The sequence below is a fragment of the Carassius auratus genome, unplaced genomic scaffold (genome assembly GCF_003368295.1).
Source record: "Carassius auratus strain Wakin unplaced genomic scaffold, ASM336829v1 scaf_tig00012656, whole genome shotgun sequence".
NCBI classification, from domain to species: Eukaryota; Metazoa; Chordata; class Actinopteri; order Cypriniformes; family Cyprinidae; genus Carassius; species Carassius auratus.
Genome location: NW_020524311.1, coordinates 1 through 54,676, shown reverse-complemented (window position 1 = coordinate 54,676; position 54,676 = coordinate 1). Strand labels below are relative to the sequence as shown.

At 39.8% G+C, this 54,676-nt stretch overlaps 3 protein-coding genes across 3 annotated transcripts; 1 reads left to right on the top strand and 2 right to left on the bottom strand.

Annotated features, from left to right (window-relative positions):
- Positions 1 to 2,089: 2,089 nt before the first annotated feature.
- LOC113073647 (A disintegrin and metalloproteinase with thrombospondin motifs 6-like) lies at positions 2,090 to 5,739 on the bottom strand (the record flags this gene model as incomplete). The annotated part of the gene is made up of 3 exons (XM_026246466.1): positions 5,373 to 5,739; positions 3,534 to 3,916; positions 2,090 to 2,454 (listed from the first exon to the last, which is right to left on the bottom strand). Coding segments are annotated over exons 2-3 (453 nt in total), but the record flags the coding sequence as incomplete, so codon positions are not given.
- A 2,526-nt stretch (positions 5,740 to 8,265) lies between these two features.
- On the top strand, positions 8,266 to 14,203 carry LOC113073645 (peptidylprolyl isomerase domain and WD repeat-containing protein 1-like). The gene is made up of 11 exons (XM_026246464.1): positions 8,266 to 8,380; positions 8,657 to 8,759; positions 9,185 to 9,288; positions 9,450 to 9,570; positions 9,997 to 10,444; positions 10,554 to 10,744; positions 11,429 to 11,618; positions 12,329 to 12,510; positions 12,591 to 12,672; positions 12,759 to 12,941; positions 14,019 to 14,203. The coding sequence occupies exons 1-11, from the start codon at positions 8,266 to 8,268 to the stop codon at positions 14,160 to 14,162; spliced, it is 1,863 nt and encodes a 620-aa protein (XP_026102249.1). The 3' UTR covers positions 14,163 to 14,203.
- Positions 14,204 to 14,260: 57 nt separating this feature from the next.
- On the bottom strand, positions 14,261 to 22,986 carry LOC113073646 (E3 ubiquitin-protein ligase TRIM23-like). Its single transcript, XM_026246465.1, has 11 exons — positions 22,862 to 22,986; positions 21,914 to 22,076; positions 21,699 to 21,820; positions 20,732 to 21,010; positions 19,351 to 19,533; positions 19,054 to 19,269; positions 18,833 to 18,967; positions 18,400 to 18,529; positions 18,200 to 18,310; positions 17,979 to 18,103; positions 14,261 to 16,931 (listed from the first exon to the last, which is right to left on the bottom strand). Exons 1-11 carry the CDS (start codon positions 22,955 to 22,957, stop codon positions 16,752 to 16,754), a joined length of 1,740 nt encoding a protein of 579 aa, XP_026102250.1. The 5' UTR covers positions 22,958 to 22,986; the 3' UTR covers positions 14,261 to 16,751.
- Positions 22,987 to 54,676: the final 31,690 nt, after the last annotated feature.

Sequence of the window (54,676 nt, the reverse complement as noted above, 5' to 3'; positions counted from 1 at the left end):
AGCGTGAGATAGGAATCAGCTGGCGAGGGCTTGCAGGTGCAGGAGGGATTCAAGCCCAATGCGGAGAGACAGCTAAGCTAATATTTTGCTGTCACTCAGCAGTCACTTTAACAGTGAGCAGAAGCAGCCGTGTACACAGAGACAGGGACAGAGATAAGGACTCTGGCAGCAAAACAGACGGGGCGCTTTAAGCTCTCTCTCCCTCTCGTGTTAGTCACACATGAGGCATAAGTTTCTTGAAGCTGCCTGAGCTTTAATTAATGTGATGTGGACATGCTGGACTCATTGGCACGAAGCTCTGCTGTTAAACTGCTGAGCAAGACATCGATATTGACACTTTTCATGGTTAAATCCTTTCACCTATCTGAGCTTAAAATGCAACATTTTGGGCTGATTTTCCCAAAAAGTGTGAACAATTTGGTGTTATCAAAACATTTTTCTTCTTGTTTGAGCTTCCCAGCATTCCAACACTGATTCGACCAATGGCGTGAGTTGGGGACAGGACTGTCTGCTTGTCCAACCAATAGAGTGTTCAGGTTTAACTATTTTTTGATATGCATTTAATTTAAAGTGCATTTAAAAAGTGTTATCAAAATTAGCATGTTAATGCAGCCGATTAACTTTTCCAGTTTAACGGCATTAAAAATACTTAACACATTTAACGCAGGGGCAAAGCAATGGTTGGTCACCAGACTCACAACTGCTGCTTCTGTCTTTTTTTCTTGACAAGAATTGTGTTTATTTGGATGCAGAATGTCTTTACGACCACATCAAACAGGAGACTTTTTCGGACACGGCACTCCACTTCCCCTCAGCATTAGGCACTAGTCAATTGAGCGCAGAAATGGTACAGGTAAAGAGGAACTTCAGCCAGAACAACAGTGAACTGCGGTCAAAATGAAATTTGGTCAGGACATATATCAGTAAAAATGAATCTTCCTGTTCTGTCCTGTTATACTGTGCTTGTGGTGCATGCCTCTTCAATTGCATGCACGAATACGACCGTGCACGCTGTAGCCTGTATCATTTCATATGAAAGTGTGAATGAACTACAAGCATGTGCACCAAATTCACGAGGTTGAGCAGCAGCTGCTCTTAAAGTAATAGCAGCCAAATAATCTAATAACCCAGCTGCTGTGATGTCTGTTAATCGAACAACAAATGGAAAAGGAGGAAATCAATAACTTTTTGAGCTTTCAGGATCCATCCACATTGAAATAATATCCAACAGTTGATGTGTATAGTCAATAGTTTAATAACAACTTCCTAGTAACATCGACGAGCAGTGATACTTGCCTTTATTCGTAAAAAAGATGGCATTAAACAAATGGTAAACATATACTTTCTTTATGTTGTTTCTATGTTAATTTGAAAGATTGAATGTGAAATTGCATTATAAAGGTATATTTAAAAACTTATGTTGCGTGGGATCAATCGCAATTAATTGTGATTAATTTCAGGAAAAAAGTGTGATTAATAAGTTGTTTTATTAATCGATTGGCAGCACTTATTAAACTGTGTGTTCTGGGTGGGTGGGTGCTAGCTGGTTGCTCACAAGCCCAATTCAAAAGAGCCCACCCAAGTCTCTATGATATTCTAGTCCATAGACACTGCTCGGGTCCCTTCTTCACCTATTTCTTTGCCAGGATAAACGTAAAAGTTTGATTGCTAAAAGTAATAGCACATCTCCGCAACAATGCACGTGGTTTAGAAATAATCAACCACAGTGAGGACAGCGTATCAGTCACATCAAGAAAGCGAAGTCAGCAAGTATGTGGCCCTTTAAAAAAAAGTAAACACTTCAGCTGAAGATCTTTAGATATGTGGGCAATAAAATGCAATGCATATTCCACATGTCTTTGGCCAGCATGCTTTCGTATCCCTGAATGTGCAATTTCCAATCTGGTCTTTTATGCAGAAAACAGTGTGCTTTTTCCTGAGGTATTTTGGGGGGGGGGGGGGTTGGGGGGGGAAGCAGCTTGCTACAAATATTACAAATTCCGGACAAATCAGAAGGCTCTTTTAAGAAAGCAAATGTTACTTACCCTCTCATACCCCCAAAAGCATTTTCAAAGACGGATGTACTCACCAAGCCTTTGCAGTTGCTCAAAGCCACTTTTGTAGTGCTATATTGATCCAGTAGGTATCCAACATAGTGGCAGTTATCGACCACTGAATGCTGCCAGTCTAGTCCGTCTCTGCCCCAGTACTCTACCGTCAAATGTTTAGAAACCAGGTTGGGGTTGAGTGTCAGGTTCAGGTGAAAGTGCTTGCCGTAGGCTGAGAGTTTGTAAAAAAGCCTGGTCTCAGTGTGGTCCAGCTCAGTCTGGTCCAGTCCACGTCGCCGTCGACCGGGCCTGTAATGCTTCACAGTGTAACTCATGAACTGGCCCCTCTCATTCACCCGCACTGGTACTGTTAGCTGGTAGTGCTCCAGCGTGGACAGGAATTCCGCTTTGTGTTTTGGGGAATAAAGTGAAACAGATAACAGTGAGCAAAACAAAGCAGAGGGTAATCATGGGAAACCAAAAATCTGCAATGTAAGTAGCAGGTGTGCTCAGAGGAAAGATCAGTTGCGCAGAGATTGCTCTATCAAGACTTATGTTTAATCCTGTAAATACTTTGTTTCCGACGTTTCTCCTAAAAATGCTTTGGGGAAACAAAAATAACACAAATCAATGTGGACAGTAAAGCTAAGATGATTTGCTCTTGGAAGAATCTGATGAGAAATCGGATTGCAGACTCTTGAATGTCTCCATTGTTTCTCCTTCAACATTCAAAGGGAGTTACACTTCTGTTTCTCGGATGTATCTCCCAGTTATTTCAAACGCATTTTACACATTTTAATAGTTAAAATCAGAAGTCTTAAGGTTTCTCTTGAGGTTTTTCAGGAGCAACAATGGTGATACTTCAAAGGAAGCATAACTGAGATCACCATCTTCTGCACAAGAAATAAATGTTTCCACTGGACTGGCAAACCGGAGCACAGTTTGAGACGTTGTTGAGATCTCTTTTGGAATCTGGTGGAAACACACAAGATTATTCTTTTCCTCAAGGAGAAAAATCAGAAGTAGCAGACACAATTAGTAAAGGCCTCTTTGTCTCAATTGTTTTTCCTAGGTGTAGACATTAGTAGATCTGCTGCTCTGATTTTTCTCCTACAGCGTTTCAGCGGAGATCTCAGAAACATCTCGCACTGTGCTCAAGTCTGCCAGAGAACAGCCAGAGATCTCAAAATGAACTCATTTTTGCCCAAGATCAAATCATCGGAGTTATGCTACCCACATTTATTTCATAGCTCTGTACTCTTGCTGCATGTCAACAATCGTCTCATTTGTTCATCTGTTTATTTCTCCTAAGAAGAAGCATCTGAGATGGGCTCGACACTTACATGAAACATAACTGAGCAATAAAAAAGTTTCCTCTTGGTATAGCTGAGAGTCACTGTGAGCAGAAATGAATTATGGTTGGCTGCTGGTGAATTTTGCTATAGTCATCACTATATGTTCTTGTCCATACATTATTAGACCTACCTTGAGAGTTGTATGAAAGGATCTGAGCTTCAGCAGCGGCCAAGACCAGGCTAAATATCCAAGTCAGCGTCTTCCAAAAAATTTCCATAATTTAGGAAAGATCTGACATGGGGTGGGGTAGGGGGGCTGGGGGAGGCTACAAGTGGATTAAAGCGATATGATCAATCCAGCTTCGCACCATAACATATCCGTGACAAGCATCCTCGACACATTTGAATCTCAGTCCACACTTAATCCCAGGTTTAAAGATCTTCCTAAAGGTGACTTGATCCTGCACCTCTGTCAGCCATGAGCAGGGCAAGAATCCGTATGAATTCTCTTCATGTTATTCCAAAACAGCAGATCTATTTTAGGAGCTTGTCCCAAACGGTCCATTTGTTTGCCTGGAAATGAATGAAAGTAGGGGGGAAAAACTTGTCAGGGGAAAATTGCCAGTTTGTGATCATAAAATGGACTTTGACTGAACATAGCTCTTTAACTGCAAATACTAAGCATGCTTTGTCAGATTGCAATTCCATAGCTGTAACATCTGGACTTGAACCGGTTTGATCACACACGCACACACATAACGCTGAGCTCATAGGTGTTGAGTGGGACGCCGTAACTTCAGGTTATCATTTTCACACCTGCACTTGACTATTAGCTGCCCTGCCTGTTTCCGACTCGAGGCATGAAGACCTGTTGCAAATAACTCGACTGGTAGCTGATCAGACTGAAGCTTCACCGGCCAATTACACCTTTTCCAGATTCTTGATGTGTGAATGAAATCAACAAGCATTGATTTCAAACCATGAAATCAAGCGTCATTTGGATTCAAACGCTACTGGAGCTCCTCTCAGGACTTCTCAAAACCATTCTTTTGCAGTTACAGCTTTGCATCTGCAGTTTTGCAGCACTACCAGCTGGTCTCTAGATGGTTTTTGGTGGAGTCAGTTCTCCTCGAGTTCACTTCACACAAGTGTCCTATCAGAGCAACACAGGTGCAGAACTCAATCCACTTACGTTTGACATCAAAATACAGATTTCTCTTCATTTTGAACAGTGTATTTCAATAGATTCGTAATATAAAAACACAGCATGGCACTTCATTTTGCACTACATTTTTAAGTGTGTATTAAATGGACAATTCACACAAAAACAACACTTATGTCATCGAGTACTAAATCACCTGTGTGCATTTCTAAAAAAAAAAGAAAACTGGTAACCAAACAGTTTTGATGACAACTAATAACACTAACAAAAAATGCATGGACGAAACAACAATGATGCATTTCCCAAAACTATCTATCTATCTATCTAGGACTAAAGCAGGACTGAGTTGCAGTACAGTTGCTAGACTCAATGTATAGAGCTCTGTGTGACAGTAAAAGCAACTCCAGAAGAAACTCACCGGATGAACATCAAATCAAATGCCAGTTCCAGCAGATATATATCCTGTGTGTCAGCTCATGCGTTTCTTACTATCGCAGCAGAAGCTGAAGCGGTAAAAGTGCAGACATGCATTCATAAGTTTAATAAAAGGCTTCTTCCAGACAGCAGCTCGAGTCTAAAACGTGTCTGACCCAGACAGCTGGCAGCAGCCCAACACTATTACACTGACCGCTGAAATAAAAACACACCAGACCAATGAGAAGACTACTAATGCGCTCCAAGGGACTCTCTTTCTTTTTTTTTTATTTAGTATCTTTTCATTAACGTCTCAGATAAAGCCGTCACAAAGGATTACTATTAAAAACAGACACCGTTATATTGACATGCATTGAAATCTTCTGTGCAAACTCCACTGGGAAAGCCCAGACTATCCTTCCTGTCTGAAAGACCGTAAGAAATGATAGTTACCGTCTTCATCTTTTATTGCAGAGCACATGCAGACAGTAGAAATCTTCATTTGAGTCCACCTCAGTGCATTCTTCAGCAAATCTCTCGTTTCGCTTCAAGCCATTCTCATGCCAACAAATGTAGTTGTGTCCTTGTACAGAAAAAAAAAAAGCTCTTCATGAACTCACTTCATCAGCAATGCAGGGGGGAAGACTCCAAAATATGAAAAAGTTGATGAATAAGTTAATGATCAGCTCATGTTTAACTATTTAAGTTTCCAGCGTGTGTGATGGCTTATTGTCTGGTCTCGTGCTCTTTGGTTGACCAGAGATGAATAATAACAGTAACGCACATCGGGGCGCGCGCTCGCAGGACAGCAGAGCTGATCAGAGACTTGCAGCCTTTAATACTGAAGCCGGATTTGAGGCAGCACTCAAACTCAAACACCGCCGGGGAGGTTCGCCATGACGTCATTGCAGATGTGCCTGCCGGGACGCGCGCGCGCCTGATCGTCAGGTGAAGCAGGTAACAACACAAACCTCCAACAAATGATTAACAAGCATCTTTATGCTTAACATTCAGATTGTCCGAGGCATGCAACATGTCTAAGTCCTATTTAGAGTCAAATGGGATTGAAAATAAATTTAATTTAACATTATTTTCACAATAAATGTCAATACATATATATAAAATCGAGTGTCGATTGCTTAGACTGTCAAGTCATTTTTTGAACTTATTTTTAAACATATTTTTATATGGTTATCTGAAGCGCAGGTGTTTTCTTTTTCCAGACATGTGATACAACAGTGGCACAGACAGTAAATCAACAACAGAATAGAAAACCAGAGTTTGTAAATGTCATTACCTATCAAATTAAAATAGAATGGAGTATACAAAAACATATCGTCTAGTGCTATGAGAGTGGTATTTCGCCTCGCTGGATGTGTGTTCGCTGATTGCGGTTTGTCGCTTAGTTTGTAGCGACACCCTGAGGTGACTATGTGACAGTGCACTGATTTACTGCAAATACAAAAATACAAAACTGAAGCACTGATAAGCACTATTATCCCACTTAATGGTTTTAAATTATATGTCATAGAAACCTTCAGCTATTAGTATGATTGTATATAGGCTATTGTTCTGTTTTGATTTCTGAATGTAGCTTCATGTGGCTGTCATACTGTCTGTAGTAGGATGTTTTGGTTATTATGTTATTGTGTATATGTTGTTTGTTGTTGTATTTGATTTTAACATGTGTTGTGGTATGGTTTATGTGATGCTGATATGTAATTATGTAAGTTGGTATGCTCTGTTTGTTGTAGATGAGGTTTCTCTTTTTTATTTTTACTTTATATTTACATTTTTAAGTGCTTTGTCACTTTAATCAGACTGAATAAACTTCTTTTTTTTTGCACTAAAAATCTTTTAATATGCACTGTTTGTTCACTTCATTGGTTTGCACTCTATCTGACATGTGCCTTGCGCTGCTTTATGTAACTTTTTTCAATTTTATTACAGGTCTTTTTTTACATTCCCGTATTGTATAGCTGTATCTTATATGTTATATTTGATCTATATTTTAAGGCTCTACTGTTAATGTTATCTGTATGCACCGGGGGTCTGAGAGTAATGCAATTTCGATTCTCTGTATGTATCTACTGTACATGTGGAAGAATTGACAATAAAGCAGACTTGACTTGACTTGACTTGCTGCTTTTCTTGGCAGGGACCATTTGAAAAAAATCTATATGATTTCCCCTGGTTAAATAAAGGAATCGTAATAAAATAAAAATAAAAATAATAAATTATGTAGCCTACATACATTATATATATATATACACACACACACACACACACACACACACACACACACACACACACACATATACATACTTATAATCATTCTTTATATGTTGATAGTTTATATGTTAATAAGTTTAATATCATATCTCACAAATAATAATAATTAAATACTTTGCAAATGCAAAATAAAGCAATTTCACATTGCCAGGTATGAATATAATTTAAGAATGAGTGAGTTGTGTGAGGCTATTTTTGCAGAAACACAGTAACGTTTGGAATTAATAAACTGTGGACCCTCTCATGGAAAGTTGTTGAGGGTTATGAGTCCTGTGTAGATCATTTCCAATATAACAAATTCTAGTGTATGTAAAAATAAAAAAACTGAGAGAGTTTCAGGCCAATGAAAATATGTCTAAATATGTTGAAAATGTAAGAAATTTTAAATTAATAAGCAATAATATATAAACACAGAAGAAGAAGAAAACACAGCCATTGGGTAATCAAGTGAATATTAAGTGCATGTCATATACATTTAAAATTAAAGTTAATACATTTTTTTTAAACAAAAATTACATTTGCATTTGACTTTTGTTTACTTAAATGTCATATTTCCTGCATTTGTCCCAAGTTTTCAAGTTGGTGTGACTGCAAGAATGTGTAGAAGTTTGATTACCTGATGAGACACACATAGGCATCATGTAAAAGAAATATACACATTTAATTTTAATTTCAATACTTTGCACTTGATACATAAACTTCTATAGGCCTGTGTGTGTTCATGTGTCAGCCTACATCACTCACATTGCTTCATATTAACCCTTACATGTCCTGTGGAAAAACATAAATTTACCACTCAACAGATGAGCAGAGTTCTATATAACAGGGTTATCACTGTACTTACTGTTGTAGAGTATGACAAGAATTTTCCATTATTAACCTAAATGAAGAAAACAATGTTAGGTGTGGTGTTTCGATGAGAATGCTCTTTATTTTGGTGGAGTGCCTACTAGCTGCAGTTCCTCTCCCGTCCTGTAGTCGGCGGTGTGTGGAAGGAGAGCCGCTGGTTACCTTAAAACCACCATCGAAGAAGAAATATTAACTTCATTTGAAAATGGCGTCCGACGTTAGCCGTGATGCTTCTGAAAATAAACGCAAACTAGATGAAGATGAAGGCGAATGGGTCGGGCCTCTTCCCAGCGAGGCCTCGCAAACTAAAAAGAAGAAAGGTAATGTTACGGTAACTGGATTTATGCCTCAAAAACCCGGAAGTGTCTATGACTGTGTCTCTAAACCTAGTGAGCTGCCTAACTACAGAGCCCTAGACAGCGTTTGTGGGCATTATAGTCCCTAATAATATGCCTAAAGTGTAAGAGATTTAATTTTCGAGACACAGTTAGCCGTTTCTATCAAATATTGGATGTGTTCTGTGTTCATAGCAGGGTGCTGTTTTGTTTGGTGGCTGAGATATGTTTTATTAATGCATCATATGTCTTCTGCTGCAGTTCTGGAGTATGAGAGACTGTATCTGGACAATTTACCCTCTGCCTCCATGTATGAGAGAAGTTACATGCACAGGGATGTGATAACACACATTGTGTGCTCCAAGTAAGTTCCCTCAGACTTGCCACCATCAGAATATTAATAATATATTTAAATTGTTTTTATTGCATGCCTGGTCAGACCAGTGGTTTTAATTAGATTAGATTAGATTCAACTTTGTCACTGTACATGTTAGGTACAAGGCAACAAAATACAGTTAACATCTAACCAGAGGTGCAATAAACAGTAAGTGCAGAATATACAGTGGCTACAATATGTTACAAATGTACAATAAATTTACAAATAAGGAAGTATTATGGACATAATTTACAGATTTTAAATACTATCAGCATGATATACAGGTATGTGTACTATGAACATACTATACAGTTGGATACACACTTTTATTTTGGAAGCGATTCATCGATGTTACAGCCCTAAGACAAGTGCATTTGTTTGACCTGATTGTGATTTTTTTTTTACCATCCCAGAACTGATTTTATCATAACAGCGAGTCAAGATGGGCATGTGAAATTCTGGAAGAAGAAAGAGGATGAAGGAGTGGAGTTTGTCAAGCACTTCCGCAGCCATTTGGGTAGGTGTCCTGTTATTACATCTGGTGAGCAAAACCCTAGCAAACCGTCCAGAACGAGAGCGACAGTGATCCACAACACGCCTAGCATTGTGGGAGTGGATCTTTCTTTCAGAAAATATCTCCAAACAGTGTTTGTAAATAAGTTTGTTTCTGGTTTGCAGGAGTGATCGAGTGTATCTCCGTCAGTGCGGAGGGAGCGCTCTTCTGCTCCGTGGGTGATGATCAGGCCATGAAAGTTTTTGATGTCGTTAACTTCGACATGATCAACATGCTCAAACTCGGGTAAAGTCTTGCTCTTCTGTGTGGAAATTTTTTATCTGTTTTGCTTTATTTTTACTTATTTTTTTATAAAATATATTATTTAATATTCTGTATTAAATATTTATGGATCATAGATGATACTTTCAAATTATGCATAATTTATTTCAATATAAAATAATAAAAATATATAAGCAAAAATACTGAGCAGTTTGCTGTCATCTGGTGGGAGAAATTTATTTAAAAAAAAAATTTAAGTGTGACTTTTTTTCTTTAAAACCATTCCATTTTTTATAACGTCCATTATTTGTGTGTTCATAAAGCAATGCCACAAAAGTCACATAGTTTTATTCTATTCTGATAACATAAAACATTTAAAACATATATATATTCTTAGTTTAAAGTGATCAAAGACCGTCCGAGTGTTAATAAAGTTTCTTTTTTTCCCAGCTTCCATCCAGGCCAGTGTGAGTGGATCTATAATCCGGGAGATGCCATCTCCACCGTAGCCTGTTCGGAGAAATCGACGGGGAAGATTTTTGTATACGACGGACGGGGAAGTAATCAGCCCCTGCACACGTTTGAGAAGATGCACACCACGCCACTGTCTCAGATCCGGCTGAATCCGAAGTATCGCGTCATAGTGTCGGCTGATAAAGCGGGGATGCTGGAGTACTGGACGGGGCTCCCGAGCGAATTCAAATTTCCACGGCAGGTGGAGTGGCACTTCAAGACCGACACGGACTTGTATGAGTTTGCCAAATGCAAAACGTATCCCACCAGCCTGGCGTTCTCCCAAGATGGCAAGAAAATGGCCACCATCGCCACCGACCGCAAAGTCAGGATTTTCCGTTTCCTCACTGGGAAGCTGATGAGGGTGTTTGACGAATCATTAACCGTAAGTTAGGGACTTATCATTTTAATAACTATATATTTACTCATAAGAGGATCAAATGCATGTTGGAAGAAGGTGAGGTCATTTGTGGTGTCTGTGCACTGGATGGCAGATGTTCACCGAGCTCCAGCAGATGAGGCAGCAGCTGCCTGACATGGAGTTCGGCCGCAGGATGGCGGTGGAGCGAGAGCTGGAGAAGGTGGACGGCATCCGTCTGACCAACATCATCTTCGATGAGACCGGACACTTTGTGCTGTACGGCACCATGCTGGGCATTAAAGTCATAAACGTGGAGACGAACAGGTAGAGAACACGCAGCACACAATAAACACACCTCTTCTGTGATGAAGATGCTTGTCATTCCCAAATGATTTTTTTGTAGGGAGCATAATCTGTCGAGGTGGCACAACAAATATCATCATAAAGAAAAGCTTCATTTGAAAGAATAAAGTCTTTCTCATGAAGCTTAGTTTGTTTGCCATTACTATTATTATCCCTTATAAAATATAATAAAGCGTATCGTTCCGGTCCTTGATTCTGATTGGTTGAGCTGCGTTCGAAGCTGTTGTAAATTACTCTATAAACACACACCTCTGTTTACTTCTGTGTGTTGCTCTGTATCTTTCTGAGGAACTTCATACTTTGGTGGAAGAATACTGTTTATATTAATATCATTACACTGCATTTGCTCTGTTTTATTCTGTGAAACCTTACTACGTATGTGGAATAACTGTTTTATAAAAGCAATAATCCTTGTGAAGCTGTGGTTTACAGCGAATTTATAACCGCTTAGGGGGTCCTAACAGGCTTCTTGTGGCTTATTGCTTTATTTTAACATGATTATTAATTAAATATCATAAATAGCCATTATTTATAAGAGCTAATGTGTTGGGGGATTGTTATTTCTTTATAGTCTATGGTTGCTCCACATGAGTCATTACTTTGAATCTTTTTTTTAACTGTGTCTGAACTGTTTTTGCTGTGCAGGTGTGTGCGGATCCTGGGCAAACAGGAGAACATCCGTGTGGTGCAGCTGAGTCTGTTTCAGGGAATAGCCAAGGCCATGCAGGCCGCTCCAACCATTGAGATGAAGGCCTCCGACAACCCAGCGCTGCAGAGCTCTGATCCAGACCCCACCATCTTCTGCACCGCCTTCAAGAAGAACCGCTTCTACATGGTGAGATCCAGAAGAATCTGACACAATCTGACTCTAGAAGGATGATAATGTTCTGTTGATCATAAATGGGAGCTGGATTTATGTAAAAAATAATTTTGAGCGTGAGTTTTTTTTTTAAAGGAGCAGATCACCCCAAAAAATGATGTGCTAAAAACTTACTCGGCTTCAGGCCATCAAAGATGTAGATTATTTCTTCATGGGGACAGATTTGAGGAAATGTAGCATTACATCACTTGCTCACCAATGGATCCCCTGCAGTGAATGGGTGCCGTCAGAAAGAGAGTCCAAAAGCACAATAATTCAGGGTTGTAAGAAACAAATCCATCATTTAAGTTTTTAAACCATAATTTCTAGCTAAAAGTTGAATCCATAATAAACAAAAATGTCCATCCCGCTGTTCCTCTCACATCAAAATCCCCTTACATATGTTCGCTTGATATGTGCAAAGCAACAGTTTAATGTCCTGATGGATTTCTTACAAACACAGCTTTTCAGTTCACAAGACGTTAATTCATTGTGATGCTTTTATCAGCTGTTTGGACTCTCATTCTGACGGCACCCATTCACTGCAGAGGATCCTCTGGTGAACAAGTGATGTAACGCTACATTTCTCCAAATCTGTTCAGATGAAGAAGCAAACGCATCTACTTAAACTTCAGCGTTATTGTTTTTGCTGTGAATGGGCTTTAATAATATGTTTTTTTGAACAGTTCACAAAGAGAGAGCCAGAGGACACCAAGAGCGCCGATTCTGACCGTGACATCTTCAACGAGAAGCCGTCTAAAGAGGAAGTGATGGCAGCCACACAAGCAGAAGGGCCGAAAAGAGTGTCCGACAGCGCCATCATTCACACCACAATGGGCGACATCCATATCAAGCTCTTTCCTGTGGAGTACGTTTCGTTTCATTGTTTAACAGCAGTTTGGCCTGAGAAGCCAGAATGCTTGTTCATTTATTTCTTTTTCTTCTTAGATGCCCCAAAACTGTGGAGAACTTCTGCGTCCACAGCAGGAACGGTTATTACAACAGCCACATATTTCATCGGGTCATCAAGGTGTGAGCTCCTGGCGAGTGTTCAGACGTGTTCCTCCGGAGGTTTGAGGATGTGATTGAACAGGTGATTTCTCTTGTGTTGTGTAGGGCTTCATGATCCAGACCGGAGACCCCACGGGCACAGGGATGGGTGGAGAGAGCATCTGGGGAGGAGAGTTTGAGGACGAGTTTCACGCCACGCTGAGGCACGACAGACCCTACACCCTCAGCATGGCCAACGCAGGCCCGGGAACCAACGGATCGCAGTTCTTCATCACGGTCGTCCCAACTGTAAGTCCTCCAAACTGCCTCGGGTTTTTGTTTATGGTCAGTAAGATTTGTTTTTGTTGTTGTTTTTGAAAGGTCTCATCACCAAGGCTGAATTTATAAAAAAAAATGTAATTTGTTTCTATGATGCAAAGCTAGATTTTCAGCATCATTACTCAAATCTTCAATGTCACATGATCTTTCAAATCATGTAAATATTTAATCATTTTAATTGAATATTTTAATATGCTGATTTGATGCTTAAACAACATAAAATAAAATAAAAATTAAGAACCTGGGTAATTTTTCTTTTAATAGAAAGTTAAACATTAACAAATATTTTCATTAAATTTCTTTAATAAACCAAAATCATACCGACCCCAAACTTTTGAATTGTACATGTATAAGAGACTGTGAATATTTTAGGTCATTCCTTTTTTTGTTTCGTTAATAGGGATTTGATAAAATAATTTGGGTGTGTTTCAGCTACAGTGTCCATTTTGCTTATGAAAAATTCATATTCACTCTGTTATTGCTGTAAATTTATACAGAACAAAATTATGAAACGATGCCATTCTGTTTCTATATACAGTATTTAATAGAGACAGGAATCATCTACAGATAATGTTAACTGTTGTAACAGTCTAAAATTATTATATAATTAAACTCAGTAGAATTGTCTCATCTACTTCTATGCTTATGTACACTTTAATGTATTCTATTAAAATATTGCATTGAGTAATGTTAACTGATGTTGATTTAATAACAGCTTTGAAGGTTATATTAGTTTATTGAAGGGTCCATCATACTGAGTCAAATGAGCTTGTGAATCTTTTTGAATGATTCGGTAAAGGTTCTTTTGTTTATTGGGCTCTAGTTTCAGCAGTAGAGGCAGGAAACATAATAAAAATTGGCTCAATTACACAATTAGGTCATTCAGTTAATGTGTGGTCATAAAATGAATGTCACACCATTGTCACTTTGTGAATGTCTTGTAGTTACCATGAATCTGGGAAAATCACCAAGTTATTCATTTTGAGCTGACATCGGTTGAGCGGAGTCAGTTCAATTAACTTTTGATCTAATTTTCTCTCCAATCAGCCCTGGCTGGACAACAAGCACACGGTCTTCGGGAGGACCACTAAAGGTATGGAGGTGGTCCAGAGGATCTCCAACTTGAAAGTCAACCCCAAAACCGAAAAACCGTATGAAGACATCAGCATCATAAACATCACCGTCAAATAGATGTGCCGCCTGAGCTGTTCCCTGAGCTGTTTTTTAATAAAGTATCTTTTTTTTTAATAATAATAATACCGTTTCATTAGTCATGCATCATTCAAAGTGTGTTTTCAGCATTGTTTTTAATAGCATAACATTATGAATGGTTATACAAAAAGCCGTCATCAAATCAACAACAAATGTGTGCACTGTGCTTCTTGAGAGGCTTCAAAACTCACATTGACGACAAAGCCTTTCACAACTTCAGATCCTCCTGCGAAGGGGACCAGGAAAGACTTCACACATGCGTTTCATCTAAATACAGTTAGGCAACATCACATAGCAATGAGGATCACTGTTTCAAACCAAAGGATGGTTCCTAAAACCGACTAATGCGGATAATCTGTCAAATAATGGAGCGTTTACATACAGCCACATCTGTGTTATAGCTGAAGATCACCAATGAACCAATATTCATATAATGTAACGGTTCTTGCTTTAGTTAAGATGCGAAGAAATAATTGCTCTAACAAATGAGATATAGCCAGATATTAATAAGCAGTGGACAAATGAACTGGGAGCGAGTTTGTACATTTTATGACAACTACAATCCTAAAATATAAATATCAGTAACATTATTTTTTGCCACAGACACGTCCATCTCTCCTAACATGGTGAAAATACACCTACAACCATGCACCAGTCTTAAGACCACAATGTACATTTCAATAAATATGTCTAGGCTCATTTAAAGCCAAAGAGTCACAATAGCCATAAAAAAATTATAATAATGGTATGCTTTTGGGTGAATCACATTTCCCCCCAAAATCAATTTAAATTTGCATAACTGAAAAAAAAAAATGAAAAAAAAACAACCTATACTGCTTATTTTTCAAACTTTACAAAGATTTAGCTCTCGTAATTTTCATAACAATGAAGCACATTATACTCCATAAAATTGTGTTGAAATTTCTTCCCAGTTATAATTTTCACTACTGTACTACGATTTATTTTAACATGAATCCATAAAAGCCAATCCTACCATGTGTAGCATTTCACATTAATGAGATTTAGGTTTTTTTTACATAATGTTAATGAGGATATGAGGGTAAGATGTGCTTGATTGTAAAGAAAATTCTTAATGCTCCTAAAACAGGTTTCTTCTTTGATATATTAAAGGAAAGCATGACCTATTCATGTTATCAGATTTTGTGAACTTCACCCCACTACTTTCATGTAACTTTAGAACAATGGCATTGGAATGTGATCACGTTTTTTCTCACTATTTCAGTAGCTAATCTGACACATGAACAGACACTTCACATTGCAGAAACTGTAAATCTGGTCACTGATGCCTAGTTTTCTCCTTTCCTTGGGCTTTTCCTATGATTAAACATTTAATAGATCTATCTAAACCTTGTGCTGTTTGCACACAACACTATTGGGATTTCATGAGGGTGTCTGTACAGAAATGACCACTATATTTTGCTTAAGCACATCTACTATATATATGTGCAAAATATCTTTAGGCATTAGTCACTATTACACAAATGATCAAAATGAGTAAAGTGAGCATCATAAACTACATGTTAAAGGAATAGTTCAAAAGTGAAGAAAATAAATGCTGAAAATGTACTCAAGATGTAGAGGAGTTTGTTTCTTCATCTGAACAGATTTGGGGAATGTAGCATTGCATCATTTGCTCACCAATGGATGCTCTGCAGTGAATGGGTGCCGTCAGAATGAGTCCAAAAGGCTGATAAAAACATCACAATAATCCACTCCAGTCCATCAGTTAATGTCTTATGAAGCAAAAATCTGTTTGCAAAAACTAATTTATATCACTTCCTCCAGTGAAACCTGAGGTATTGTCTGAATCAGGAAAGAAATATGCACAGATCAAAAACAAGCCGTAACAGCTGTAAACATACATCAGTGGATTTTGATGACAAACACACAGCTTTCTGCTTCACAACATGTTAACTGATGGGCTGGAGTGGATTATTGTGATGTCTTTATCAGCTGTTTGGACTCATTCTGACGGCACCCATTCACTGCAGAGGATCCTCTGGTGAACAAGTGATGCAATGCTACACTACTGTAAGTCTGCTTCCACGAATAAACAAACTCATTTACATCTTGGATGGCCTGAGAGCGAGTACATTTTCAGCAAATTTGACTGTTTTGACAGAGTTTAGTTTGTAATGTCCATCAACTTGTTTTTAAAGGAACAGTCCAGGTTAAATACACATTAATGAACAGCATCTGCAAAAGTTTTTGATTACAATCTCTGTGATAGGGGCCCAAGCAGGGACTATCCAACAAAAAGCATGTCTACAGGGCAACCAAAGCAACTGCCAGAGCGGAGTTGAAATGATGTTTGATGGGAACCGGCAGCATGTTGCCTTGTATTTAACCTGGAGTCCTCGCTTCAATCCCTCCTATTTAAGCTCCACTTATGTACACCACTGAGCCATGAGCGCACACAGCAGCCAGTCTACTAATGTATGATGGTATGACGTGGTACTGTGGGTAAACAGGAGCAGGGTGACTGTGCAAATGGCATGGTCCAGCTTGAGTTAAGTCATAAGTCTATTAAGTGTGGTTAAGCGTCCCTCAGGCCACATCCAGAACTCCTGCAGCCACCAGCTGGCGTGAGAGCCAGTCTAACCCCTCGTGTAGACCCATGCCGCTGCGGGCGTCACAGCCCTGGATGTGCCAGCTGCGGCCGCAGCACAGTTTGTGTAAGCTCAGGAGCTCCGTCATCTCCTCCACAGACACCGCGCCGGGAACGTCCTGCAGAAAGACAAATCTTGTTATGAGTTCAAGGTCAACGATTTGATTTACAAAGAACACTCATATTGGCAAAATGCAATAGTCTGATAAATACATAATGTACACTATGTGTATAATAGTCACGTTGAATTTCTGATATTTTTTTTTTAAGCACATTTTACAGATTTATTAGTCGAGTGTACCTTTACTCATAAAATTAGCCAAAAAAGAGGTTTAACTCAGGCGGAGATATCAAAAATGATTAAATCCCCATGAGAAATATTCAAAACTAATGCGATACACAAATAGCAAGGGAAGACATGAGCAATGTACAGCAAAATGCTCACTGGGTCAGTGAGGTCAGAAAAAAAAGGTGGAGAAGAAAAGACATGTTAACTGCAAAAGATTTAAGAATTAATGTGAAGAATTAGGTGTGAAACTATTAAGAACCATTTAGTCTCCAGTGCCACTATTTTCCAGAACTGAAATCTTCCTGAAGACTCAAGAATTAAAAAGGTGTCAGATTCTAAGAGACTTTGCTTGGGTAAAAAATAAAAAAAAAATGACCCTCACTTAATAAATATACCGTATTTTCCGTACTATAAATCAAACTTTTTTTTCATAGTTTGGCTGGTCCTGCGACTTATAGTCAGGTGCGACTTATTTATCAAAATTAATTTGACATGAACCAAGAGAAAACATTACCGTCTCCAGCCGCCAGAGGGCGCTCTATGCTGCTCAGTGCTCCTGTGGTCTACACTGAAGACATAGAGCGCCCTCTGGCGGCTGGAGACGGTAATGTTTTCTCTTGGGTCTAAATAAATGCGACTTATAGTCCAGTGCGACTTATAGTCCGAAAAATACGGTAACATGCTGAAGTATTGTGAAATACATTAAGACTAATTTTTAATAGGCTTTAGGGACATTTAAGTTGCGAGTGACTCTTTAAGGAGGACCAGCATCTTTTTCCATACATATGCATATAAGGCACATTATTGAGATGTGTTTGTATGAATGTCCCTCCACTTAGAATTTCTAGTTGAAATGAACATTTGTCAGATCTCTCACCTGTTTGTTGGCGAAGATGAGCAGCAGAGCATCTCGGAGCTCTTTCTCCGTCAGCAGTTTGGCCAGTTCACTGTGAGCCTCCATCAGCCGGTCTCTGTGACAGCTGTCAATCACAAACACCACCGCTGGGAGACGACAGAACAACAGTTTCAGTCACATTCACTCATTATACAAGTAATGTGTCTGTGTGGGTTTCAACACCACAGTAAAGTGAACTGCACCTTGTGTGTTCAGATAGTAGTGTTTCCACAGGGGACGGAGTTTGTGTTTGCCACCAACATCCCAAATGGTGAATTTCAGGTTTTTGTACTCCACAGTTTCCACGTTAAAACCTAAAACAGAAAGTAAAACCTCTAAATATTCATACGAGAAGGCGTGTTTGGATTTGTATACATCCTGTATTGTAGTTTCAAGTAGATACCTATGGTCGGTATGGGCTGCATAAACTCATCTTGCTTCAGTTTGAAGAGAATAGTAGTTTTGCCAGCTCCATCTAACCCCAAAGTCACAACCCGGATCTCCATTTTTGGACCAATGTGCACACGGTTGTCCTGGAGAAAAGATGCACTCGTCAGTTAAATTAGGATGAAAGGTCCTCTTTTGTTTCACCAGACTGGGATTCCCAAAATGCCTAAAATTCCTTAGTTTTTCTATTGGTATGCATTCATCCAACTACTTTTCAGTTATTACCTTCAGCAAGTATGAAAATAATAGGAAAACAAACCAAAAAACAGGCATTTTCAGGATGCACGGTCACCTTATTTCAATAGCTAAAAAATGTAAAATACAAATTGCACCACATAACATTTTACAAGCAGAACTGACCGTGCTATGACACAAAAAGGTCAAATTACCTTAGTGAAGGTAACAGGGATGCCTGCATCCAGCTGAATGTGGTCGGCCAGCTCTGTGAACTGCTGCTGCTGTTTCTGCAGTGTTTCTAGTAACCGGTTGATCTCCTGTTTCGCTAACACCACCCTGCAATCATCCTAGAGAAAAAACAGAACAACAGAGCAGCTCAAATGCCTGAAGTGCTCAGGACCCCAGTGATTGTGTCAGGTGTTTGAGTCTGTACCTGCTGCAGTGTTTTCTCGCAGTGCAGGCAGGCAGTGGACACCTGGGACAGCAGTATGGTCATGTCCTCCTGCTGCTGTCGAAGCCAGATCAGCCTCTCTCGGACGTGTGCGTCCACCACGCTCAGAGCCATCTCCTCCTGACGACACAGCGTCTCGTGGAGATCCGCAAAATAGGCACGAACGCAAGACCGGGCGCTTTCGGCAGCTCCTGGTACCTGAGTGGAAACCAGGGAAGAGTTCAGTGCAAACTTATTTAGATTGCAAATACGATATGAACACCCAAAACACACTCCTACATGTTCAGTGTGAGCCATGCCCATGCTGTCCTCCACGATCTGCTCTCCTCCTTCGATCTGCTGCACGATGCCCACTAGTTTCCTGGAGTACTCCGACACCTCCTCTGTGAATGTACGGATGCAGTGTGCCATGTCCAGAATAGATGCTCGGATCTGGTTGGCTTCAGCCTCCAGCACAGCATGCTGGGGAAGTGTTTTCATGAGAAAAGATTGAACATGGGAATCAGGCTCAGTACAAAATATCCTGTTTCCAATAAGACAGAATGTGTGAATGGGTACAAATTGTTTGACTGACAGTGAACTGATATGATTCTAGATTCATTGGCATAGTATTTGATTCAACTAAATTGAGAACAACTGAATTAAATTCAATACAATAAACAGCAAACTGATTAAGTAAAATAAATAAATATATAAATAACTGTCCAACTTTATTTTACTATAGTTCATAGACTATTATATGTTTTATTAATACTTTGAATCAAAGTTATTTCAGTAATTAACAAAAAACATTGTGTTACTTGGAATAAAATAAATATTAGCAGAAAAAAGATATTTTTTCAACTAGTAGCAGTTCTCATTTTAATTTAGTATGGCTGAAGTATAATTTTTCATTAGTATAAACTGAAATAAAAATAAATATATAGATATAAAAAAATACTAAAAATTACAAAAGCAAACATTAAAAAAAACTTTAATTAAAATAAAAGCTGAGGATATAAAAATAAAAACGTAGAAAATATGTAAAAAATGTAGAAAATATGAATAACTACAACAGTATTTCTATGAAGCTATATAACACGGAGTAATTTTTTAATATACATTTTCCACATTTTAATTTTAGTTTAAGTATTTTACATTTTTTTTGTTTAAATTAGTCATTTCGCAGTGTGTGATTTATTATTATTATTTTAAATAAGTCTATACAGCTTTTATCATTATCTCAGTTTTAGTTCTAATTATTTTAGTACTTCAGGTTAAACGAAATGAGAAATATTGCCTTACAAGTAGCAGATTTTTTTTTTAAATGAATGTTTATTTAATTTGAAGTAAAAACGTATTATAAGTAAGGCTTATTTCAAATTAAATGTTTTCTAATGTTTTAGTTTGTTTTATTTTACAATAATCCCGCTTCAGTGTTACTGCAACTGAAACAACACCATTGCAAATTATTAAGCCATATTTCAAGAGATTTTTCAAATACATAAATCCAGTTGCATCAGCACCTTAAAAAAAAAAAAAAAAACATTAAACAGTGCCTCTAAAAAAATAACTGCATTGTTACATTCCTAAAAATGACTGAAATCAGAAAATCTGCTTTAAGACTCAATGCATGACTGAACCAAGTGGTTTTGAATTATATTGCATTAAAGATCTGCACCTTGTGTCCTTGGTGCTTCCCGTACTCCTTGCACACGCAGCACATGAGCGGCCCCGGCTGGCAGCCGTCCTCCAGGCACACAAACTCAATGGCGTGCACCTGGTGCTGTGGACAGAGCATCTTCTCATGGGGCTTGTCTGCCAGCGGCACACGCCGGTGTTTGGCCAGTGTCCGGGTGGAGTGGGTGAGCTGGGAGCACTCCGCACACAGATGTGTGGCACAAACCGTGCAGTACATGGAAGCAGTGTGAGTCTCATCCTCATCACAGCGGATTATGCACTAATAGAGACATGAGAAATGAAATTAATTGTGTTCATAAAAAATGATTCATAACAATATATAGCACGCCCAAATCAACTGTAGGTGTGCTGGATGAAATGATAATATAAACTGGTAAAAATATAGAGCTCATACAGTACACACTTGTGTCATGACAAATTTCAATGAGCAAGATTATAGTCAATCAACCCTCCTCAGACTTACAAAACATGCAAAAGCTCATTTGACAACCAGCTGTTAATAATAAATCACCTTCACATTTCACAAAATCCCCCCAAAGTCAAATTATCCCCCATCCAACCAAAATTCATCATTAAGTGGTATTAATTGATTTTACACTCTTTCAAATGATGTGTTGTCAAACGTGCTCATACTTTTGCATGTTTCGTAACTTTGAGGTAGGTCCTTTCACCAAAACACTGCTCATTAAAATTAGTCATGATGCAATCTTCAGTACCTGCACAATACTGAAGGTCTTCATATATAGTTTATAAAGGGAGCCACAGCAATAAAATAATGTTTGTATAATAGAACTAAATGTATTAATAAAACATCACAATGATAAATATATATATATTATTAGTATTAATAGTATTCTTATTAACAACATTATTATTTTTATCATTGTTACTATTATAAAGAATATAAAATACCCATTTTATAATAATAAAAAATGTCTATCTCTAACCTCTCCCATCTCTCGAAGCACATCCTCAGACATGCCCGACTGACTGCTTGCCCCATTCTGCAGCCGTTCAAGCAGTTCTAGCAGAGCAAAGTTCTTCTTCAGGCCCCACACACCCGAGTCTCCTGGAGTGTCAAATCAGATGGAGTGAGACATCGCTTTCCTTTCTTTAGGCTTATACTGTTAAATGAAGAATAGAAATGCAGTGTTTAACTCACCCAGCTCTGTGGCCTGTCGGTCAAAGGGACAGCGCACTGCCCTGCCGTGAAGAGGCAGACGGGTCAAGCAGTCGTGACACACCGTGTGTCCACACAGCAGCAGACGCGGCACCTTGTCGCCTTGCAGTGAAAACACATCCTCGCAAACACCACACTCCAACACCTTGAGAGTAGCACAAACATATGCAAACTAAAGCTTTAAAAATATATATTTTGCTTGCAGGGGTTTGCTTGTGCAGTCTTTCTTTAAAATGACACATATGGCATAGTTTTGGTTGTCTAACTGAATCACATTTACATATGTCTTGGGTGTCTAAATGCTTTTTGGAATAAAAAAAATTAATATAAAAAATATACATATTGAATTTATATTTTAAATAACTAAGACTTGAATTAATATATACAAATTAGCACGAATTAAACATCCCACTATGGTTTGCCATGATCAGTAAATTACAATCATATCCAGTCCAATGTTATTTTGCAGCAACATACATATCTGTTATACATGAATACGCATTGATTGAGCACCACTAATTTATCCATAATTTCATAACAGCAGCTTTACAATTTCTCAAATAAGTCTAATTTGAGCCTAAATGTGCACCTTAGGTTTTTAGACACAGCCTCTCTAGTACCACAGGTTGATCATTTAGCTAGCCAGCTAACTCAGTTAGTGCCATTACTTTCAAAGCTGTACATTTATCAATACAACACAATATTTCATTACAAATTAATGTTTAAAGTGTCATGATGAGTTTATAAACGAGTGTATAGCGGTGTTTAACACAAAGAACGCAGTGACAGTTTTGAATGTTGCTATCATTAGCGTGCTAACGCCCTGCAGCAGCTCACTGAACTCCGGCAGGACAGAAAATAACATCCACCACATGATTTTTATGAGCTAAACCTCTAGTGTAGTGGTTATTTATGTCGTATGCGTCATACCTTCACCGCATTAGCGGTTGTACTGCGGCCGTGTCTCACACAAGGCTCCATCGCTGCTGCGCTCGTCTGTTTATTTACACCGACAGCAGCGGCCATCCTCGGACTGAACCATCTGATGACAAGTCGATGTGAACTTCACACACTTTTGTTGGACACGCTCAAGCTGTCAAACAGCAAATGAAAAATATCATAAGAATAAAATCTTCTGTTAACATCTTCCTATCACAAAGTTGTATCACGGATATGTATTGTATGACTGAATGAACTTATACCAATCGTTCTCATAGTTACCCCTATAATGACAGTGGATCGGTCCGTCAGCTGTTTCCGGTGTCTTTTGATACTGTGCAGGTGCTCCGCAAAAGTGTTTAGAAGCGATGACAGTTTCCTGCTTTTTCTTGAGTTTTATCCATTTTTCCATTGAGTTTCCTTTCATTTTCAAGTCTTTCGATATTTTTGGTTTTGGCCTCAATTGTATTAACTCAAATCAAACGTTGTATTTTTATAATGGAAATGTTTCAATCAAATTACAACATGATACTGCCCATAGTTTTAAAATAGAGGCATCCATCAAGGCTGCCCTGTTATATATTTTTATCTGCTTCCTATGTAATTATTAGCCATCCACATTCAACAGTCACTTAAAGTAACAGATAACTGTAAAGCTTAGTTGTGAAGATTATTATAGTGATAATTGAAATAATTAATGACAGAATTTAAATTTTTGGGTGAACTAACCCTTTAAATCTTGCACTCGTGTTTAGTTTGTTAGATGTTCTTCTGAAGGCTTGCAGAATCTTCAGAGGAGTCTGGACGGCATGATGAAGATGAAAAACTGCATACAAAAGCAAGGTGAAGTCGACTACTTGTGTTTTCCAGCTATTAATCACAAGTGGGACTTATAAAGTTTGTGAAAACATAAACGTGCACGTATTATGCACAGTACTGTTGGGCGATATGGTAATTTTTCGAATCATCATATCGTGAGCCCATGATATCGACGATATACGATATTATCGTGCATGGGTGGAGCAAGAGGGAGACTCTTTGTTCTTGTCATAGCATAACTATTTGGTGTAAACGGCGCAGGTGCGAGAGAGAGAGCTTATGGAATAACCAATAATCGAAAAAATATACTTTCAAGCATACTGATAAACTAACGTTAAATATAAAAATGATGTATTTAAATCAGCTAGTTCATAGTTGGACACAACTATCTTGCGTCCTCTGCTGCATCTGCGCCGGAAGTTATCAGTCTAAATGTTCTGCAAAATCAGTCAACGGTGAAAAATCAATAGTCGATTTCATTTAAAGTCCAACAGTTTAACACTAATATTGGACATACACGAACACGTTAAATATAAAGTATTCAAAACAGGTAAGTAAAGTTGAATTGAACTGCTGCATCAGTCCTACAGCGCTCCGGACCGCACGCCTTATAACGAGACCGAGGCACCTCCACAGAAACAAGAATGAGATGCATCTAACATAACTGTGACATTAATCTCAGTTAGTGAGGGCTCGTTAAAAATATTGCACATATATAGGCCGTTCATATAAGGTGCAATGAAATCCCTTATATCTGCAGACGATGTGCGTCTGTTTGAGGATGGAGACTTTGTAATGGCCGAAACTATGTATTTTGCATGCATCACATTATTATGTGTCCTTTAAGAGACTGGTCACTTAACTTATAACGCACACTATGTGGTGATGACTTGAGAACCACTATGGATGATAAGGTCGCTCTGCCACCTTGTTATTATTTTGTCTTTACTTTATTTGTGATGCCAAGAAATAGTTACTCTCTAATGTATGAGAAGAGCGTGTTGTCGTGTAGCAGCCATTAAATGTGTGGGAAACCAACTCCGCGATATTTATCTCTTTCATTTTGTGTGTGTGTGTGAAATGCCGTGCTGAAGTGAAATAGCTGGGCAGTTTGATAGCTGAAATATAATAGGCCGCCTAATAAAAATAATGATAGTTATTATTATAATAATTTAATACATTAATAGGAGAATGAGCCTAATATCGTCTTGACTATCAATAGAGACATCTGCTATCCTCGATATCTCTGACTATTGTCGATACACCATACTATCGTCGGCACAACACTAATTCACCCACCAAACGTGGTATTTTCAGCTAGTCAAGATTACAAAGACGTTCCTTAACCAGTAGTTCTAGTGGCGCAGAAGGTCAAAATTGTGTCATGCATATTTTGCCGTGATTGACCGGGGTTGAATCTGCCTTTTGTCAAACTTTTTTCTCCCTTTTCAAATTTCAAATCACATCAGAAAAGCATAAATTTTCAGTGAAAATGAAGTAAATAATCAAAAAGTTGAAAATAATACAGGGTAGGTGTAGGGAGGGCTTTGTCCCAATAGGGTGGCATCCATTTATTAATTTGAATTAAAATGAAAATTTACTCTCAATAAATTCCTGACTCTCCGGATTGCCACTCTGCTACTGCTATGGAGAACTCAGAAATCACAGATAGGAAAGAGTTCAAAGGGTGGTGTTAGCGCAGTGGATAAGACACACGTCTGTGGTGTGAGAGACCCGGGTTCGAATCCACTGTGAGACACCAATGTGTCCCTGAGCAAGACACTTAACCCCTAGTTGCTCCAGAGGTGTGCGACCTCTGACATATATAGCAATTGTAAGTCGCTTTGGATAAAAGCGTCAGCTAAATGAATAAATGAGTTCAAGTTCATTTATTTATAAAGCACATTTAAAAACAGCAACAAGATTGACCTGTGCATTAAAATCAAACCATAAAACACAAAGAAAAAAACATATAAATTTAAAACCAAAGAAATGACAGATAATCAAGACCATAATAAGAATGGGATATTAATAGGCCAGATCAAGCAAGTGTGTTTTTAAAAGGAACTTAATTACAAGCTACAGAATGTTCCATAACCGAGGCCCAACCACAGAAAAAGCTTGATGTCTTCAGTTCCATGCTTCAGTTTTTGACGCCTTGGGAGTGAGAATAGGTTGAACTATATACTGCACTGAAATCCCCACAGCACTAACACAGACTGGCAGCCGGTCTTGTCACAATTTATATTTTAAATATTCAATAAACTAGTTTAGTTTATTAGTTTATTATTTAATAAACTAGATTATTGCATTTAAACAAGTCTTTTGGAACAAACATTATTATCACAGTGTCAACCATCCAGTCGTTTTTAGGGGAAATAATAAAAACTACACTGGTAAATAATGCTAGAATTATTCTGTTGGACGTACATTACTGTTCAAAAGTCATTCTCACCATGCCTGCACTGATTTGATCCAAAATCCAGTAAAAATAGTAATTTCATGATATATTATTACAATTTAAAACAATTATAATGCAATAGTAAACAATTTTCAGCATCATTATTCTAATCTTCAGTGTCACAGGAAATAATTCTAATATACTGATTTGGTTCTCAAGAAACATTTCTGATTATTATCACTGTTGAAAACAGTTGTGTACAATTTTTTTTTTCTCCAGGATTCTGTGATTAATAGAATGTTCAAAAGAACAACATTTATCTGAAATAGATATAATATGTAACATACACTACCATTCAAAAGTTTGGGGTTAGTAAAAAATGTAATTATTAATTCGTTTTTTGGGTGGAAAGAAATGAAATAAATTAATAATTTTATTCAGAAGTGATCAAAAGTGACAGTAATTACATTTAAAATGTTACAAAAGATTATATTTCAGATAAATGCTGTTCTTTTAAACTTTCTACTCGTCAAAGAATCCTGAACACAATTTGTACACAACTGTTTTCAACATTGGTTTATGTCTTCACCCACCGATCATCACCTTGAGAGCTGTTAAGGACAAATGAGTTGACTTTTGAGTATGTTAAACTCATGAACTATTATAAAGACTATATCTTGTTTGCCCAGTTGTCTTGCACTCTTTGAATAATACCCAATCTCATCCTTATCATTCCAGCCTGATAGCATTTTCCCATCCTTTTGGTCCTTAAACAGGTCTATATGAAGTTACTGACTACTCATTTATTACTTTTCTCTGAGACATTATGAAATAATTATTCCTGTACCACTGCTGAATCTGAATATAATTCAGTGAGTCTGAAAACCATCTGAATATTTTATACTGTTTTTGAGAATTTTCAATGTATTTTGATGTCAAATGCTTTTACGGATCTTCAAGAAAAATATGAATATATATGAATTCCCCTGGTATATTTGCCATATAGTTTCCCTTTTGGGTCTGCTGCTTTGTCACCCTCTAAATCCAGTATTTCTTGGAGAAATCCATTTAAAAGAAGAATAGCTTATCTCTCTTTGTTATGCAGCATTGGACTGATTTTTCTTTATCAAAACAGAAGCCTATTCTATTATGTAAGCCTTTTTTTTATAAAAAGTTTATATTTATGCATATTATTTTCAAATATATTGTGTATTTAAATTGTATATTGTGAGACTAACCCCCACCAAACAAATAAATACAAATGTCATGGTGGGGACCCCCATAAGACTTGATTCAATTTGTGCACTGCTTTTTACTTTACTGCATTTCATAAAACATATCGTTACTCCTTATAATATATCACGCGAGTTAAACATAAATATAACATAATATATAACCGAGTTAAACATAAATTGTAACCATTAATCTCCAAGTACAGCGTCCCTGGGAAGCCCAAACAAAGATGATTGGACTCCGAGATGAAAATAACAGCGGTTCGACGACATGGCGACAAACAAAAACGCAGCTCTTCCTTCTTCTCCGTCGGAGCACAACAAGGCCACGCCCCCCTTTTTGTGAATTCATGTTGGCGGAGGTTAGTCAAAAAACTGTTTTAATGATGTCATTACTGCAGGAACTAGAGGGCTGTAGTCCAAATGGGTCGTTCGTTGTAGGCGAATATTCTGTTAAATCAAATATCTCGCTTGGCATTGAACTTTGAGCTTTAGAATTTTACAGATATTATTTATACTCTAACAACAACATTACACACTAACTAAAGTTTAAAACATGGGATCACGAAGAAGGGGACCTTTAACATTTTAAATCTGATCACAAATCGCACCAAACAATTCGTTTACGAATTAGAATGATCAGATTGCAGCTGTTCTAGAGTGGACAGCTCACTGATTCAAATGAACCATTTAGTGCAAATCTCCAGTGAATTGAATTCACAACCCGGGAGATCTTGTGAGCGCGCGTGCGTCTGATGCTGTTAAAAGTAATTTATTAATGTTGAAAATTAGGATTAATTATTGTAACTGAAAATCATATTTAGGTCAAAACTGTCAGTTGTTTGTGAACTAAATCTGATATAAAGAGTGATCTATTCAAGCCCACTGAAATGCTTGAATGCATATGATGCAAACACAACAATCAGTGTCTCTCTGTTTTACGTAAAAAAAAAAAAACACTAAACAAAACATTACAATACCACAGGCCGTAATGTCAACAGTTTTATTAAAATACTTAGCATTTAGCCCTATGTGACGTCTGTTTTTATATTGTTTATCAACAACTAGCTGAGTAGACAGATACGAATATTAATTCATAACCATACTGGAAATAAGTAAATATTGTTAGCTGATGCTAACTGTCAAGCTAACAAGCTTGCTGGTGCTAAGTTGAGGTAATTTTTATAAAGTCCAAATATTTTTATTCGACCATTACATCTGGGGAAAAAAGAAGGGATGTGATGTTCCGCAGTAATTATCAAAGTGGGAAGTGATGCCCTCTGAGGGGTTTTGGCCAGGAGTGTTTTTACACCACAGACAAAATTATGAGAATATTAATTAAAATATTAATTATTTTTTCCTTAAAATGGTCTTCCTAACTCCAGGCCTTATTCTCATGTCATTTATAACTGTGATGTTCAGCAAAACAAAAACACTTTTTTCTTATTGGTGAAAATCAGGGCCCGTATTCACGAAACATTTTATCTTACCATTAAGAGTTCTTCTAAATAGCAGTAAAAGTTTTTAGCTAAGAGATTTTTTCATAAAAGCTATTCACAAAGCTGCTGAGACAAAATTTTACTACGGAATAGACAGAAATCTTAAAGGGGGGCTACAATGGTGTTTCGTGTATTCAGAGTTGTTCACATTGTTAAAGAGATGGATTCTCATGCTAAACATGGGCAAATTTTAAAAAAAATAATAATTTGGATGAATGACGGAGAATTTATGTGTAAAAAAAATCTTACTTCTGGGTAGTACAAGTTTCGGACGATTTTTTTCGATCGTGGATCTAATGACGTAGACGGAATCGGTCCTTATATGAGCATTTCTCCCAGAAAAGCGCGCACACATTGACCAGAGGAGAGTGAGACCACGCACATCAACACGCTTCAAAATCGTCAGCAGTGCTGCATAGAATTAGTTTGAGAATTTCTCCAAATAAGTGTGTTTTTAGATGTGAGGGAAGGTTTACCATGTTCAGCTTCCCAAAGAACCCAGAGTTAGTTATGTATTATGATATTGACCCACAAACAAAAATGTAGATTCTCACCAAGTAAAAAAATAATAATAATCAGGCCCCATGCAGTTTATTTATTAGAAGCTTACAAGATAATGTTTAATAAAACACATCCAATTTGTTGCTATTGTCTAGGGCCATGCACAAACATTTTAGGGGGCAGGTGAAAAAAACAGTGCCCTTCTCACAATTAAGTGTTTAACATGTTTTAATCAGTAAATCCATCCATTTCGCTGTCAGGAGTGGGCGAGGCTGACACGAGTGAACAAGCGCTGCTGCGCGCGTGCACACTATGACAGAGCACATCCACTATAGTGGATACAGTATACAGATCTCATCTGTGTCAGCCACTATCAGCACCCGGTTGATGACAGAATAAATGACTGCTCATAATCCAGCATACGGCATTCACATTGATCAAGAGTGAATGATTTGTCCAGTGTTTTTTTTTCTCTCCTCATCACTGTTGTTGTAATGTCTGGGAATCCAGAATGTGCATCCATCAAGAGAAACATATATTAACTGAACCCAGTTAGTTTTATGTGCTATTTGTAGCAAACCATATTACAGATGCTTTGTCAGATTTAAATTGAACCGCGGTCCCAGCGTGTGCCGAACCGTGTGTGGTGAACTGAACGGTATGGGTTTTTTTCAGCGAACCTTGCCACCCCTAGTATCTGTGTGTTTTAATTTCAGAAGACCCTCTTTAATTGCCATGTTTTCCTTGTAGTCCCTGAAACATTGTTTGACACTACAGTAGTTCATTGCCTGACTATCACACAGCTGCCTCAATTCTTGTTCTCCAAACAGCAGTGGCACTGGAGAGGGCAAGGTGTCAGGTGACAACACATTTATTAATTTATTAACAAAAAGCACTAACTCATGCTCTGGGACCATCCTGGACTGCATGCATGAATTAGTCAGATGTTAGATAATTATTATATAAAATTATATACTTTTTAAATATTTTATTTTTAAATATCAAATTGGTGTTAAAAAACTGAACATTTTAGTAACTAAGCAGAATTGTATTAGGTTTAGTAACAACAATTGATATTGTTTACGTGGTAAAATTTCTGATCAACTTATTTTTTATTGCTTCACACATTGGCTTGTTTTATGATTTAAATTCAGTTCAGTGCTTGATTCAATAGTGATTCAATATTGACTCATTTGTATAAATATTAGGTAGACTACACAAGATAGGCATTCATTTTTTCTCAAGACAAAAAAAAACCCTAATCAGGACAGATATTTAATGCATTTTTTATTTATTTATTATAAAAACAACTGCATTTAACATTGTTCATTAGCTAGAGATCATCCGTTCACGTGACGATATAGGGATCTGTCACGTCACATTTACAAGCGCCAAAACGGAATTTATTGCTTGAATTTCTAAATAAAATTGACAGAATCTGAGAGATGAGATTATTTTTTATAACATAAGTATCCTGCTCTATCTTGTCTGTCAGTCTCCGTGTCCTCCATGTCAAAAGTGCTCGGTTAGGACCATCCTGCCGCAGCACAAATATCGTTCATAGAAGATCCACTAAGGTTTTTTTTCCGTTTTGGGTTGAACATGTGACATCATAGAGAAGCAGCTCCCCGCTAAAAGTTCAGAATAGTTCAGAGTAAACCTATAGCATGAGGTTAACATAGATGATTTGAAGAAGTCAATATTGGGGGCTTGTGATATGTCAATAAGGATAGCTGGAAATGCTAAACAACGCGGGACCGAGGACAACGAGCAAGTGGAGTTAGCATTGGAGCTAACTTCCAGAACAACGCAAGTACTAGAGAAAATGTCAGATTTGAAGGCAGTCCCATGGGAGATAAGGGAGTTTAGACATGAGACAGCAGATGGTCTAAATGGCATCAGAGAAGATCGTAGAAAGACGAATGACAGGATTGATGAAGCTGAAAGACGAATCTTGGGACACGGAGGAGCGAGTCCTGAGCATCGAGGAAGTCACATGGGAGCTCATCAAGCTCCAAAGAAAGTTTGAGGAGAAACAAATTGATCAAGAAGGAAGGGGGAGAAAACGTGTTTGCATGGGATCAAATAGGGGGCTGAAAGTGATGCAGAGTCAGTGGGGGCTTTTGTGGAAGGTTTATTTAGAGAAAAGCTAGAGTTGCCTCCAGCGTACCAGCTCAGTCTGGAGCGAGCCCACCGATCGCTGTGACCATGCCCATCCGATGATGCTCCACCAAGATCCATAGTAGCTACATTTTCAAGCTACAAATGTAAAAAGGACATTATCAAGAAAGTATGGGAGAAAAAAGGTTTTCTTTTCGAAGGGAAACGAGTGTATGTGGATCACGATTACGCACCAGAAGTGATGAAAAAGAGAAAGGAATACGCTGAAGCAAAGAGAGTACTGAGAGAGAACAAAATCAGATTTCAGACTCTGTTTCCCGCAAAGTTTCGTGTTTTCTATAGCCGCATTTCCACTGTCGGGCCAGTGCGAGCCAGGGCTTAAAACGGGCCCGGCAGGGCTAATAACCGCTAATAACCGATGGCCGTTTGTTTGCATGGTTTGTTAAATATTAAAATTCAAAAGCATTGATGTTTTACTATTGAATAAGTAATACATTAATCATAATGAATTAATTTATCAGGACTCAAAATTAATCACACAGAAATACATTTATTTCTATTTTATTTATTTATTTTTAACGCATATGAAAATAGCCTGCTTATTCAGTCGAGTCTGTTTCTGTTCATTTGTAGCCACAGTAGCATATATACGTCACATTTAGAATGAATGATAATATCTCTATTTTTATAAAGCTCCCGAACGAAAAACATTACTATATTTTTATGACAGGCTACAAGGAGCTAAAATCTCGAGACGAGACTTAAGACAGATAATATGTTACTAAATACACGATTGTGATATTTGCCATGTTTACTATGGTAACCTTAATGTTTAGCGTGCATAGTCTTTTACATCGCTTATAAATATTTATGCATTGTTTAGTGATTATAATCCACACCGGATCAAGTTATTTCCAACACTCGCTGCTGACTAAGAGTGAGTTTTGAGCTCAACTTATTTTAAAAAAGTTTTCTGAAATGATCCACACCGCTGACGCTCTCAAGACGTGGAGAAACTCTGACTTTGTTCATAACCACTTCTATAGCCCCAGATGGCCCACTTTGGCCTAAGGTTTTCGTCGGGCCAAAAAAACCTTGCCGTTGGCCCCAAGGAAGCCCAGACGATGCACGATCATGCACCGGAAGTGACAGTGGAAACGCGACTGGCCCTGGCATGCACTAGCACGTCTGCTTTTAGCCCGACAGTGGAAATGCGGCTTATGAGGAAGACACATGCCTCTACAACTCAGCAGCAGAGGCAACTAGAGACATGGTGGACAGAGGATTCCGGATGCGTATTGTTAAACCAGCTGTTGTCATGATTCTGCCCTCGTGTCCTTGATTTTTCCCTAGTCTTGAGGCAGGATCATGACAGACCCGTGTTTTGTGTACAAGCACATGGCCTTGTCTTTGGGCCATGTGCTTGTGTTGTCTCGTTCCCTTGCCCCGCCCCCCTTGTTATCCTAGTCTTGTCGTGATTGTCCTATCTGTGCCACCTGTCGTGTCTTAATTATTCCCCTATTTAGATCTCCTAGTGTGCTCTGTCTTTCGTCGGTTCATTGTTCCACATTTGTGAGTGTTTACCAGATCGTGAGTGTCTCTAGATGTTTCTGTACCTTTGAAGTCTTTGTATACCATGAGTGTTTGTTTGTAGTTAGTATTTAAGAGTTTGTTTATCGTGTCAATCCTGTCCTGTTAAGTTGTTTAGTTTCTGGCCTAGCCGTTGTTTCCCCCTCGTGGGTTTTGTTTTCCCCTTTTGTATTTAATAAACCCTGTGTGTTGTGATCCCTGTCTGCACTTGAGTTCCTCCCTTACCAAACCCTGACAGCTGTAGATCCATTGGAGAAGATTCAACACCGGACATGGCGCTCCAGCCTGGGAGCAGGCAGACAGGATCAGACGGAGACTTCTACTTTGGGTTACAAGGAGAATCTACAAGCCTTTAGAAGATCTACGAAGACTGTACAAGAGTAAGCCCATCAAACTACACTAACCGGCAGTATACTGCATAGGGGACTAAGACTATATCTCTGCATTATATTCCAGCGTTGAATAAGTATGGTCTATTTGAGCAATTGTTTCTTTCCTTGTTTCAGCGGAGGACAAGTGTGTACAATGGGAAATTTTTCTTCTTTAATTTGTAATTGGGGAATTTGTTTAAAGTTCTGACTAAGAATGGTCATGAGGTCCCCCTGACCCACAGGGGCTATCCTTCCAAGCTTGCAGTGAGCTAAGGAAAGGTCGAAGATTGTAAAACCTCTTGTTTGGAAATTGTGTGTTTTTTTTTTTGTTTGTTTGTTGTTAATTTTTTGTTCACAAGGTAAATTTTTTTGTAGCACAGGGGGTAGAGACTTTGATTTTAAACAACGTTTTTCTAAATTACAACACAAAATAGTAAATTGAAAGTAGCCTCTTATGATGTCAACAGTTTGGGTAACCCAGTTAAAAGGTACAAGGTAATTAGTAAAATGAATAAAGAAAATGTTGGGATACTTTTTTTTACAGGAGACCCATTTAACGGATAAAGAGTATTAAAAGCTGAAGAGAAGAGTTTTTATCATCTTAAACAGGGCTGGTCATATAATTAGAATATCATCAAAAAGTTGATTTATTTCACTAATTCCATTCAAAAAGTGAAACTTGTATATTATATTCATTCATTACACACAGACTGACATACAGTATTGTTCAAAATAATAGCAGTACAATGTGACTAACCAGAATAATCAAGGTTTTTCGTATATTTTTTTATTGCTACGTGGCAAACAAGTTACCAGTAGGTTCAGTAGATTCTCAGAAAACAAATGAGACCCAGCATTCATGATATGCACGCTCTTAAGGCTGTGCAATTGGGCAATTAGTTGAATTAGTTGAAAGGGGTGTGTTCAAAAAAATAGCAGTGTGGCATTCAATCACTGAGGTCATCAATTTTGTGAAGAAACAGGTGTGAATCAGGTGGCCCCTATTTAAGGATGAAGCCAACACTTGTTGAACATGCATTTGAAAGCTGAGGAACATGGGTCGTTCAAGACATTGTTCAGAAGAACAGCGTACTTTGATTAAAAAGTTGATTAGAGAGGGGAAAACCTATAAAGAGGTGCAAAAAATGATAGGCTGTTCAGCTAAAATGATCTCCAATGCCTTAAAATGGAGAGCAAAACCAGAGAGACGTGGAAGAAAACGGAAGACAACCATCAAAATGGATAGAAGAATAACCAGAATGGCAAAGGCTCAGCCAATGATCACCTCCAGGATGATCAAAACAGTCTGGAGTTACCTGTAAGTACTGTGACAGTTAGAAGACGTCTGTGTGAAGCTAATCTATTTTCAAGAATCCCCCGCAAAGTCCCTCTGTTAAAAAAAAGGCATGTGCAGAAGAGGTTACAATTTGCCAAAGAACACATCAACTGGCCTAAAGAGAAATGGAGGAACATTTTGTGGACTGATGAGAGTAAAATTGTTCTTTTTGGGTCCAAGGGCCACAGGCAGTTTGTGAGACGACCCCCAAACTCTGAATTCAAGCCACAGTACACAGTGAAGACAGTGAAGCATGGAGGTGCAAGCATCATGATATGGGCATGTTTCTCCTACTATGGTGTTGGGCCTATTTATCGCATACCAGGGATCATGGATCAGTTTGCATATGTTAAAATACTTGAAGAGGTGATGTTGCCCTATGCTGAAGAGGACATGTCCTTGAAATGGTTGTTTCAACAAGACAATGACCCAAAACACACTAGTAAACGGGCAAAGTCTTGGTTCCAAACCAACAAAATTAATGTTATGGAGTGGCCAGCCCAATCTCCAGACCTTAATCCAATTGAGAACTTGTGGGGTGATATCAAAAATGCTGTTTCTGAAGCAAAACCAAGAAATGTGAATGAATTGTGGAATGTTGTTAAAGAATCATGGAGTGGAATAACAGCTGAGAGGTGCCACAAGTTGGTTGACTCCATGCCACCCAGATGTCAAGCAGTTTTAAAAAACTGTGGTCATACAACTAAATATTAGTTTAGTGATTCACAGGATTGCTAAATCCCAGAAAAAAAAAAATGTTTGTACAAAATAGTTTTGAGTTTGTACAGTCAAAGGTAGACACTGCTATTTTTTTGAACACACCCCTTTCAACTAATTGCCCAATTGCACAGCCTTAAGAGCGTGCATATCATGAATGCTGGGTCTTGTTTGTTTTCTGACAATCTACTGAACCTACTGGTAACTTGTTTGCCACGTAGCAATAAAAAATATACTAAAAACCTTGATTATTCTGGTTAGTCACATTGTACTGCTATTATTTTGAACAATACTGTATTTCAAATGTTTATTTCTTTAAATTTTGATTATTATAACTGACAACTAAGGAAAATCCCAAATTCAGTAGAGATTCAGAAAATGTTAATATTGTGAAAAGGTTCAATATTGAAGACACCTGGTGCCACACTCTAATCAGCTAATTAACTCAAAACACCTGCAAAAGCCTTTAAATGGTCTCTCAGTCTAGTTCTGTAGGCTACACAATCATGGTGAAGACTGCTGACTTGAAAGTTGTCCAAAAGACGACCATTATCACCTTGCACAAGGAGGGCAAGACACAAAAGGTCATTGCAAATGAGGCTGGCTGTTCACAGATCTCTGTGTCCAAGCACATTAATAGAGAGGCAAAGGGAAGGTAAAGATGTGGTAGAAAAAAGTGTACAAGCAATAGGGATAACTGCACCCTGGAGAGGATTGTGAACCCATTCAAAAATGTGGGGGAGATTCACAGAGTGGACTGCAGCTGGAGTCAGTGCTTCAAGAACCACTACACACAGATATGTGCAGGACATGGGTTTCAGCTTAGCATTCCTTGTTTCAAGCCACTCTTGAACAACAGACAGCGTCAGAAGCATCTCGCTTCAAAAAGGTCTGGACTGCTGCTGAGTTGTCCAAAGTTATGTTCTCTGATGAAAGCAAATTTAGCATTTCCTTTGGATATCAGGGTCCCAGAGTCTGGAGGAAGAGAGGAGAGGCACACAATCCACGTTGCTTGAGGTCCAGTGCAAAGTTTCCACAGTCAGTGATGGTTTGGGGTGCCATGTCATCTGCTGGTGTTTGTCCAATGTGTTTTCTGAGGTCCAAGGTCACAGCCATATGAGTTTTAGAGCACTTCATGCTGAAAACAATCCTGAAAATGTTCTATTCAGGGGCCATAGAAAGTGTATTGACTCAGTGTATCTCAGTGTGGTATGTGAACAGCTCCAGTCAAGACTGCAAAGCCCTGCAGAGAGTTGTGCGCTTAGCCGAGTGCATCTCCGGGTCTGCTCTCCCCTCTTTGCAGGATATCTATCTCAAACACTGCAGAAGCAGAGCTGCTAAAATCATCAAAGACTCCACCCACCCCAGTAACCATCTTTTCACTTTGCTGCCATCTGGTAAGCGCTTCCGTAGTCTGATGGCAAAAACAGAGAGAGTCACGAGGAGAATCTTCCCCCAGGCCATCATGCTCCTAAACTCAAAACCAAAACCTTAACATCTTCATGTCTCCACTTAATATTCACTTTATCAGTATTATATTCATCATACACTAACTCACATTGACACACTGACAGTGTCAACCAGTTTGCACATTTGCCTCTTGTACATTCCTGTGTATCTTAATATTTAAGACTACAGTATAATGCAGATTTGCACATTGTACATCCCTGTGTATTTTAATATTTAAGACTACAGTTTACTTTCATGCACATTATCTTGGGTTCTATATTTAATTCTACAATATACATCTTTTTTATATTTTATTCTTATATTTTTATTGTTTACTTTTATTCCATTATTACATAGCTATATTTATGTATATTTTCATCTGTGTTGTTTTCTTTAATAATTGTACTGTCCATGGAGCGGACCTGACTCGCATTTCACTGCTGGTTATATATGCTATATATAATTTTTATATCATAAATAAAAATCTTGAATCTTGAATCTTGAATCTTGCTTGCTGCTGCTAACCAACTTTATGGAGATGCAGATTTCATTTTCCTAAAGGACTTGGCACCTGCCCAAAATGCCAAAGCTACCAGTACCTGGTTTAAGGACCATGGTATCCCTGTTCTTAAGGGGGGGGGGGGGGGGGGGTGAAATGCTCGTTTTCACTCAATATCCTGTTAATCTTGAGTACCTATAGAGTAGTACTGCATCCTTCATAACTCCAAAAAGTCTTTAGTTTTATTATATTCATAAGAGAAAGATAGTCTGTACCGATTTTTCCCGGAAAAACACGAGCGTTTGGAGGCGTGACGTGTGGGCGGAGCTAAAGAATCACGAGCACAAGTAAGCTTTTGCGTTGAGAGCGTTTGGAAGCTGTGACAGCTGTGAAGGCTGAAACTGAACGAGAGCAGCAGCAGCAATGACTCGCTCCGAGCGGGGCTCGAACCCGGGTCTCCGCATGGGAGGCGGACGCACTAACAAGGAGGCAGAGATATTTTAAGCAGTTTTACTCACCGCATGCGGTTCCAACACACGATCGTGACCCTTTTTCGTTGGGACTGCATTATCCTTAAGAAATAAACGCAGGGAACAAACAAAAACACTTTCACAACTCCGTTGATGCTCTGTAAAAATAAACTCCATCCACTGGTCCCTTAATGCTGTTTCTCTTTTGGTAATCTGTGCAGGGTTGTCTTGCCCTGGCAACCAAAAACACACTCCTTTTGTGACATTTCACTCAGGCCAGTGACACACTGGCTGCGTGGCGTGAGTGCCGCGTGTCTGAAGCGTCCCAGAAGTGTCCCAGAAGCGCTGGCGCACTGCTGCTGTAGAGGGAGACCGTTGACAGACCAGGCTCATGTCTTCATTACAACAATATATACTTTTTTTTACACACTTACACCTACGCCTACTGATAAAGGACACCGTCAAAAGTATTGACGGCGAAATAGATTATGTTTGACAGGTGCAATATTTGAAAATCAATCTTTTTATTTTATTTTATTACATTTATATCTGAATTTATGTCAACCTATAGACTTTCAAATATCAAAATATCAGGAATTCATATGTATTTGTGTACAAAATGACATTTAAACACATTTTCCTTTTATATTTTAGCTGGAAAAGCTTCCAGCACGCGCGCGTGTCGCGGTAAAAATAGGCGTCAGTTCTATTTCTAGCAAGCAAGCGTTTGCCGCGTGGCTCGGGCCGCGCCTGAGACGCGCGTCTCACGCAGCGTTCTGTTAGCTCTAACCTGTTAACATGGGAGCCGAATAAAAAACCGACACGCCACGCGGCTGAGACGCTTGCGCCACGCATCCAGTGTGTCGCCGGCCTCAGTGCTCTGCTATACGGGAGCGCGCGCTCTTCCGGCAGACGTGCCCTAGGACCCATATATGGAAATTTCGCTCCATCTAACGCTCCAGAAGCTTTCCGAAACTTGTGACAAACCGGAAGGAGTATTTTGGGAACAAAAATACTCCTTCAAACGTACAACTTAATTTTTTAAACTTTGTCCATGTTTAGCATGGGAATCCAACTCTTTAACAGTGTAAAAAACTCAGTATGCATGAAATAGCATTTCACCCCCCCTTTAATTTGCCAGCAAACTTTCCTGAACATAACCCCATAGAAAATTTGTTTGTTTATTGAACGTTTATGCTCCTCCAGGATCAGATTGGGAATTTTTTATACAAGTTTTTGATCTGTTGACAAAAGAGGGAGAGGGGATGCTTATTGGTGGAGGGGATCTTAATCAGAGACTTAATGCACAGCTAGACTCATCAGAAAAAGCACAGCAGAAAAATGCTATAGGCAAAAAATTAAGAAGATAATATCATATCTGGGAATTTTAGATATATGAATTAAACCCATCTACCACATTCGATGTACTCAAGGATTTACTACTTTCTTATTTATGGAAGAGATCGGTACAAAATAGAAAGCTGTGATATTGGAGTGATCGACCTGTCTGATCACTGTCCAATTTATTTAAACATAATTTTGGGGACAGAAAAGAAAAAACGGTATGGAGGCTGAACTCAAGCCTGCTTAATGGCCAAATGAAGGAGGAGATTGAAAAGGAGATTTGTGAATATGTGGAATAAAATGAAAATGGGCAGGTTTCTCCATTAATACTGTGGGATACGTGCAAAGCAGGTATGAGAGGGAAATTGATAGGAAGATTTGTATTTAGGAAGAAAAATGAAGCAAGAAGGCTTAAAATTCTACAAAGTGATTTGAAAAGATTGGAGAACGAACATAAAAACACAGCAGATCACAAAATTATTGCCGGAATTAAAATGAAAAGGTGGTAGTTTAATGAGATTTTGTCACAAGAAATTCAGAAGAAAATGATATATACTAAACAAAGATATTATGAAGCTGGGAGTAGGGCTGCAAAAATAACTGCCATATAGGTTTAAAAAACAGGAGGCGGGAAAACGTGTACAAAATTAAAGATCCACAGATGAATTGAGTGGTGTACATAACAGAAGAAATTCATAAGAGTTTTGAATTTTACTATAACAGGTTTTACTCCCAGATGCATAATAACAATGAATCCCAGATTGATAAATTTTTAAACAGATTAAATTTGTAACAAATAACAGAATAACTCTGTTATAAGCAGAGTAATAAGCAGAATAACTAATTGGTGTCAGAAATAACAACAGAAGAAATAGCAATTTCTAAACCCAAAAATAATAAAAGTCCTGGTGCAGATGGATATATTTCAGAATGGTATAAACATTTTTTTTTAAATGTTTATTTCATTATTACACAAGACTTTTAATTTGATATTAAATCGCTAAGGAGGGTAAATATAAAACCAATTGTTCAAATTATAGGCCTTTAAGTGTGCTGAATATAGATTATTCACAGCAATCCTGGCACAGCCCATTAAAATTTTTTTACCTGACATTATCAGTTCAGATCAAACTGGATTCATAAAACATAGACAAACCCATCACGATATTCGCAGAACATTGCTTATTATGCATCATATTATTGATAAGAAGCTAGAAGCCTTAATAATGGGAATGGATGCAGATAAAGCATTCGATTCCATAAGGTGGGATTTCTTATTCCAAGCAATGAAGAGGTTTAACTTTCATGAAAAGTGTCAGGGTTCTGTCACTTCAGTCTAGTGGTATTCATGGTTTTGTGACAGAGCCCTGATACTCTCCTCATGTCATTGTTTTCATGTGGCTTGCGACTGGTTTGCTGGCCATGTGCTTGTTTTTGTGAGCACATGGCTTTTGTCTTTGTTCCTATGTGCCATGTGCTCTCGTCAATTGTCTTGACCCCACCCATCTTGTTACCTGATTATTGATGTAATTTTCCCCACATGTGTTCCCTCGTTACCCTCCTCATTAGCTCCCTATTTATTGTCCTTGTGTTTGCAGTCTGGTTGCTAGTTCGTCGTCTAATATTTGTCTGTGCACATCGTGTCTTGCCTTGCCTTGCCTTGCCAGTCAAGTTTTGTCTGTTTTCCCCTACGGGGTAGTTTTTGTTTGTTTATTTTATTATTATTACTATTAAAGATCCCTTCTCTCTGCATCATTGAGTCCTCGCCTCATCCCTCTACCCAAACCCTGACAGAACGAACTAGCCAGTATGAGGACTCAGCGGAAGAAGGGATTGCACCGTCCACCAGCCTCCACCCTCTCCAGCCCCCACTACCAGCATATGCTCCAGTTTAAGACTTTGATCTCTCTTCATCAACAAGGGACTGGTGTGAGGGATTTTGCCCTGGAGTTCAGTGGTACTGCAGAGGGATTGGAGTTTAATGATGCGGCCCTCAAGGACCTCTTCAATTATGCCCTTGATGAGCCTCTCAGCTGGTGGAGAATGAGGGGGCTGGACCACCTGTCGTTTGGGGAATTTGTGGAGTTCGTGGCACGTTCCCCAGCTAAGGAGGCTGCAGTGCTGCCTGTGGTCCCCGTCAAAGCTGCAGATCCACCTGTGGTGGATGAAGGAGCTGCAGCACCCCCTGAGGCGACTTGCGACACTGCAGAACCCCTAGAGGTGGCCGAAGAGACTGCAGCACCTCACTCTCGTAGACGGAAGAGGGGTAAGAAGAGGAATGGCTCTACCCCGCCACTGCCAGAGGAGCCTGATGAGGCTGCAGCGCCCCCAGAGGAGCCTGATGAGGCTGCAGCGCCCCCAGAGGAGCCTGATGAGGCTGCAGCGCCCCCAGAGGAGCCTGATGAGGCTGCAGCGCCCCCAGAGGAGCCTGATGTGGCTGCAGCGCCCCCCTCTCGGAGACGGAGGAGGAGGAGAAGAAAGGCTTCCTCCATCCCACATGGCCTGGAGGCCATTCAGGAGCCCACTGCTGGCCTGGAGGCCATCCCAGTCATGCCCAAGCTCCTTGCCCTGCCGGCGCCGCCCAAGCTCCTTGCCCTGCCGGCGCCGCCCAAGCTCCTTGCCCTGATGCCGGCGCCGCCCAAGCTCCTTGCCCTGATGCCGGCTCCGCCCAAGCTCCCTGCCCTGATGCCGGTTCCGCCCAAGCTCCCTGCCCTGATGCCGGCTCCGCCCAAGCTCCCTGCCCTGATGCCGGTTCCGTCTATGCTCCCTGCCCTGATGCCGGCTCTGCCCTTGATGAGTGCCATGCCAGCTCTGCCCTACCTATCTGTCGGGGTCCCTGTTTGGCTGGAGGCCTCCTGGTCTCTCCGTCCGGTTCCACCCTGCTGGTCTGCCGGGGTTCCTGTTAGGCTGAATCCTCGCTGGTCCGTCCCTCCGGCTCCGCCCTGGTGGTCTGCCGGGGTTCCTGTTAGGCCGGAGCCTCGCTGGTCTGTCCCTCCGGCACCGCCCTGGTGGTCTGTCGGGGTTTCTGTTAGGCCGGATCCTCGCTGGCTCATCTCTCCGGCTCCACCCTGGCCCACTGCTGGGACTCCTGGACTGCCTGAGTCTCCTTGGTTCAACCCTCCCGCCCCTCCCTGGTCTCTTTTAATAACTGCTTGGGTTTTCCTGTTGCTTGACTGGGCCCCCTTCCCTCCCTCCCCTATTTTGTCTGTATTTTGATTTCCATGTTGTGTACCGGGTTTGTGTTGCCATGCCTGTGCTGTCTTGTTCCCGTCTTGTTTTTTGGTTTTCCTCGTTAGGGACGCCAGGTGGCGTCCCTTTTGAGGGGGGCTAGTGTCAGGGTTCTGTCACTTCAGTCTAGTGGTATTCATGGTTTTGTGACAGAGCCCTGATACTCTCCTCATGTCATTGTTTTCATGTGGCTTGCGACTGGTTTGCTGGCCATGTGCTTGTTTTTGTGAGCACATGGCTTTTGTCTTTGTTCCTATGTGCCATGTGCTCTCGTCAATTGTCTTGACCCCACCCATCTTGTTACCTGATTATTGATGTAATTTTCCCCACATGTGTTCCCTCGTTACCCTCCTCATTAGCTCCCTATTTATTGTCCTTGTGTTTGCAGTCTGGTTGCTAGTTCGTCGTCTAATATTTGTCTGTGCACATCGTGTCTTGCCTTGCCTTGCCTTGCCAGTCAAGTTTTGTCTGTTTTCCCCTACGGGGTAGTTTTTGTTTGTTTATTTTATTATTATTACTATTAAAGATCCCTTCTCTCTGCATCATTGAGTCCTCGCCTCATCCCTCTACCCAAACCCTGACAAAAAGTGCATTGAGGTCAACGGTAGCTTATCTAACATCAAATTAGAAAGGGGCTGCCATTCAGGGATATTTGGTAAGCCCTTTGCTATTTGCCGTTTTTCTGGAGCCACTAAGCCAGTGGATAAAACAAAATAATAGCATCAAAGGTATTATAATGGCAGGGTTAGAACAGAAAATAGCTGTTACGAATGCACACACAAAACGAGAGATCCAGTTGCAGTAAAATAAAGAGACCAGGAGGAAACAAAGTTCAGTAGCCCAGGGCAGAGCCGACAGGGCAGGAATCCAGGGTGGAGCAGGTGGAATTGGAGACCACCGGGATGGCGCAGATGGAACTGGAGCCCACCACAGCCGAGTAGATGGGACTGACGCCCACCAGGGCGGTGCAAAGAACCACCACTGCCTAGTGATCGAGACAGAGGCCCACCAGATCAGCGCAGAGGACCACCACAGCCGAGGAGATGAGACAGATGCCCACCAGGGCGGCGCAGAAGACCACCACAGCCTGTGCGGTCGAGACAGAAGCCCACCAGGGCGGAGCAGAGGACCACCACAGTGGGATTGATGGCACAGGAGAGCAAGTCTTGTCAGGTAAGGCTGAAATAGAGAACATGAACAGGTTAAGGGTGGCCTCCGTGGCCCTGATGAGATAGTAGATGGTCTCCATGGCCATGACAGGATAGGAAGAGCACTCAGGAAGTTCAGCTGAGATGTGAAGAGGCTCTGGTAGATCCGTGGTGATTTGACTGGTTTCAGGAAGATCAACTGTGGCTTGACTTCATTCAGGAAGATCAACGGTGGCTTGACTTCATTCAGGAAGATCAACGGTGGCTTGACTTTGCTCATGAAGATGATTGGTGACTTGACTTGACTCATAAAGATCATTGATGACTTAATTTTGCCCATGAAGAACACTGGTCACTTACCCTTACCCATGAAGAACACTGGTCACTTGACCTTGCCCATGAAGATCATTGGTGACTTGGAAGACTTTGGAAGTCGTGGCCTAATGGTTAGAGAGTCGGACTCCCAATCGAAAGATTGTGGGTTCTAGTCCCGGGCCGGCAGGAATTGTGGGTGGGGGGAGTGCATGAACAGCTCTCTCTCCACCTTCAATACCACGACTTAGGTTCCCTTGAGCAAGGCATCGAACCCCCAACTGCTCCCCGGGCGCCGCAGCATAAATGGCTGCCCACTGCTCCGGGTGTGTGTTCACAGTGTGTGTGCACTTCGGATGGGTTAAATGCAGAGCACAAGTTCTGAGTATGGGTCACCATACTTGGCTGAATGTCACGTCACTTTCACTTTCACTTGAATCATGAGGTCTAACTGTAGTTTTGCTTGACTCATGAGTGTTAATGGTGACTTGACCTGACTCGGGATGGTCAATGGGGGTGATCTGACTAGACTCTGGGGGTCAACGGTGATCTGACTCGACTCTGGAGGATCAGCGGTGATCTGACTAGACTCTGGAGGATCAGCGGTGATCTGACTCTACTCTGGAGGATCAGCGGTGATCTGCCTCGACTCTGGAGGATCAGCGGTGATCTGACTAGACTCTGGAGGATCAGCGGTGATCTGACTCTACTCTGGAGGGTCAGCGGTGATCTGCCTCGACTCTGGAGGATCAGCAGTGATCTGACTCGACTCTGGAGGGTCAGCGGTGATCTGACTCGACTCTGGAGGGTCAGCGGTGATCTGCCTCGACTCTGGAGGATCAGCGGTGATCTGACTAGACTCTGGAGGGTCAGCGGTGATCTAACTCGACTCTGGAGGGTCAGCGGTGATCTGACTCGACTCTGGAGGGTCAGCGGTGATCTGACTAGACTCTGGGGGTCAACGGTGATCTGACTCCACTCTGGAGGGTCAGCGGTGATCTGACTCGACTCTGGAGGGTCAACGGTGATCTGACTCGACTCTGGAGGGTCAACGGTGATCTGACTCGACTCTGGGGGTCAACGGTGATCTGACTCGACTCTGGAGGGTCAACGGTGATCTGACTCGATTCTGGAGGGTCAACGGGGACCTGACTCGACTCTGGAGGGTCAACGGTGATCTGACTCGATTCTGGACGGTCACCTGTGACTGCAATATTGTGCAGTGGCACTGTGCTGGTGGCCACCTTGTACTGTGGCGCTGGGCTGGCAGCCACCTTGCGCTGTGGTGCTGGCCTGGTGGCCCTCCTGTCTGGAGACACAGGTCTAGAGTCGACCATTGTGTCTGGAAAGACAGGTGTTTAACCTCCCCCTCCGCTCCTCCATGCTGGCTGGTGAATGAATACAAAATCCCACACTGCTGGATCTGGGCATGATGGAGTCCTTCTGTTATAAACGCACACACAAAACGAGAGATCCAGTTGCAGTATTTAATCGGAAATCCAAAATCAAATCCAAAGCAGACAGGAGGTCAAAAACAACGAAAGCAGTCCAAAAACCATGAAACATGAAAAACACTAGGGAACATGAGAAGCAGGGTGGCATGAAACAAGGACTCCATGAAACAGACAGAAACAGACCGGTTTATATAGACAGGTGAAAATGATGAAAGTGGAGACAGCTGAGTGCAATTAACAGGTGTGCAATTGACAGTGATGAAAGGGACAAAGGCTTTGAGGGAAATGTAGTGCCTGCAGTGGGGTGACTATGGGGAAGTGAGACAACTTGTGGACACCCAGGGAAACACTGACCAGACACTGTGACAATAGCACTGTTTGCGAGCAATGCCCTGATTTATCTGGAGAATCCTGATTCATCATTGCCTATACTGATGGACACTTTTAGGGATTTTGGGATGCTGTCGGGGTACAAACTTAATGTCCAAAAAACTCAAGTCATAACTTTCAACTATAAACTATGGCGCGAATCCAAAAATACTACTGACCTTAATGTGTATCAGTCACTCCAATCTTCCTTCACTGCTAATGTCTCCACTGCTAAAATGAAATACTACCATAACAAAATTAACAATTTGTCTAACTCTCGCTTGCTTTTTAAAACATTTTCCTCATTCCTGTTTTGGAATGAATTACTATATAGGCTAGTGACAATGCCCCTGAATTTTCGAGATACCCCTACCGGAGGTAGAACTAAACCCAACAATGTTTTTCCTCATCTCTAAGGTCTCCCAGATATGAAATGGATTCTTGGCTAAAAATATTTTACTGCTAAGATTGTTAAATTAACAGATATTGTTATACACCACAAAACCAATAAAGGACTAAAATATAGCCTGTCCGTATGGGAGTTAAGGCATATAAACTAATGCAGATCAATCACACAAGCTCTGAGAGCTTTGAAACTTGACATGTTTGTAGTCAGGAAGTTGATTTAACTACTAGAAAAGACTGGATGTGAATATCTTGATTTATGGAATAAATAGACACATGTAAACACATATCTAAAATAAGCGGACATGAACAAATTTAATATCTATGCAGAATGTTTTCATTTACTTTGTGCTTGCTTTGCCTGGCATTATCATAGAAACACATATGATGGCTTGTTGGAAAGGTGGGGTTGTGCTGAATCCAGCAATACCAAATATATGTAAATATATGATAAAAGAGAAGTGTTCTGTCACTCAATGTATGAGGTGTCCAAAATGAATGAAAATGGAACACTGACATAATTGAGTCCAAACCCATTCATTATCAGTGGTGAGAAGAATGTTGAGAAATTCAAATATAAGAGACATCAAAAAATATTTAATATGGCACCTTGTACTATATGGAAACAAAGATTGAAATCGAAAGATAACACCTTGCCATAGCACAAACAGGAGACCAGGAGTTTTAACTTAATGAACTTTTTAATAAAACTATAACTTAACTTCACACAATACAACTTAAATTACTGTCTTAAATAAAACAAATGGCAATCTAACTAAAACAAACACTCTTCGGGGAAATGAGCCCTGTCTTCTCAGGCTGTTTAGTTTATTTTCTAGCAGCAACCATTTGGAACATCAACTGCTTTTGGGAACCGTTGGAGAAGGGTCTGGCTGCAGACTTGCACTTGCACTCTCAGACACTGCTTCTGCTAGCAAGGCCACTTGAAGTCTTTATTTTTTATTTTGTTCTATTTGTTGATAACTTTTTGTTTGAATTTCCCAACATTTTATAACAGTTGCCATGTGGCAAAGACAAGAAAAAATAAACTAAATTACAATGTCAATTGCAATCGCTACTTGCACTCTCCGCTACCTGTGACTTCACTTGCAATCAACACAAATCGTGCATGTTGCCACTGGAGACAAGACGCTGTGGTTGTGATTAAACGATTAAAACTAATTTAGTACTAAAACGTACAGGGTCCTGCAGAATATGAACTCAATGCACCAAGTCTTTCGTTAAGCGTTTTTCTTCTGTAGAAAAAAACTAACACTTAATATGGCATAATGTATTCAGACACATTAAGTTCAATTAAAAGATCTAATTCGATATATAGTTATTATTCAATGTACTGCAAGGCAAGCAGATGGCTATGAACACAATGTGCAAACTTTGTCCTCCCATACAACATAACGCTTAATGTGGCCTAATAACAGACTAAGATGATAAAGACAATTTAGTACGCCTTGCCTAGCCTATATGTCTTGTTGTTGACTCTAAGTATATACAGACCAGCAAATATGAACGGGCATTATGCATTAAGTGATTTTAAAAGGATCAACTCCGTACAGGCAAGCAGACGAGTACAGAATGCAGTGCGTTAAATTGTACATTAAACGTTTTCCTCCTATAGAAAATCATTATAAATAAAACACATAATGTAGGTTAATGGACAAAGACAGTGATTTAAACAAGTTGTAGACATTTTATTCTATATGGAAAAATGCTTAATGTGAAACTTTGCGTGTTGCGTTTATTCTGGGCTCGCCTGCTTGCCTGTACATATTAGTTATGTATTTTAATAAAGTAGAGAAGCATGAGTTTGGCCTTTCTCATCTATGTCCATTATGCCACATTTTGCGGTATGTGAGGAAAATACTATATACATATTCCTTATATTAATGAACTGTACATTTGATTTGATATTTTAATAGCATCTTAATATATTAAGCTATGTTAAGAGGTTTTTTTCTACGCTTAGCTAGAGACTTTGTCCAAATGTTCATATTCTGGTGTTCTGGCCATGGATTTGCTGATCTTGTCTTTTTCTCGCAGGACCTTGTAGGTTATAGTACTAAATTAGTTTTAATAATTTAATCACCACCACAGTGTCTTGTCTCCATTGGCAACATGCACGATTTGTGTTGATTGCAAGTGAAGTCACAGGTAGCGGAGACTTCAAGTAGCAATTGCAAGTGACATTGTAACTTAGTTTCTTTTTTCTTGTCTTCACCACCTGGCTTTATAAAATGTTGGGAAATTCAAACGAAAAGTAATAAAAAAAATAAAGAAAATAAAAAATAAAGACTGCAAGTGATGTCACTAGCGGAAGTGCAAATGTCTGAGTGTGCAAGACTGAGATTGCAAGTACAAGCCTGCAGCCAGACCCTCTTGAAACATTTTGGGGTCAACCCCCCATGATGTTACAACTGCAACACACCACTCATCCACATTGTCATCAGTGACAGAGTGGGTCATATTTGGACAGTCAGGGCAAGAGCAAAACCCTGTGCAGGTCAAGCCCACAGAAAGACACTGGCATTTGGTGGCATCGGTGCAGTTTCCGTCTTTACAATAGAGGTGGGTGAGGTCTCTAACTCCTTTAGGTACTGGTGCCTTCTGGAACATCACAGATTAAATGCAGCCACCTTCTCTGAGCCTCCATCCTCTACCAACTGGGTTCCAGAGAAGAGTTTTGGCCAGGTGGCTGTAATGCCACACTGCTGTTTGGTACATGGCTCTCAGCACATGTTGCTTGAAGCCATCTTCTGTTGGGGGTAGATTTGCTGCTGACACCTCAGCTCATCCAGGTTGGTGCTAGGATGCCCATCTTGGTGCCTCTTCTTTGTCTTTCAAGATCTTTGATTGAGTGTTGGTGGTCATATCTATCAAAAACTATAACGACACAGCTGTTACCTTCCTTTCCCATTAAAGTTGCGATCTTTTTCCAGACACACTCACCCAGGTCATTGAACGTTTGAAAGGCTGAATCATTGAGCATTTGAAGAAGATCCATGCCATCAATGATACATGCTGATGGTTCTTTTACACTTGGCAGCTGCTGTTGTCTTCTTTATGATTCCATCATCAAAAAACAAAGAGGGTGGGACAAAATCATGTTTAATCTGAGATACGAGATTTTTATGACTTGGGAGCAGGGAGATACGAGGTTATGCACTCATTGATAAGAATGATACAGACACAGACGTCGCTGCTGCCAGCAGTGTTCATCAAAGTCTGCGGTCGTGTCGAGCCTTTTGACAAGAGATAAGGCTTTAAGGGGTAACTAAAACCCTGATCAGAGCCTGACTCCACCCACTGGCAATATTTGAAAAATGCTGAAAAGTGGGCAGAGCACAGCGGAGATAAAGGGGACAAACCAAGGGCAGGGCTGAGCCGGTGGGGCGTGAACCTGAGACCCTAACATACTTCTACAGAGACTGGAAAACTGGGTTGGGCTTTCTGGGATGGTACTCAAATGGTTCAGGTCATACTTAGAAGGGAGAGGCTATTATGTGAGTCTAGGAGAGCATAAGTCTAAGTGGACGTCCATGACATGTGGAGTGCCACAAGGGTAAATTCTTGCACCGCTCTTGTTTAGCCTGTATATGCTTCCACTAAGTCAAATAATGAGAAAGAACCAAATTGCCTATCACAGCTATGCTGATGATACCCAGATTTACCTAGCCTTATCTCCAAATTACTACAGCCCAATAGGAGGATCTTTGATGACATCTTTGTACGCATACGCGAGTGGTTGTGTGGCAACAAAACAAACAGTATGGTGGGCTGTAAAGACGCAACGAGCACTTTCAAGTGAGTTAAGGCCCGTTCACACCAAAGCACGATAACTATAAAGATAACTATAAAGATAACGATATTAGCGTCCACACCAGCGAACGATATTGTCTGTGCATTTTAAGCGGACGCGGCACGTCTGCTGCTTTAAATTCTCGAGCTCATTACAGCAGGATTGATTCTGATTGGTTGGCAATGTTTTATCGTTCATCAGGGGGAAAAAATCGTTCTGAAAGTGATTCCAACAATATCGTTTCTCTGTGCCTTTAACGTTATAGTTATGGTGTGGGCTCTGCTATTCTTTAATATTGAGAACGATTTTTTAGAACTATATCTTTATCGTTATCTTTATAGTTATCGTGCTTGGTGTGAACGGGCCTTTAGCGGGCAAATCCTCAATAATAAGCACTTTAACATCTGAAAGACCGGAGGAGGTTTGGAGAGAAGCTCAAAATTTGTATTGGTGACAAAATCGAAGCTATTCAAAGCCCATATGAGATCTGGGATGACAAAAAACGTTGGTCCGACTCGCCCGTGTCTTGGCCACCAATCTGCTGGGAGACATTTATTCTTATTTAATAGAAACCCCCTGGACCCTTCACTCATGAAAGATTAAAGGCTTTCAAAAGTCTGAAGGCCTATGATTATTTTGTTTCTCGAAAAGTGGGCCAATCTTTTCTGCCAAACAGAAAGCAGTGATCGTGCTAAAGCAGAGGTTAGACCTGGCCAAGCAGAGTCACAGCATGATTCGCATCTCCCGTGGGTGATCGCCAGAGAGAACGGCGAAATAATCACTGCTCACTGCGACTTGCCGCAAAGCCGGGTAAGTCTTCATTGATCACAGTGTTCTTATTTACTTATATATTTACTGAAAATGTAGTGACTGTTGTACCAATTAAATTTTTTTCAGTGTGAGACTTTTCAATGGCGTCTGTACTAATGGTGAAAAATTGTATCACAGCTTACACATTTCTCCTTCTTTCAAATCCAGTCTGGAGAACATGCAGTCGTGTAGCAGCTTTAATGTTTAAGTAGAAGCAGCTGTCAGGATAGGACTTACAAATGCTGCATGTACTAGTGAGGCTTGCAGCAAAGCACAGCTACAGAATGATGTGAGGAACATAGTCTGGGTGCTGTGGATTGCGGTTTGGGACACTTGAATCAGAAAGCGAAAAACATATGACTCGGTTGATTTGGACTCAGTTTTATTTATTTTATTCAATCTTCTATAAATACATAGTCACTAAGACTTACCATGAACAAAATGTGCCTCACAAACTCGATCAGAAGCTGCAGGCTTTCTTCGGAACGTCCAGGTTCAATCGCCTAATTGCACGCAACCATTTCTTTCATTTTTCACTATCCTTTTCGGAGGGAATTCGAAAAAACTTTTTATCAGGCCCCCAACTAACCGTACAATCGACCACACAACAAGAGTGAACCATCCTCTTCTCTAAATCCTCCTCCAAACGTGCAAAACAATCAAATTACAGGTATCTAGCGGTGTTTCCTGCCACACGATTCCCATGATGCAACGCGACAAACATAAACAATGACGTCACAAAAGATCCGCCTATTGACTCCCTCTGCCAATGCATTGATAAAATTAATAGCTGGATGTGCCAGAGCTTTCTTCAGCTAAACAAGGAAAAAACTGAAGTCATTGCATTTGGAAACAAACATGAAGTGTTCAAGGTGAATGCATACCTTGACTCTAGAGGTCAAACAACTAAAAATCATGTCAGGAATCTTGGTGTGATTCTGGAGACCGGTCTGAGTTTCAGTAGTCATGTCAAAGCAGTAGCTAAATCAGCATACTATCATCCAAAAACATTGCAAGAATTAGAGGTTTTGTTTCCAGCCAAGACATGGAGAAACTTGTTCATGCCTTTATCACCAGCAGGGTGGACTATTGTAATGGGCTCCTCACTGGCCTTCCCAAAAAGACCATTAGACAGCTGCAGCTCATGCAGAACGCTGCTGCCAGGATTCTGACTAGAACCAGAAAATCTGAGCATATCACACCAGTCCTCAGGTCCTTACATTGGCTTCCAGTTAAATATAGGATTGATTTTAAAGTACTTTTACTCGTATATAAGTCACTAAATGACCTGGGACCGAAATATATTGCAGATATGCTCACTGAATATAAACCTAACAGAGCACTCAGATCACTAGGATCGAGTCAGTTAGAAATACCAAAGGTTCACAAAAAACAAGGGGAGTCCTCCTTTAGTTACTATGCTGCCTGCAGTTGGAATCAGCTTCCAGAAGAGATCAGATGTGCTAAAACACTAGTAACATTTAAATCTAGACTCAAAACTCATCTGTTTAGCTGTGCATTTATTAAATGAGCACTGTGCAATGTCCGAACTGATTGCACTATATTTTCACTTTTTTTACGTAAAATCATTTTCTGTTTTTAAATTCATTTTAGTTAAGTAGTTTTTTTCATAATTTTAAAAGTTTTAAAATTGCTTGTCTTTATTTTTATTATTTTCTTCATGATTATTTTACTTTATTTTATGTAAAGCACTTTGAATTACCATTGTGTATGAAATGTGCTATATAAATAAACTTGTCTTGCCTTGCCTAGTAATAAGTAGACATTTAAAATACATCAATAACTGATATCATAGTTTAAAATAGATAAAATCAGAGTTAAGGCTTGCTTTATGTGTTGCTCGACGAGGATTTCTCAATCGTTGTGACTTTAAATCCTGAGGACACAAAATGCCGTGGAACCTCTTGCCGTGGAGTGAAGAAGAGGTTGCGTTACGAGGATTCTCAGACAGTTGAAGTGTCCAATGGAGTTAAGAGATTTGCTCTAAATCGATTTTCAACACTTTAGATTGTTTACCACATGGGGTTTGACCAATAGCATTGAATTGTGAAAAAATATGAAATAGACAAATTTGGACATGCGAAGATTCTGCCAGTCGGTGACGATATTTTAATAAAGGTGTTCCATTCCAATGTTAACCTGATTCAATTGGATCTGTGGTTCATATGAATTGTACAGTATACTGTGCCTTATGAAATGTATCATTATTAAATGTATCATAAATATAGATCAGCACTTACCTAATGTAAGTTACTTGCAGTAACGATGAATTTGTCAACATTCTTCTAACCATTGATAATGTGATTTGGACTTGAGGCTATTTTGTCCAGCGTTCTTTCATTTTGGACACCTCATACATTGAGTGACAGAACACTTCTCTTTTATCACATCAGACAGTGCACTATAGACCCCTGAGGAACAGTTCCACTCATTCTCTACTATAGGAGAGGAAGAATTGTATAAACTTGTTAAATCATCTAAACCAACAACATGTATGTTAGACCCTATATCATCTAAGCTCTTAAAAGAGGTGCTTCCAGAAGTCATAGTCCTCTTCTGACTATTATTAATTCCTCATTGTCATTAGATATGTCCCCAAAACCTTCAAACTGGCTGTATTAAGCCTCTCATAAAAAAGCCACAACTTGACCCCAGTGAACTAGTTAATTATAGACCAATCTCGAATCTCCCTTTTCTGTCCAAGATACTAGAAAAGGTGTATCTCACAATTATATTCCTTCTTAGAGAATAATGGTATATGTGAGGATTTCCAGTCAGGATTTAGACCGTATCATAGTACTGAGACTGCTCTCCTTAGAGTTACAAATGATCTGCTCTTATCATCTGATCGTAGGTGTATCTCTCTATTAGTTTTATTGGATCTTAGTGCTGCGTTTGACACAATTGACCACAACATTCTTTTGCATAGACTTGAACACTTTGTTGGCATCAGTGGAAGTGCATTAGCATGGTTTAAATCGTACTTATATGACCGCCATCAGTTCGTAGCAGTGAATGAAGATGTATCATATCGATCACAAGTGCAGTATGGAGTACCTCAAGGCTCAGTACTAGGGCCGCTACTCTTCACGCTTATATGTTACCCTTGGGAGATATCATCAGGAAACATGGTGTTAGCTTTCACTGTTATGCTGATGATACGCAGCTCTATATTTCCTCGCAGCCTGGTGAAACACACCAATTTGAAAACTAATGGAATGCATAGTCGATATAAAAAATTGGATGACGAGTAATTTCTTACTGCTAAATTCAGAAAAAACAGAGGTGTTAATCATAGGCCTAAAAACTCTGCTTGTAATAACCTAGAACACTGTCTAAGACTTGATGGTTGCTCTGTCAATTCTTCGTCATCAGTTAGGAACCTAGGTGTGCTACTTGATCGCAATCTTTCCTTAGAAAGCCACGTTTCTAGCATTTGTAAAACTGCATTTTTCCATCTCAAAAATATATCTAAATTACGGCCTAAGCTCTCAATGTCAAATGCAGAAATGTTAATCCATGCATTTATGACTTCAAGGTTAGACTATTGTAATGCTTTATTGGGTGGTTGTTCTGCACGCTTGGTAAACAAACTACAGCTAGTCCAAAATGCAGCAGCAAGAGTTCTTACTAGAACCAGGAAGTATGACCATATTAGCCCGGTCCTGTCCACACTGCACTGGCTCCCTATCAAACATCGTATAGATTTTAAAATATTGCTTATTACTTATAAAGCCCTGAATGGTTTAGCACCTCAGTATTTGAATGAGCTCCTTTTACATTATACTCCTCTACGTCCGCTACGTTCTCAAAACTCAGGCAATTTGATAATACCTAGAATATCAAATCAACTGCGGGCGGAGATCCTTTTCCTATTTGGGCTAAACTCTGGAATA

Coding starts and splice junctions, on each gene's coding strand:
- LOC113073645 (XM_026246464.1), top strand. CDS start 8,266: ATGGCGTCCGACGTTAGCCGTGATGCTTCTGAAAATAAACGCAAACTA. Junction 10,445..10,553: donor TGTTTGACGAATCATTAACC/GTAAGTTAGGGA, acceptor ACTGGATGGCAG/ATGTTCACCGAGCTCCAGCA. Junction 12,673..12,758: donor TATTTCATCGGGTCATCAAG/GTGTGAGCTCCT, acceptor TGTGTTGTGTAG/GGCTTCATGATCCAGACCGG.
- LOC113073646 (XM_026246465.1), bottom strand. CDS start 22,957: ATGGCCGCTGCTGTCGGTGTAAATAAACAGACGAGCGCAGCAGCGATG. Junction 21,011..21,698: donor TGCTTCGAGAGATGGGAGAG/GTTAGAGATAGA, acceptor TGTCTCTATTAG/TGCATAATCCGCTGTGATGA. Junction 19,534..20,731: donor GGAAGCACCAAGGACACAAG/GTGCAGATCTTT, acceptor ACACTTCCCCAG/CATGCTGTGCTGGAGGCTGA.